General features: G+C 38.5%; 1 protein-coding gene across 1 annotated transcript; it reads right to left on the bottom strand.

Annotated features, from left to right (window-relative positions):
* Positions 1-21,284: 21,284 nt before the first annotated feature.
* Positions 21,285-59,081, bottom strand: SLC28A3 (solute carrier family 28 member 3). Its single transcript, XM_014869108.2, has 18 exons — positions 58,939-59,081; positions 51,399-51,503; positions 47,434-47,516; positions 44,848-44,939; positions 43,417-43,606; positions 41,339-41,483; positions 39,925-40,038; positions 38,513-38,590; positions 33,931-34,011; positions 32,883-32,963; positions 31,767-31,892; positions 31,326-31,456; positions 30,393-30,561; positions 28,551-28,748; positions 25,859-25,940; positions 24,945-25,043; positions 23,166-23,289; positions 21,285-21,556 (listed from the first exon to the last, which is right to left on the bottom strand). The coding sequence occupies exons 1-18, from the start codon at positions 58,993-58,995 to the stop codon at positions 21,457-21,459; spliced, it is 2,055 nt and encodes a 684-aa protein (XP_014724594.2). The 5' UTR covers positions 58,996-59,081; the 3' UTR covers positions 21,285-21,456.
* Positions 59,082-72,089: the final 13,008 nt, after the last annotated feature.

Here is a 72,089-nt window from a genome sequence, read left to right as displayed (position 1 = left end):
TGCAGAGACAGTCTTGCTCAGCTTACTAAATGGATTTTACTGGACAAAAAGTCATCAAAAGCTGGAATTTTCCTGGGAAGTGGCATATTTTAAAGGGGTAATTTCCTCCTTTTTTTTTTTTTTTTTTTTTAAATTTTTGCAAGGTGCTATTTATTTAGTAATATACTTCTCAGTCCCTCCTCAGTATGCAAGTTCACTAAATAGAGCTTCATCTGCACCATGATTGTTACAAAATACTTGTATTTCAGAGAGAATGATGCCCCTGTTTGACAAATAAACAAATACACAAAGGATAAGCTTTCAGTCTTACAGTTCTCATAACAGAGAATGAACAATGTCTGTATTAATACTGGATGCAGCTTGGAGTAGTATTTGAAAGAGAAGAAAATCAATGAGCGTATAAACACTGGACCCTCAGGAAAGAGTTGGAGATTTGTTCTTTGTTCTGTGTGATTTACATCCTGCAGCAAAGTTGCAGGAACAAAAGTACCAAAAGCAAGTAAATTCACTAGGGAAAACTCAGTTCAACATAAGGGCTGCCAGAAATTATTGCCCTAGAAATCTCTGCAACAGATATTAAAGGATTGTTTGTATTAGGGTGAAAAAAATATATTTGAGTGCAAAAGTGTGAATTTCCTGAATGTAATCACGACATTCAATTTAGCAAACATCTCACTTCTTTCATTTGCCATATATAGGGCTGACATTGGTCATCAACTGCTTTCTATTCCAGATATGCTAAATCATTCAAAGTAGAGAAATATGACCATGAGCTAAATTATTTAAGCTGGATCTTTCAAGTCTCTCAGACTTAAAGAAAGGACTTTCGTTTTTGGAGTCTCTGGACCCAATCACTCATCTTTTCAGCAGCTGTTTACAAATCAAGGATTTAAACTAAAAAAAAAGAAAACTTTTTTCCCTCCCTCCACCTTTCATTTTTATTTTTGTTTTAAGGGTTTTTTTCAGCCAACTTTTTTTTTTTTTTTTTTTTTTTTTTTTTTTTTTTTTTTTTTTTTTTTTTTTTGGTCAGTGGATCAGCTTTCATTTGAAAGCTTTCAATGAAACTTTTGGAGCCTGAATAAGTAAGTAGAAATGCCAAGTAACTTGAAACTGCATCCAAAAGTTAGTGAAAGGAGGTGAGCATCAGAAAACAGCATACATATTGCATTGGTGTGCTATAGACATAATGAGGAAGGTTTAATTAAAGGATTTCTGCTGAAATAATATTGTTCAAACAAATAACAAACTTTTTTCCCCTACAACTGCTTTTCCTTACTCGGCTACTGTTGTATAATAACCCTGATCGAAAAACCTCAGCTCCTCATCTGACCTAGGTAAATCCCTTCTCCCCATAAATCCCACAAATTAACCTCTTCAGTCTTCTTCTTAGGCACTCTGCATGGACTGTGGACAACCACATCTGTATTTTCTGTTCCAGTCCTAGTACTGCAGCCCAAGTACCATGAGTTTCTTGTGCTGCTTTCACTTTGAAAGTATGTTCATGTAGCCCAGCACGTGAGAAAATAACACACCACAGTATTACTAACATTTTCAGGGCATTCTCAAGCCTCCGGTCTGAGACATCCTCTGGTCACAGGGATTTTTAAAGTACTTTAAGTTCCTGAAGTGCAAGTTATTATAGAAATGCTGACAATTATTGATCCATCTCAAACTGTGATTTCTGAAATGTAAAACCCAAAGACACATTATTGTGGTGGAGGGAGAAATCTTCCATTTTCCAGCTTTTAGCAAAAAAATTATCTCCAGTCCCAATGTAGAATATGCTATACATTAGCATTTAAGAGAGCAGCACTGGAAAATAGAAAACAGGTAATGAAAAATATCTGGAATGTACGCTTAGAAAATAAAGCAACAATATTAAAGCTACGTCCATTTAAATTCAAGATAAAAGGAAATAACTTGAAGTAAGCAAAAAGATAAAGCCTTTAGGCAGGTCTCTGATGATATATACTTGAAAAATTACTACTCTGATGCCATAAAAATAAAATTAATGCACTCCTTTACAGCCTCCAAGTGCCCCATATGCCAGCATACACAAAGGGCTGACGTAGAAAAAACCTTAGTTGAGGAGACCATTATTTCACTGAATTATGGGAAAACAGCTGGATTGGATGTTTTCCCATATAAATTCTATAAAATCTTTAAGGAAACTCTGAGTTCCATTTACTGTGCAACATTCACCGTGGTCTTAAACATAGTGACAAGCCAAGACATTTAGCATGATCTTGGTTGAGACTGTACATACCCAACATCTGTCTGCAAAGGCATTTCCAGAGGACTTAAGCCTGTATTTCCCTATTCCTGAAGGCCACAAGTAGATAACAGATATTTTAACAGAGATTATTTGTTTAATAATAAGCATATTTATGGCTTTCCTGTATTAATTAGAGTGAGCAACACGGATCATTAATCATGAAGTCTATAAAGTATTTGGTTGCAAAGTCTTAACTTTGAAACAGTGGTAAAAGGCTTCTACATCCGTATTAGCAAGTTGCATTAGATTTTTTCAAACAAAATGTTCTTCCTTAGGTATATAGAGCCTGGAAATATGCAAAGGACCCTTTTCCTCCCATAAAATGCTAATTTCTCAAACCAAAAACTGTTTCTGAGGAAACAATAATTTCAACAAATTCATGAGCTTGAAAAATGTTTGGAGAAGTTACAGAACTACGAAAAAAATCTGTTTAAGATGCAAAATTGAGTCTCTTTCTCGAGTGTGCAAAATACTAGTTATAGTGGCAATTTTAATAGATTGTTGGAAATATGCCAAAGAAATGCTTAAATGAACCTTTTAATAATCAATATGTCCCCGAGCTGAAAGGCAGGGCTTCCAGACAGAATTCTTTCACTGTATTTCCCAATTAACAGTTTAGAAAGATACCTCTGTTACTCTGAGACAAGCATCTCCTTCTGGCCTTCTTATTTAGCAGGTCTATGGATTGCTCATAGCAAGGGGCTGGAGGTTTTCATGCACTTGGTGTAGGCCAGAACTGGCCCAAGATTTTCTTAACCTGGATCATCTGCTATCCTTTTGTCATTTTTTTTCCTCACAAGGAAACATACCATAGAAAGAGGTTTAATGCACAGGGGAAAAGCCGGTATGTGTAATCACGACTTGCATTTGTTTTCCTGGTGTTTTGAATTATTTAGTGTCCTAATAGTAACACCTCTGATTTTTATTTCCACTTCACCATCCTGATCCTATAAATTTAATACTTCTACTCACTTCTGCAACTTTTCTTTCACTTGGTTTCTTCCATTCAGCCCTTTCTAATCCCTGCTCAAATGACAGCAGATTGTTCAGTTTCTTTTGCAAGCAGAATTAAAAATTAAAGCAAAAACAACACAAATGAATTGACTGTTGGAAAGTAATCTACAGCTCACATTCTCATATTAGAGGGAAAAGGGGCAATGTGGTTTTAAGACCAGCGGAAAATTAAGCTCCACACAGACACTTGCTCAACCTTTACTCTCTCTTCCTCACCTAGCCCCCATAAAACGGAGAGGAGAATCAAGGTAAGATTTGTAGGTTGAGATAAGAACAGTTTAATAATTGAAAAGAAATTTAATAGATTTAAAATAAAATACAGTAATAATGCTAATAATAATAATAGTAGCAAAAAAGAAAAAAACAAGTGATACACAATGCTCACTGCCCACTGAAGGATGTCAGACCCTGTTCCCACACTTAGACCAGCTGCCTTTCCAGGTAACTCTCCCCAGTTTATACACTAGACATGATGTTCTATGATGTGGAATATCCCTTTGGCCAGCTTAAGTCACCTGTGCCAGCTGTGCTCCCTCACAGTTTATTTTCATTCCTACTCACTGTCAGAGCATGAGACACTGAACAAGTCCTTGACTCAGGATGAATACAACTTAGCAGAAAACCAAAACATCAGTGTGTTATCTGCAGCATTCTCACTCTGAATCCAAAACACAGGACTGTAACAGCTGCTGAGAAGAAATTAACTCTATCCCAGCTGAAACCTAAAGAGGAAAGTATTTATTTTTAAAGGATGACAAAGTTCACTGCTGCTGAGGGTAGTAACAAGCAGTCAGCCCCTCAGGGTTCCAGTGTGGCAGGCTGCTTGAGAGTCACTTGTGATTGCCATGTCATCAACTCTTCAATATAAAAATTTTACATTACTACAGCTCCCAGTAATGATTTTTCTCTTTCAATAATGTAACTAACCCTCTGAAAAAATTCCATTTGAAAATCCTTAAAGATCTCTACTTAAGCTTTAAAAGCTTCATTATTCAGATATTGATGTCATTCTTGGAGTTTCTTCAGGGAAAAAGAGGCAAACCCCGAAGATTTTATTCAGATTTAAATCAAATAAGAGAATATGTTAGTTGCTTTGTCCTGTATAAGCACATATTTACAGTGGATATTTTCAATCTCACTTCAGAGTGACCTTGGAAAGACTGAGTCAAACGTCTAAGCCTACACAGTATCTGTTACATACAATCTCCTTCCCATCAGTTTTCCCTGACAGTGGCATCTCAAGAACCCGTATACATTATGTTTTTTCCATTCATGTGCTTGCAATTATAAAATGACAGGTAACTTAATCAGTTTTACATATACAGATCTATTACTTCATCATTTCACAACAACACATCACACCTCAGCTACTATCAAACTCTAAAGTTCTCTGAAATTTTTGTGACTTCCTCTGACTCTGCTTGCCTTTGAAACAGACCCCACATGGCTGTGACTCTCTCACAGAGCAGTGGACTTAGGAAAACTTCCTAATGCTCAGCATGGCCTTCTCCCCAATATGTGGTCAGATATTAGTTACATGGACATTTAATTACATATATTTACAGCTGGTCCCTATTCAAAAATAGACTAGGAAAACAAGAGAAGGATGAAATTCAGCAGTGAATGAGGGAAGCCAAGAGCCCAGGCATGACTGTGACGGGGTAGTCCTAATGTGCTTAATTGTCAGAAAGGCTGAACTGTTTAACAGGTTTGTGAGAAGGGACTAGAAAATAGAATGCAATGTAGCTGATGGGCTCAGAAAAACATTTGTAAAAGCGGGGAACTACAGAAACAGCACACAGCTGAGTCAGTAGGACATGAGTGGAACAAAGTCGGCTTAAAACCAGGGAAGAGGAGCAAGGAAGCAATAGTTTAAAAAAAGAGGAAATTGTAGAAGGCTGCAGAAGTTTTAGATGAATTTCCCATTATTCTCAGAGAATGAAGAGATTATTTCAATCAACCAGAGATGACGAGGTGCAAAAGAGCAAACGTGCCTCTGTGAAAGTCTATACAAAATTTGGAGAGTTGGAATATTCCATCTTTTCATTGAAGCTTAGAGTTTTCCAGAGATGGGTGTTTTAAGTAATAGGCCTCTTTGGGCTCGAGAATGATTACTGCAGAAAACTCACTTGATGAAAAGTGAAGGCACCTAGTATTCTATCATCTTCTCTCAAATGTTGTGCTTGTCACTTCTCTGATGCTTTGCAAACCTGAGCTCAGAAAACTTACAATTAAAGAACAGGAAGTTAAAAGTGAGAACAGTCATTCCCACAAAGTGGTTGGCCCCTGGATACGAACTAGTTTCAAGCCTTTCTTTCTAGAGTGTTTCTCATCACAGTAAGTATACTCTTGCTGTGTGAAGAGATGTTGTGATAGACAAAACAAACAAACAGACAAACACCCATCCAGGAAATAAAGAAGTTGACAAAGTAAAAATTAATTCCAACTCTGAAAACATTTCCAGTCATCCCGCTGTTTTTAGTACTTTAAAATTTAAAATTTTTTTTGGAAGCCAAGTGACACAAGAACTGGGAAAATATCAGACAACAAAATTAAATATATACATCTATGAGAGATTCACAATGAGAGATGGGGGGGAGTCAAATTTTCAACACTGATGAGAGTTATTACACATTTTTCTGGACATTTGTTAAAATGTTGTCTGAAAGCTAATTTTGAATTTAAGCCTTTGCCACCTTCTGAGTCAGGAATAACTATAGCTTTAAACAAGTTGGTTGATTAGCAGCAATGAACCTGTCATTTGTCAGTTGTGTAACACATTATGATTTTGGCAGGTTGAGAAATCCAAACACAGAATGCTAGAAAAAATGAGTGATGGTGTCAGCTATTAAATGGAAAACCAAAGTGTGTTCTGAAAAATCTGTCTCAGAAAATAATAGTTGTATGGAAAGTGTACAGAGGTTTTAATTTCCCACTGTTTTGAATTTTGTATTTCAAGTCCACTTTCCAGGCTTTCTTAACTGTTGTCATCTTTTACCTTTGGGCTGGTGAGAAATTTCAGATATTTCTGCGTATTCCCAGAGGACACAGTACTGAAAATCCTGTTGGGGTATGACAGTCCTCAGCTCATGAACAGTCTTTAGGTTCTTGTTTTGCAAAGACAGCTTTGAAATTGGGTGCTCTACATGTTGTCAAAGCCTTCACTCCATCCCACCCCACAGTGTGTCCCACGGCTCCTTTCCCTACACCCTTTCCTCCCTGTGGCACTCCTTTGCTCTCCTTCTTTTCCCCCAGAGGGAAAGCGGACAACTGGGAGGCAGCAACACACTCTGAAAAGAGAGACAAGGAAACACAGGGAAGCATGAAGAGAGAGCAGAAAAGAGACAGAAAAGTATCAGAAGGAGAATGGAGAGAGGAACAAGGAAGTTTTCATTGCGTGGATGCTGGGGGGAGGAGGGAGCCCACTGACCATTGGCAAGCTCTTTCACAAAAGGGCCAGAGCAGAAATGAAGGACAGAAAATAGGTTTGAAAATCTTAAAAAGATGCCACAGGCTTTAAGGAATGTGCCAAAACCACAAACACTAAAGTAGGAGAAGGCATTCAATATGTGCATCTCCAAGCATTCTTCCTTGCCTCTCCACCTTCTTACTCCTCAGGGGAAGACTGAGGCTCAGAAGCTTTCACAACATATGCTGCAACATATGTCAGTATGTCACCAATGCCATATGGATCATTACAATCTCACAGTGCAAACAGCATGGAGGGAATTTTTCAGATCTTTGTAGTAAATGATGACAAGAAACAGCTTAAAACCATATATATGATGGTAAACGATTAGGATCCTTCAGTCTGGAGATTTCAAACTTCTTTTCAATTGTAGCATTCATCACTTGAGAGCATATCATTACAATAAATTCCACAGCATAAAGCTTTACATTCCCTCCAGAAATACTGTGAATTGCTGCTTTGTCTTTAACTAGAGCTGAACTCCAGAGTAGTAGGCAGTCTCTCTGCCTGGAGTAGTAGGCATACTTCATGATACTTTAGGATACTTTATTAATGATGAATGAGAGCTACAAAACTGTCAACACCGACCTCTCAATCCCGGGGAATGTTTCTCATTCAATCCTGCATGCCCCATGCCATAATTGTTGGTTGTTTGCTGTTCTCTAAAATTATTTTCTTTCCTGACATATGTTTGTGGAAGAATCATAGGATTCCAGTGACCTGGTAGACTGAAGCAACCTTAAAGCCATTTTAAAGTAGAAAAATGCTGATGAGGAAGGTACATTTGAAAAAAAAAAACCCTTGGCTGATGGCAGAGATCACCACAGCTCACAAGCCTAAACTCTATGGAAGATCTTCTGACAAGCTTACCCAGGGAACACTGTTGGTACATCGCCAGTTTGGAAGGGGTGCAGATCCCATTTCAGCATCAGATGAACAAGACTCTGGATTCTGACCTCTCTAGCCATTCTGGCCATGTGTGCCAGGATGCAAAGTGCTTGATGATGAGCATGTAAAAGTGGCCTGTAAATGAGACATGCTTGAGAAGCTGTCCCCAAACCCAGTTCTGACACATTCACAGCTCTGAGCTTGGTCCCTTCTATTTTTGTTGCATCCAAACTTCTTGGGAGCAGAACCCCAGGGTGCCAGCATGGTTGAAATGCCTAAGCAGGAGTGCTGGAGTGGGTGATCTTCAGAGATCCCTTGCAATCCTAACAATTCTGTGATTCTCTGAGCTCTGTAGAAATCTGTACAAGGATAGAAACAAAGCCTGCCTCTATAGATGTCCTTTTCCTTCTTTAGACTTTACCAGGCAGGTTTTAGCTATTCAAGAACACATTGCAACTTAAGTAGCTTAAAAATAAAACAAACAAAACTTTATCTTTAAAGACTCTTAGAGTTTATATGAGAAAAAAATAGTACAGATTATGATCACAACTAACTAGAAGGGTCAGACTGGTTCATGTAGCCCCTTTTTTGTTAAATAATATTGTTAAACTAGCTTGTTCCGTACTTCTAATGGGACAGAGGGCTAGTATAAATAGTAATATTTACTTTAGTATTTTTATGTTATTTTTAACTCTTTATAAATAGACAACACTTGGAATTTTTTTACTGTTTTCTTTTTCATGTCCAGCCTGCTGGGGCATTCAGACCAATTTCATAACCTGCATGTTTTCCATTGCTGCACATAGACAGTCTGTGGAGGTATTTTCATATACAAAATGTGTGGACTTCAGTGGTGGGTCCATTTTCGAGCTTGCTGTGTCTGACATGGGGACAGCCCTTGTCTCTTCCCACAGAGGTCAAAGATGCAGCTCCCCACTACCCTAGCCTTGCCACATAAAAACAGTATACCACTTCCTGGGTTCTTGTGTGCTTAAGTGCTCCAGCAAGAGCGATTCCGTAACTTCTGACATTGTTTTCAGAAGAGGTCTAACGGCAGCACCTATATTGGTTTGCAGTGGAGATCTAACACAGAGACATTTACACCTCATGGGCCAGTCCTAGCCCCAATATAGCGCAGAGCTGAACAAGATAGTGCAAAATCAATACATTCTTTCACTTTTGGTCATTATCAAGCTGACTAGTTATAAACAGACAAAGCTAATTATAAGCAAACAAAACCTCTACATGAAATTGCCTCCCATCCTCTCCCTTTACAAACATTTATGAAAAATTTGTTTACAGTTTTTCAGCCCTGCAGGTGCTGCCAGCAGCACCACAAGAGACATGTATGTTCAGTTCTGGTCTATCTAGACTTGGGGTGAAGAGACCAGGGCTAACACGGGTAAAAACAAAACACTCACCTGAATAATCTCACTGATTCTAGAGCAATATATGAGTCTATTCAGAAGACATGTATATAAAACCCAAATATCAACCCACCGAGAGGCAGTGTTTTTCTGTGGTGCAAACAAAGCCCTGTGGGCCCATCTCTGATAATAAAAGAGACCTTTGTCTCTTATCCATTGCCAGCAATGGAACTGACCAGTATGGACCTAGCAGTGGGCCACTAAACGCTGTAGAAAGCAGCCGATTATCTGATTGCAGCATATGGTTTTACCAGCGGTTGAGGACTACACTGCACAAATAATATACAAATGCAACACAGTCATACTCTTGCTTAGGAAAAGGGGCTTGGTCATATTTGTATTGTGCTTTATATTGTATCATTAGTGGCTGCTTAATTTGTACTGCCTCTGTGATAGCACTACTATGATTACCATTGCATGTACCAGTGTCTGTTTTTGCCTTGATCTCTACATATGTTCTCCTGCTTCCTCCATAAAAATTGGATCAAAAGCTCTCTGTAGTTTGGTCTATTTATTTCCATAATGTAGACTAAGAAGGTTAGTGCCTGTTCATTGTCCCTGATAAAGTAATATACTCAGAATTATACCTACTGTTTTAGAACATGTTTTTGTCAGAAACAGTGCCGTCAGACAGAACAGGTACCACCAACATAGTCTTATTTTGTAACAATCAGGGAAAAAACACACAGTAGCAGGTATTTTGGTGTTTTGATATTTTTCCCCCCTTTTTCCTATGGTATTGTTGTAGTTTAAGCCCAGATGGAAATTAAGCACCACAGAGCTGATTGCTTGCTCAACCTCTAATCTCTCCTTCTGCTCTCCTGGTGGAATGGGGGGACAATCAAAGTACAGCAGTAGGCTGAGATAAGAACAGCTTAATAATTGCAAATAAAGTAAAATGCAATCACAATGATAAATAATAATCATAATAAAAAAGAAAGAAAGCAAGTGATGCACAATACAACCACTCACCATCTGTTGATGGATGCCCGACCCTGTTTCCACACCCAGATCAGCTGCCCTTCCTGGTAACTTCTCAAGTTTATATATTGGCCATGATGTCCTGTGGTGTGAAATATCCCTTTGGTGAATTCAGGCCACTTGTCTCAGCTGTGTTCCCTCCCAGTTTCTTTTGTGTATATCCTAACTGTCAGAGCATGAGACAAGAAAAAATGTCTTTGACTCAGGATAAGCATGACTTAGCAGAAACCCAAAAAATCACTCTTATCATTCTGAATTCAAAACACAGCATTGTAACAGCTGCTGAGAAGAAATAAGCTCTACCCTAGCTGAAACCACATCAGTCATGTAAGCATAAGAAGGTCTTCCAAGAATTCTAAATGAGCTCACTTTTACAAAGAAAACAGTAAGGGCTGCCAATGTCACCATAATAGTTCCTCAGTCATTTGTATCAGCACTTTAGGGTCCAATCTTCTCTCTCTGAAATTTGCAAAGATAATCCACAAGTGGAAGATTTCTTGCATTTTGAAAACTGGTTTCCTCCATCTCTCCTACCAAAACAAACCAGGAGGACAATTACCATTCTGCTCTGCTTTGGACAGCATTAGCAAGTGTAGTTCAACTGAAGCTTTCTTTGATAGATTCATGCTTGTTGATAATGTGTTTGTTGTTTGTTTTTTTTTTTTTGACTACTAGTGCAACTAAGTCAAATAGTTCTCAAGTACCAGGCTAGCTCTCTCTTTGATACCTAATGAGAAAACTACCTGACTGTATTTGTGTAGAATATAACAAGCATATCTGAGAAAGCATAAAGCACGAAGAGAATGTGACCACCTCATGCAGTCTTAGTTGGGAGTCAAAGACATTAAAAAATGCTTTTTTGCCTAATCACATGCAAGTGAGCTTAGCGCAGGAGCCATTTTTGCCTGATGTCTGTGTTGTAGGATTTTGGGAGATGTTTGCACAAGCCAAAGACCTTGTCTCAGAGAAGAAATAAATCTAGATGCATCTGAAAGCACCTATTTCTATTTTAGGGATTATTTAAAGAACAAGGAGGGGGTGAAGGTAACTTCTAATGCAGAAACAAATTTGGTATATTTTTAGCATCCTATTGAGTCCTTAAAGATCTGCAGAGGACAAGGCTTTTATAGATTAGAATAGCAGTGGTTAGATAAAAAACTATATCTGTATAGTTACTACAATATACTCAGACGGGAAAAGAAAGTTCTTCCCCTTGGCATGAATATTTTGAAGGAACTTTAGGGAGAAAGCTTTATGGAAAGTAAAGCCACTTCTATTTAAAGTCTAACATTTCACTGTTTAATAAAAATAAAGAAAATACTATGGTGGATAAGACCAACATTTTAGTTTTTTCCTTTTGACCATTATTTGGCAAAGTCTTCTTTGGAAGCAACCAAGTTGAGGTGTCCAGGGCAGAAACACATTTTTTGAAACTAGCTGAAATTATCTTTGGAGAATATGCTCTCTTTCATGTCCAAGTGAAAATGCTTTTATGAACAATTTTCCAGAAGAGGGAGCCTTTTCAAAGCTGGATATTGCTAGTTAGAGCAAACACACCACCCATCCTGTACAGCTTCCGAGGGTTTCAGTTCATTCTGTTGACAAACATACACACCAGGCTCTAGAGAATGACATAAGGAAATATAAAGAAAAGTTAATGCAAGAAAGCCAAATCTATCTAAGCTCTCAACAGTATATTGTTGTTGAAGGGCTTTGAACCCTTCAAGTGTTTTGTGGATGGTTCCTGAAGGATAGGAGCTCATATCTTTTTTATGCCTTTCCTGAAGTTCCCATTAACTCAGTAATAGATCTGATAGATAAAGTACAGCCCAAAGTCAGTAGCTGTTGTCTCTCGTTGTTAGATGAAGCTTTTCTCGGAGTGAAAGTACCTTGGTGAGACCTTCTTATTTAGGCATTGAGAATACTATACCCATCCAACCTCTTTTAAGCAGCCTTTTAACTTCTGTTGGAGCTCTTGCAACTCACTGTGAGCAGGTTACTGCTCTGCAAAGTGGATTACTTTGCTGTATTTAGAAGTAAGCATTTAAGCTCTTGAATAGTGGCTCTAGTACTTCTGGAAGGCAAGGAAGGCTCATTGTTCTTCCCTCTTCCTTGTAAATAAAGTGTTTGCCAGACTGCAACAATCAATACTCCAGAAAAAAACCATTTACTTGAGTAAATGAGTACAGCTCATAAGGATGTCTTGTCATTGTTTTCTCCACAATGAGTTTCCCTCTCCTTTCCAAGGGCACTGTTTTCTAGGACTTCCACTCAAGGTTATGTCATTATTAGCATGTTTGTCTTAACCCTCTCTCCCACAGTGAGATGATTCCTTCTGTTCCCCCTTACCTCTACAAGGCAACTAAGGAAAGCTATATTGTTGCCTGGAATAAAACACATATCTTTCCCAAACAGCATTAAAATTATGATACGTAAGAAATCCTTAATTGAAAGGCTTTCAAGGTGCACAATATGGTGATAGAGTTCTTCTGCAATATTTATAAGGTTAGTTGTTTAGTATACCTATCAAATTTTGCCCAATTAGAAGAACAGTTGGCTAAGTAATTTCCCCCTGTGTTCTGCCCCACTGGAGTAATTCTGGGGGCTGTATTGTTATGTTTTTAAGTTCTAGTGGAAAACAAAGTGTCCTTGTTAGCCTAAAAAGCAAGACTAAGCAGAATTCCAAGAAGCTATTATAATATCTAGGAAAGTGCAGCTACTATGCTAAAGTGACAAAGAGTTAGAAATTACACAGCTACATATTAAAATCTGTAAAACTACAGATACACATAAAATACAGAAATCTTTGGTCATCAATATCAGCTTGTGAAAAGGTTTAAAAATATTCAGGATTGTGTCTGGCAATCCTGAAGGCAGAGGACAAGCTGAGAGCTAGACTGGTGGTGGAGATTGCAATAAAATAGACTTTGGTATTATTATTGCAGTTGCTATTCTAGCCCATGCATAGTTTTTAGAAACCTTTTTCCCAATATAACCTGCAGGTAAATAGAATGAGATTTTTGCAGCAAGATACACAGGCTACCCCCTTCACACCTCCATCTATTGAGTTTTTCAACATCTAAATTTTAAGTATTGCATCATCATTCTACTACTCTCTCTAAGATTACTACAGACAGGCACTAACACCCTTCACCACAACCTACAATGGTGATAAGAAATGTAGGGGAACCAGCAGACATCATTTTAGGAAAAGATGATCTTCAAGAATGCCTATGTGACACTCTGGGAAGTAGAGCTGTAAGTTGCCTAGAGTGGCTCCTTAAAAGCAAACCACCTTAGCCAAAGCACATCACATTTTTTATAAGAAAAAAGATCCTGAAAACAGGGTAAAAAAAAGTATTTAACATGAAATTTTGATTAACAAAAACCGTAAGTGGACCACACGAGTAAAAAGTCTAGATACTTACAGCCCTATTTTTTGCGGCAGAGCTTTTGCTGAGTCTCTTCTGCCATCTAGTGATTCAACAAAGGAAAAATTCCAGCACCCCGTGCTGGTGAGTGAAATCCCAATAAAGGTGATCACAATTAGCAGGTACAGAAAGCAAGATGGGAAGAGTGCTTCTGTAAAGTCATGGAATGATCAGAGCAAAAAAGGATTAAGAGAGGGAAGCAAGATTTTTGGGAATTCAATATTTATCAGGGAAATGAAGCCTGACATGAAATCTCAGTCTGGGCTCTGCTGTGGTTTTATTATGGCAGTTAAGAAGCATAAGGGGCAAAGTGATAGTTATAGGGAGATCTATTATTTTTCATAAATCTGGTTTCAGATGTAGGTGAAGCCAGGTCCCATAATCATTTATGAATGGAAAATATACATAGTACACAGGGTGCCTTAACTGACTTCAGCTGAGCTGTCTGCAAGAATAGCATATAGCTGCAAGGATCAGCTCCTTTTTTGAAACACCTGAGCATGATTATTCAAAAAACTGTGGAGGATGGATGCCTTCTATGTGGTATCCCTGAACTGAAAATAGAAAAAGGCTTTTTATTCAGTGGCTCCTTGGGGAAGTACATGTGACAAAGAAAGTATTCCAAATAAAGGGTCAAGATACTTCAGAGAGTTTCTCTATGTAATAATTATTGTAATATGGCCACATATCCAGCTAGAGTCAAATGAGAGTTTTGTAAGACTGTTTCAGTCAGCAGTTAAGGAAACTTGGATTATTTCGGGCTATAAACAACTGTGGAAGATAGGTGGGATTGTGCCATGAAACAGTAATTGTTTGGTATGGACACTAAATTTGTGTCCCTGATGTTGCTTTAGCTAAGATGCTGCAGCAGCGTGAGAATTTTTGTTCAGGGAGAGGAAATAACACTGGTATGAACCTATCCACAGTCTTGTTTCTGAACCAGAAACCGGAGGTGTTAGCTCAGGCAAAGTACCACGCTGGTGAAGTTATATCTGTTTCAATCCATGTATAAGAGACAGAAACTAGGCATGTAATGTATAGTTTCTCCTTGCTTTCCAGCACAAAATCAGGCAGATGGATTTCATGGGTGTATAATCCCACACCTGCAAAAGTCCCACTCTCTCATTTCTGATAACAACTTTTGTTGTAACACAACTTCCGACAGAACATGCAGGTTACTGCTTCATTTTACAGATCAGGAACAGAGATGAGAAACTTTCCCATGTGAACGTGGGGTACAAAACTCACAACTGGACATCACTCCAGATTTATTATATTAAGTATGAGGCTATTCTCCCTAACATGGGGACTCCAAACATTGTAATGCAATTGGTGCTGAGGTAGGAACACTTCTCTAGCAGGTGAAAAACAAGTAAACAAGAAAAATCAAATTTGATACTTCTTACCTATGTTTAATTCTGGTAATAAGCAAGATTTTGAATGTAAAACTTGAAAATTTTCTCATTTCATCTAGATAAATGCGATCTTTAGCTGTCATCTATGTTTGTTGTCAGAGAACAAGAAGAATGTCATGTAGGGTGCTCCCATCTCCCTCTTTTTTCTAGCCACCCGACATCAAAGGCATCAATCAATATAGCAAAAATAAAATATTCACTGTGCCAACCATGGCAACATATGCATTCTGATCAATGCCTTATGATGTAATGCACTGGTTGTTAAAGTAGATCCCTATGATGCAGAATACCATAGCAACGAGAACATAGCTTTGATTTTTCCCCCCCTCCATAAAACCATCAAGAGCTAGAGTGAACTGGCTTTCGCCAGTTTTCTAGTTTTGTATTCTCATGTTTCAGATTCATCACTTCACAAAGCAAAACAGAGGCATGTGTACAGTTGCACACATACAATACACAATATTTTAAAATTAAGCACTTTCATTGGCTCCTGTGCACTGATAGACTTCAAAATATTCTTGAAGTCAAAATCAAACCTGAGGATACAGCTCCTGTCTGATTTACATTGTTCTAAGTGTATAACTCCAGCTACAGTGAAGATCCACCATGTTTAGACTGATGTAAATGCGAATTTGATTCAGCTTCTTAAATATGAAAGTTTTGTGACCTGATGCTTGATTTTTTGTTGTTACGAGAAAATAGCCTAGGATTGCAGCAGACTTATTTATGTGTAGGTCAGCTCACAGAATTGAGATGGTCCCACATGGATGAACTGTGGTCAAAATTGTCAGACTTAAGGCTTCACACCAGCTGCTCCCAGGGCAAATCCAGCTGTGCTGGTGACTGCTGTCTGTGCCATGCACCTCACAAGGACAGAACTTCCCTTGCCCTGCACCAATGCACTCGACACACATTTATCTTCTACAACAACTTGTGGGGCTGAGGTTCAGAGGCACCTTCACACCTATATGGCACTGCTAAGCATTTAATGCAAGCACTTAATGTAATGTTTCTAGTTGAAATTTGGTAGTCTGTCAGTGATCCACAGACTCACAACTTTTGGGAACAATGAATTTATGGCACTGCATATTGAAAAGTAGGCTGACCACTGCATAGCAAAAACAGTTTCAATCTGTAAAAGAATTAGTATTAATATTCTGCATCCTTGGCATCTTGCCTCTCTCTATTCATGCCTTTTGTAAGAAACAGGCAGTACAACATTGATTTGGCTCCATAGCTTGCTGTGTATGACATACCTCTTTGACCGTTTTGGCTCGGGTAGGGTTATTTCTCTTCCTAGTAGGTGGTAAAGTGCCTGTGTTTTTGATTTAGGATGAAAATGATGTTGATAACACACTGATGTTTTAGTTGTTGTTAAGTAGTGCTTACCCTAACTCAAGGACTTTAGCTTCTCATGCCACCCCAACAGTGAATAGACTGGGGGTAGCACAAGAATTTGGGAGAAAACAGTCCTGGTTCCAGACAGGAGAGGGTTCATTTTTGTTGTAGCCAGGAAAGGGTGTGGCCAGGACTTGGAGGTTAGTCTATACCAACTTATTGTTCTATGCTACCTCATTTTTCTATACCACTTCACATCACTGCTGAGGGACAGAGGAAGGGAGTCTCTGCTGAGGTGAAGGGGCTCCTTTGGGTTGAGTAAGTGAGGAATGGTAGGGTAATGCAGATTTCCACACAGAGGGAAAAGTTGGGTGATTCTGGTTCTGATACTGTCAGAGCAATTGGGGTGGTTGGCTGCAGTCAAGTTCACAGCATTTTTGCATGTGACTCAAGTCTCCCTCTCTTTTGTACATTTTTGCTCTTGCTATTGCTGCTGTTACTGTTTGTTTTCTTATCTCATTGCTGGTTCCATTAAGTTGCTCTTATCTCAACCTGTGATCTTCACCTTTTGAGCTTCCAATTCTCCTCCAGCCACTCCCAGAGGGAATGGGGAGCAGAAGGGGAAATAAGCCATTTATGGTGTGGTTTGGAGGGTCCCAGTGGGAGAACTACATTGGGGAGTACCATTTCTAAACCATGACACACACACAGAGCCAGAACAGCTGACTCAAACTGTTCAAAAGGATATTCCATGCCATATGGCATCATGTTCAGTTTATAAACTGGAGGGAAGGCTGGCTGAGAGCAGCAGCCTAGGGACTGAATGGGCAATAGTCGGTGGATAGAAAACAATTGCCTTATGTATCACTTCTGTATATGTATTGCTATTACTACTACTACTACTACTACTACTACTACTACTACTACTACTACTACTACTACTACTACTACTACTACTACTACTACTACTACTACTATTGCCTCAAACTATCTTTTTTTTTGCTTTGAATATTCTTCCCTGTCCCAGGTAGCAGCAGGATTGAGCAAGTGACTGGGTGGTACTTAGCTGCCTGTCAGTTAAATCACAGTATATTGTCAACTACACACTTGTTCACAAAGGTATATAGGTTGTAATGGCTGCTGTGATATGTAGAATTAGAAAAAGTTTGTTTCTAAAATGTCCATTTTTTTCCAGCTGCCTCTCATCTCAGCCAATTAAAATAAAAATATTCCTACTACCTGCCAGACATCCCTATTTAACATATTTCAGTACTTTTCTAAATTGGGTCGAGAGAGAACTTTGCCTTATTTTAAGGGTAATTTTGATTGATTGTACATGTTCTGAGCATGATAAAATCTATACAGTGGATTTCCTGGAACTGCTGCACACAAAACTGTGTGAAAGTTTTCCTGGAATTATTACCAGTGACTTTTAGTGACTAACACCCTGAGAAAGGTACAGCACAAAGCTATTAGATATGTGCTGACATCCAGTGGGTAGCTTGTGAGGGTGAGAAATTGAGTCATGCCACTAATGCTTCATTCACTTGTCACCTTCATTAGTTCTAACCTATTGTGCACTGTCATTCTGATAACTTTAAAGAAAGTTAAACTCTTTTTTGCAAGACCTTTGAGACAGAGCTACCTCCACACAGACTTCAACTGTTATTTGTGAATTGACAAAATGTTCATTTGCATCTTTGAGTCTATAGGTGTAGAATGTGTACTGCGTTTACGTGGCCAGGTTTTGGTAGTGGAGGGGGTGAGGGAAGTATGATTCAGGATGGTTTCTTTGAGAAGTTACTGGAAGCTTCCTCCATGTCCAATGGACACAATGCCAGCTGGTTCAAAGATGGACTTGCCACTGACCAGAGCTGAGCCTATCAATGACAGTGGTAGTGCCTTGATAACTATTTAAGAAATGGGAAAAAAAAACCTGCTGCAGAAGAAGCAGCCTAAAGAGAAAAAGTGAGAAAATGTGAGAGAAAGTCACCCAGGTCAGTGGAGAAGGAGGGGCAGGAGCTGGTCCAGGTACAAAGCTGAGATTCCCCTGCAACCTATGGTGCAGCCAATGGTGAAACAAGTGCGCTCCTGCAGTCCATGGAGGTCCACGAGTATGCAGAGATCCACCTGCAGCATGTGGAAAAGACCCACCCAAAACCAGGTGAATGCTCAAAGAAAGCTGTGACTCTGTGAGAAACCCACATTGGAACAGGCTCCTGGCAAGACCCATGGCCCCATGGAAAGAGGAGTTCATGCTGTAGCAGGGTTTTGGTAGGCCTGTGGAGAGAGGAGTCCACACTGGAGCAGGTTTGCTGGCAGGACCTGTGACCCTGTTGGGGACTAACACTGAAACAGCCCGTTCCTGAAGGACTGTGCCCCATGGAAGGGACAAATGCTGGAGCAGTTCACGACAAACTGCAGCCCATGGAAAGACTCGAAAGACCCACATTGGATAAGGTTGTGAGGACTGTCTGCTACAGCAGGGATCCCACAATGGAACAGGGGAGGACTGTGAGGGCTCCTCTTCCTGAGCTGGAAAGAGGGGTAGAGAAAACCCGAGATGAACTGACCACAGCACCAATTCCTCATCACTCTAGGCTGCTGGGTGATCGGGATGGAGGTAGAGAAAATCACAGGTAAAACTAATCACAAGGCACAGAGGGAGTCTTTTTAAGGTTTGGTTTTGTTTCTCTGTATCCTACTCTGAATTGATTAGCAATAAATTAAATAAATCTTCCCCATATTTACTCAGTTTTGTCTATGATGGCACTTGGTGAGTGACCTCTCCCTGTCCTTATCTCAAGCCATAAACCTTTCACTGGATTTTGTCTTGCCTGTACAGCAGAAGAGAAGGGTAGAGCAACTTTGATGGTGCCTGGCATCCATCCCACTAGAAGGTCTACCCATCACACATGCTAGCAAGCATTTGATTAAATCAAGTGTTTCTTTTGAGGTCTGTGATGCAGATTTGTTGCCACACGTATTATCAGAAATGTGTTCCTGGGCACTGATAGTTCAGGGACCAAGCTGCCAGGGTAACTCCAAGCTGGTGAAATGCACTATTCCATTTTCGTGTTGAGAGAAACACAAAGAGCTCTACACTGGACTCCTAGCACCATCACAAGGACACAGGGAAAATTGATGGTACGGGATGGTACTTGGTAGCAATCTGCTCCAGCTTTCATTGCTCTTTTTGCTTCACTGAAGATGTAATGTCCCACATATATTATGTTTTGATTAAGCCAACATCAAATCAGGTGGGCAATCTCTTTGAGCAGGCGTAGAGAAATATCATATATACTCTGCAAAGATTGCCTTTCAGCTAATCAGCTGTAGAGGAGTCTTAAAAAGGAAAAGAAACACACTGCATCTCTTCTGCAGGAGGAAGGTGACTACCTTTAGCTATATGAGAGGCTTTTTGAGCAGTTTATGCATGATTGTATTTACTAGCCCAAATAGCCCTTTTACCCAGCATACAATTGTGAAATAGAAAGAGCAGCCATTTCAAAAGACTGATATTAAATAGAGCATGGTAAAAAGTAGCAAAGAGAGAGAGTGCCAGTGATGATTTGTAAACAGAGCACATTGGTTGTGCTTTTCTTGACGGCAAGAACTAATATTTCTGATTAATTTTCCTTGGAATAATATATTACAAACTCTACACTTACTTGAAATCTAAACTCTGCTATAACCAGAATGCTGGATAAAAATCATGGATAAAAGCCATGCATTTTCTTTAGGATAGGTTCACATTAAATATATGATCATATATCTGTCCTAATCAGGATTATCAATATCCTTTAAAAACACTGAAAATTGAGGATAGCATACAGTCTCCTAAACCTAGGCCAACAAATAACATCTAATAATATAAGAACAGAGATAATAATCACAAGTAGTAGCAATACTGACATTTATAACTTTTCTGGGGATTAAGTTAATAAACTGAGCTTCAGAGGAAGCTAGCACTTTCACAGTAAGTTCAAATAAACACTCCCTGGAAATAGCTGTACTAGCAGCTGTCTAAGTTAATGAACTTGGATTTCCTGGAAAAGATTCTGAAGCAATTAATGGAAGATTGAAAAGTTAGTAATTGCTTTACCTGAATAGACCATCTGCACAATTTTTATTTGCAGAATGTGTCAGAATTTTCCAATGTTCCTGTACTTTAGTTCTGACCTTTTTCCCCAAGCCTTTAGCATTAACGATGTCATAGGATAGTAATTACTCTCTCTCCCCCCCGTCTCTGCACAGAACTTATCAGTTTTCAAGTCCACGAAAGTTCTGAAGCTTAAAACCATAATACACTTTCTTCTTCAAGGGGATCCTGTAAAAGTCTCCTACATTAAGCTTGCTTGATAGGGAATAGTCATGGTATGGACCTGATTTTTCCTGCATTTGATAATGGTCAAGTATGTGTAAAAGTTCCTGACTGGTGATTCCAGGATCAGTTTTCACAGTGATTAAAAACATAGATATAGAAGAATTAATACAGGAAACTTTGCTTGGAGTCTGGACATTTTCACTCAGGTGAGTTAAATCTAAACAGGGACCAACTTCCTGCACTCTCCTGAGGGTAGAAGAAGGAGGACTGTGGCATAGAGTGGCTACCCTCCAGTCTGGATGCTTGAGTGGCCAAATTGATGAGGTAGAACAGGTTTGCAGCTCAGTTCATATGCAGCTGTAGCTACATAAGTATAGGTAGGAATATATACATATTTATAGATAGTTATCTGGGCAGAAAATGCAGATTTCTGATATGAGTAATTTCTCTTCATGCAGTAAAGGCATCAAAAAGGGCAGAAATACTATTAGAAATTGGGGGCAACTCTAAATATTATTTCTAGTTCATAGCTTTCTCTAAGCAGTAACCAAATCTTCTGAATCTGATTTTCGTCATGCCTATAGCAGTTTAGTCTGGCAAATTAGTCAGATTCAGGGTAGAAATAAAAACAGGAGAATCAGGCTTAGAAAAGTTCTTCTATTCTGATTTGTAGTGGGAGAAGAATTCTGCAGCAAGAGGTGTCTTTTATCCCAGTTCAATTTATAAATAATTCCAAACAAGCCAGAGGAATTGGGCTGGTAAAAGACGAAAAATAAAAACTGCATGGGGGAAATTCACACTCATTGTAGCAAAGGAAATTTTTATTCCCTTTCTTCCAAGGAACACAGTTCTTATTTATGATCTAACCTGTCAAAAAAATTAAAATTTGACCTAAGTGCAATGAAAAGCAGGTTGACCCAGCATTTGGCAACACACTTTCCAGGAATTCAGACTGTAGTTTCCTCCAGGGAAGATCTCCGAATGATTTGCACTGGGGAAGGAAATAAAGCAGAAATCAGATAAAAGTCCTTTTCACAGAATCACAGAATTTTGTCATGGGAATCTCTCTTTGCATGCATATATATACACACACACATGCACATAGGAACACACACTTTCTCAAAAGTAACTTTAGATGTGTTAAAATTTTATGAGAAACAAAACAGAAGACTTTCCAAAAACCAGCCAAGTGCCACATCCAGATGTTCTCCCTTTTTATCAGGATAATTTCTGATTTTCTGTATAAAGCCCTCATGCCTCTGGTATATCTCCCTAGATAACTGAAATGATTAAGGGTATCACTTCTCTATTCAATATTTTTTATATTTTTAAAACATCGCTGAAACATTTGTTCTGCTGAAAATAGAGCAGGTTCTTGTCTTTGTAGCAACCTGGTAGAGTTGAAATTAGTGTGATGAGCAAAAGTTGGAGTAATAAAGAAATAAGAATGCTTGAATGTATCCAGAGATTATTTTTACTGTATGAGTTCTATATTCAATAGCAAGGAAAACGGGGGAATTACGAGTATTTATTTCTAAAGTAATTAGTTGTGAAAATAGGAAAAAACCCACAAACAAAGAAACCCGAAAACAACAACAAAACCAAATCAAACTAAACAAACAAAAAAGAAAAAAAGCCAAACCAAAACAACACCCCCCCCCACGACCAAAAAAAACCCCAAAAAAGCCCAACTGAAAAGCAGCACATAAGGATAAATTTGAAAGGTTCCTGCCATAACCTAAATACATAGACCTTTGGTTCCTTGTGAGATAGTATTAAGTATAACTGAATATAGTCCATATTTAATATCAGTATTTATTTCTTCTCTTCCTTGGATATTGGATAGAGAGCTGTGAAATACAATTTATCTTCAAATATTTTTCTACTTTAAATGCATGTAAAGTTTTCAATGCAAACAGCCCTGATTACTATTATCTTCAGTCACATTACAGACAGAAGACGGAAGGGAGGGAAAGGCTTCTGACTTTTTTCTGTTATTGCTATCCTCAAATACTCTGTTAACATTATATTAGTTCAAATATTTAATTTGATTGTTTTGTTAGTGTTTGAGATAAACCAAGAATCATTGAATCTAACCCCTGGCGCTGCACAGCACCATCCCCAAGAGTCACACCATGTGCTGAAGGCACTGTCAAACACTTCTTGAACTCTGTCAGGCTGGTGCTGGGACCACTGCCCTGAGGAGCCTGTTCCAGTGCCCAAACACCCTCTAGGTGAAAAATCCTTTCCTAATATCCAACCTAAACCACCCCTAACGCAGCTTCAGGCCATTCCCTCAGGTCCTGTCACTGGTCACCACAGAGGAGAGATCAGTGCTTGACCCTCCTCTCAGGAGGAGGGTTCAAATTTTGAATTGTCTGTTGGTTCTGTAGGCATTTGTCATGCAACAGAAAAACGCCCCAAGAAGAGAAAAACAATTAAACAGCACTAAAATAGCCATTCCACTAAAAGATGCTAGTTCCCTGAAAGCAGATGCTTAAGAAAAAAAAGCCAAATGCAAAAAAATAAAAATAAAATTACATTTTCAGAGAAGATGTGAGCCCCCTAATTTTACTCAGAGGATAAAGGGTTCTCAATACCTGGTGAATAGATGCTGGCAGCATTCAACTAGTTCTGTGCTCTTGGGAGGGAAATCTATAAAGTTGGTATCATTTCCTAATAAAATGTGGCAAGGAACTTCCAGACCAGAGACAGTCAGCATTCCTGTGAAGTAAGTTACAATTTTCTCAATGAGTAATGAAGAGGAAGATAAGACTTGAGAATGTGAGTCATGGGGTCACGATCAAATGAACCATCCTGGCTGACGCAAAATCACCATTTCAGGTAATTGTGTAAAGGTACAAGGTCAAAACCCTTGAACTGTGAGACTTCTAATCTGAATCATTTTAAAAAACTGAATTAAGGAGCAACCACAACAATTTACTTTTTAGATGTAGAAATTGAACTACAGCAACCTGTTACGTTTGGATAATTTCAGTTTTCTTTCCCACTGCTGGGTCAGTGTATTTTCATTAACCAAAATGAAGCTGCATTTATAGAAGTGCAAGTAAACACAGAACTTCTTATTTTGCTTTAAACTGAGTTTACTTTGATATTCTCTTAAATTTCCTACAAATATTAATGTCATCATTCACTGGAGTAATGGAGGCACAAAAGCATGAAAGAGATAGCTCCTTCTATATGTAATGTTATGGAACTTGGACGCATTTTTAATATGTTCTTATCCTAACTGGGGTAATAGAAATTGCTTGACTTTTCTACTTTCTCCTGAGTGTAAGGAAAGCATTTGCTATGGCAGGAGTGGGTGGAATGCAATTTTCTTTCCAAAGCAGATTCTATTATCTTGGAGAGATTTTTCTCAGTGGCTGTTCACAATATTATTCTTAAGATCAGTATTGTGAAATGACACATTTGAGTAGGGTTTCCTGGCTCCTCAGTTATGCAGAGTAGTGTCATGTATTAAAATATTATGGATGGCTGTGAGACTAGTGTTATTTTAAGTGTGCTGTTCTGTAGCCTCCAGAAAATAGTGTGGGCTTATCTTTAAAATGTGCATGTTTCTGTTGCTACCATGAACACAAAGGAGTGGAGAAGTTGTGGTAGAAACAGACATAGTGGTTTCAGCTACATAAACTACCAAGATCTTTCTTCTCTGTTGAAATATGAGTGCTTTAACCTTCATCATACCATTTTGTATCTCATGCTCAGGAAAGAGAACTGGAAAAGGGAATGTGAAATATCAAGGATAAATTTTACCTTCTGAAACATATAAATTAATTAATCTTTTGAACAATTAATTTGTTCTTTTTAATTTACTTTAATTTAATTTTACCCTAAAATGACTGTTGGATTGTGATTCTTCACTCAGATTGAAGCTGAAATTTTGAAAATATGGATCAGCTGTGGAGGCGCATTTTAGGACTATTTCAGGAGCCTAAGTGCTCTGTGGAAATAATACCCACTCAAAATATTGGCTTAACATTATGACAAAGAGTTGTTCAGGTTCTCCCTTACTCTTTCTTTTTTACACACTTTCATTCCACTTTTCTGTTTCTTTTCCAAAATAGTTCTCTATTTCCATATCTAGTGGCGTGGAGGACAGATTGTAATTCATCTATAACTTGCTTTGTTTATGAGTCATGTGTTCTGCGCAGACAAACAAACACACTAAAAAAATCCCAACAAAAAACATCTCCATTGAAACACCATGCCACCCTCCCAAAAACACAAAATGGAAAAACTAAAATCTTTACATCAAACACAGGTGTTTGAGTGACAGAGCAGGATACAGTATGGTGCTGGTGCACTGTCACGAGGTGGTCACTGACTCTAGGGGACACCAAAGCTGAGCACTGTACCTGCAACACAGGCTGTCATGAAACAGGCCACAGTTCCTGCAATCATTGCTCTGAAAGCACCGTCGGCTATTTCCTTCTTTTTTGAAGGAGAAATGCTTGCTATGAAGAAAAACAAAGTGTATGTCAAACAGAAATACATATAAGGAAGGTGAACCTGCCAGATTTTGCCCCAGTAGGAGATATTGACCACCCTGTGGTTTAAACGAATGGAAACATGGAGGAAAAATGTCACATTTTTAGTATGTTATTTGAAGGCCAAGTGCCAGTGTTGACTCTCTCTGTTAAGAGAGTGGTCTATATATAAAATGCTAACTTCTGTTTGCTTTGGTAGTTTGCATGTCTGTGCTGGATGATTGTGCCCTTCAGAAGAGTCTGGCCCCATGGCTGGGACTTGCTCTTCTATGCTGCCTCGCTGCTGGCACTGCAGAGCCCACTGTGGCTTCAGGGTAAAGAGGACTGTCAGCAATTCTGGTTGCCTGGTAAAGAACTCAGATGGTTTATCAATTTTTCTTTTTCCACTGAGATCTGAAAACCTTTTTTTTTAATTCTTTCTCTAGAAGCCTACTGCATACTTGTGATATTTTTTACAGGAAATAGCCAAATTAATCTTTAAAACCAGCATGCTATGGAGTTGGTCTGCTCCTCCTGAAGCTCATGGGTAGTAGTAGCTCAGGCTCATGTTTGAGGGCTAAACAGGGAAGGCTATCAGAAGGGCTTGGTTCCTTCCCCTTGCCTTCAGCACCTCTCCCAGTACCTCCACACCAGAGCCTGTGCTCCTCTGGATGCCCTTCCATTCACAGTTGAGTGCTAGGCCTTGGCAGAGCAGCTGCTCTGCCCTAGTATTGCTAAGCTTCACCCCCCAGCCTGTTCCTTTGGGATTTGCTCAACAAACAAATTGTGAGAGTGGTTCTTACTCAGGCCTCCTATTACCATTCCCAGGGAGCCGAAGTTGGCAAACCCACAGAGAGCATAGGTAGCGATGACTTCAGAGCGAACCTGAAAAGCAAAGACATGTCCTCTGAGTGGTTTGAAACAGCTCATTGTGATTTAAAGGTCTGAAAACATGGCATTGTGGCTCTGAGCACAAAAATAATTGTTTTGCTTGGTTGCTGCCCAAGGTCTGGCTTTCAGAAAGGTAGACTTGTTCTCTTGTTGAAAAGTCACAGGCTTTTACACCCACTGCCCATGTGAGGACTCACAAACCATGTGATGATTTTATCTTTCATGTATATTGTTGTGCCTTTTTGAAGTGAGTACTAGTAATTAAAGAAAAAAAAAAATCTTATCTTACTAGTGGCAATTTAGCTGCTGTTTTCTGAAGGTATGAGTCAGAGAGCTATAACTCAACTTGTTTTTCACAGCTGGATGCCTCTATAAAACCCTTTTGAAACCTCAAGTTTTGGTATATATCCCTGACTTCTTTGTCCCTGAAGCAGAGGGCTCTATATACAAAGCTGCTTTGTGCATGCTCCATCCTGTGCAAAGAAGGCAAATTGGTCTCCTAGGAAGTGAGTACATTGATGAGCTGACAGGCAGGGAGGGACATTATGATTTTGGAATCCCCATTAACAGCTTATTTCCATACTGACTTCTGCCCCCTATCTCCCCTTGGGTAACACCACTAAGCCTGGACCTCAGAACAGAGACAAGGTTGGCCTTTGCCTCCACGGAGAGACCCCTCACAGGACACAAAATTACTTTACGTGAAATCAGGCTACAAACCTTGCAAGCCTTCAGACAAGTGTAGTTCAAACATTTTGAGAAAGGAGGCAACATATCTCAGCAAATGGATTTTTCTCCCCCTGGCAGCTCTGAATTCCTATTTACTGTGGTTTAGGTTCAAGCTAAAAATGAATGAGTGTTCTAGCAGGTTTCCTGTTTATTAGAAGTTCCTCTGGTTTAATTCCTCTTTTATGAACATCAATTTGGAGATACTTTCAATCAATCTGTACAAATACAGGAAAATGTTTTTCAAGTACCCACTCTACCAGCTTTTCCTAGAAAAAGCTCTGTGTACTCTGATTTCCCTGCTTTCATTTGCACTTTCCTAGCTCTGAAAACAGGAAGCCATGTAATTAATGACTCAGGTGAAGACACTTGTTTGCTCAGTCTGAGTGAATATCTGTGTGTGGATGAATTAGAGAGCTCTGAAGCTGAAGATAAATAAAAAATGGAAGCCAAGCACACCCTCACCTGAACCATTGTGCTGTAATTACAGTGGGTACCAGCCAATTTTTACCAGCATTATGAATCAAAATTGTTTATGTTTCTCCAAGCTTTTTGCCATGGAAGCTAATACAGCTCTTTATAGGTACTAGAAGTGAAAGTGAAAGTCATACACGACATCTTATGGGGAAAAAAAAAGTGAAATAAAATTCCTAGGATCTGTGTTTTAAGGCTGCATCCCATACTTAAAAACTCTTATTCACTCATGCAGGAATTCAGTGCCATATTCATGTGGTAGAAGGAAGTACAGCAATAGCAAGGCACATGAAAGATCCTTCTAGCTCAGAGTTCTATCGTCAGGAATTTCAGCAACACTGGTAATGGATGCTCAGGCAAGGGTGTGAATATTTCATCAGACCATCTGGCTTTCTACCTCCACATGTGAAATATGTTCTGTTAATCAGGAATGCAAGTGGTCAGGAATTCTGGTTTTTTAATATAAGAGGTATCCATAGCATCCCATCTGATTCCAAGAAGCAAATAAGGGCTGTACAAAATACTTTCTAATTCAGGGTTTCTCCACAGTGACAATCTGTCTTTATTTGAGAAAGAAGGATCCATGGAGATGTAAAGTTGAATACCATGGTTTTTCTTGCCTGTGGTTAGGATGAATTCAGCATGTGCTGTGTGTGTGAATGCCATAGTGGAACAGCCACATCTGCAAAGGTCAGCTTAGATCACTGAATGACCTTTGATGCCATGCACACATGCAAGATGGTCTTAGCATTGCCTTCTTCAGGGCACTGTAGTAGGATCTGTTACTTACCCAACAACTTATGTGTGCTGGGTAAACTGTGAATGAGAGGTGGGACAAGGCTGGAAAGCTCGATTGAGACTAACTGGTTGGACTCAGCGTGGCAAGGGAGGTGTATGCCATGTGTTACAGGTCTTTTATTACTGCCCTCTGCAAGTGGAACAATAGCCTACAGCAGAGGTGTGCCAGTAATGCCAGCTGCTAGAGCTTGCTGCATGCCTCTCTTCCAAGTTAAATGCTTGGACAAACCTCTGAGGGCAGGAGGTCAAGTTCCTCAGGGTTTTCTTGGGAGAGTAGCTCATAGAGAAGTGCTGACAATCAGGTAAGAAGAAACTTGCCTTGAAGGCAGCCTCTGTCTTAAATTTGGTGTCCTGCGGGACACTGCATGTTTCCCAAGCCCATCCCCCTTCTGTTTGTATGCTTGTTCAAGACAGATAGGACAATGACAGTCACAGCAACTGCACTTCACTGCAATTTCATGATTGCACATTCATAATTGAACACTGTTGCTCAAAAACACATCTCAGAGTAATATGCAACCATTTTATGGCCATATTAAAAAAAGTTGAGCTTCAACTTTAGAATACTTGATCAAATAAATCTGTAGAACAGAAAATAGTACTTACTGCCATATACTGTTTCACACCATTAATGTACATGCTTCCGCCCTTTTCTCGGTTTTGAATCAGCTTTGAAAGGCGCTCATAAGCCAAAAATTCATTGAAGAAAGTTTTGTAACCTAGTAGTCCACCAACAATAAAACTGTCTTCCCAGTCTACTCCCATCATGAAAGAGAATGGCATGAAGACATAAGCACAAATGTTCTGCAGAATGTATAAGAAAAAAAAAGGTGAAAAGACAGGTCAAAGAACAATAGGCAGGCAGTAAGTTTCCTAAACTTAAAATAAGGATGGTTTTATTTTGCAGCAGAAAATTGGCTTTGACTTTTTGCTGCCATGAACTCTCGGAGTTTTCAATTGTCAGGCATGCTTGAGTAACTGTAAAACATTAATCCAGACTCTAGATGTAACAAAATATCATTATATGCCACTAAATTATGTCTAAAATAAAACAAAGGTTTTTGTGCCATCTTTTCCCTCAATAATGGCTTCAAATTAGGCACAGTGTTTGACGAAAAGAAGTAAGATTGAACTAAAAAAGCTGATAAGAGAACTGAAGATTCTAGTTCTCCTGTTGATTAAATCAAATGTGTTAATAAACACGCTTAATTATCAGGTTATTGGACTCCAACTGCTGTAAACAAGAGTTGTCTCTGCATAAGATCTGTGCATCTGACACAATTAAACCTGTACCTATTCTTTCCTGGCATTATAAGACATGCAAATTGAAAAAGAAATCCCATATCACAGTATAGCTTATTTCTGTATAAAGAAAATAGTGAAAACTGTGAAAGGGTTTGGTCAGATAGTCCTTAGGGAATGTAACAGAGGTCTTTAGGCAGTTACTATTTCTGACTGGTTTCTCTGCCCACAAAAAGTTACATGCTAGTGTCTCTCCGAAGGGAAGATTGGCTTCATGCATCACGTCTGAATGTCTCAATTTCTTATGAACTATCCACCTGTCCAAATCTTACCCGACACAGCAGTTATGAAAATATGAGCCCCTGCATGAGTATGCCTGAGGTATGCATACTTGTGCCTTTCCTCAGCTGTGGGTGTCCGGGGTAGAGTGAGATATCTGTGAAAGCTCAGCAGGGTGATAACTTAGTATTGCTGAAGCAGTATCTGTTATGAGTGGCTATTCACCTCTGCAGCACCTTTAACACAAGTTATATTCATGTTTCTCACAGGGCTTTTATTAGAGACTTGCAAAACATAAAAGGCCCAACCACTGAAACCAGGTGATTGCATTGGGTCAAAAATGACATACTGACCTATGTTCAAACTATACAGACCTATGTTCAAACAGAAGTCCTGTTTGAAACCCATTTGCTCTGTTGAGTGTTTTGGGTACAGTTCCATATTGTAATTGTATTGAGAACTAAGTCTGGTTTCAGACAAGTCCAGCCTTTCCCCCTGTGTCCCCATCTAAGTGAACCTAGTGAGCATTAAGTGCTTGATGGGACCTTCTGAAGCTAAAGCCACTTTTATGTTTAGCTGAAGGAGATGCTAATGTCTTGGCAAGTGTCTAACTGACAGATGTGCTGCACTGCCAAGTCAGAGAAGGCAGGTCTACATAAACATACCCTGGCGGCTAACAAGAACACTGCAGAGGGAAACTATATGCTGACTAATAGATATAGAAGTACTTAAATGGCAAACATTTTTTACTTTAACTGTTAAGAAATTTTTCAGAACATGTAAAAAAAAAAGTGGGGGGTTTAGATCATATTAAAACACAAAATGAGAACAAAAAAAAAAACAACTACAAACAAACCGCACAAGCACTTAAATTTGAGAAAGACAAATTATGCATGAAATGTTAGCTGGAAAAACTTGAGACCATACCTCGAAGGTCAGCTGTGGATAGTCAAACAAGTTGCCCACCCAAGAAAGGGCTGAGTCAAGGAAGCTCAGCAGGGCAAGGAAGGAGATCACGTTCACAGCGATGTTTGCTACCAGCCCGATGGAGGTAGAGGCACCCTGACTGGCTGCTTGCAGCAGATTCTTTGATTCACTTTGCCAATGAAGAGAAAAACAGACTGTGAACATCTTTAAATTCAAGAACAAAGAACTAAAAGGTACATGCACTTCATTAGAATTCTAATACTGAAGCTGTCTGTACACTCATAGAGAAAATAATAAAGAGGAATGATGAGGTGAAATAGGCTTTTCCTGTCAGTCCTCATGGCAGACACTTGAAGCATATGCTTGTAGTGCCCTGAGGATGAGTTCTGGTACATTCAGGGTTGGGCAGGATATGGATCAGATCTCAAAACTGTAGCACTGCTAGGATTAGGATTAGAGAAGTGGTCACTGCTTTTCTTCCATGCAGCCCTTGCAGACAAGCCATTCAGAAACAGATCCTTCCAGGCCTTTTTGCTTTGCCTGTCATTCTCAAGAGAAATCTCCCTGCAGATGGACAACAAATTTGCTGCTGTTGTTGAAATGATTGCTTTTTATAAGTTTGCATTTGCAGATTCATTACAGAAAAAAGACAGCAACACGACAAATGGGAAAGCCTCCTGGCAGGTCACCTCGGGTAGGCATTTCCCTCTTTCTTTGGAGAATTTACAGTTTGGCCCAGGTCCTTGGCATATGTTAGATTGTAATGGGGCACACTCACCTGAATTCATAAATCAACCATTTGCAGTATTTAGTCTGTAATTAATTTATTGTTTGCACACCTACAGCATAATCCCCCTAAAATTTATGTGTGAGGAGTTATTTTTCCCGACCTCGTTTTTGCAGTAGTATTAACTAGTACCTAGATCAGTTTACCTTTTTGCCATTCGTATGCCACTCCTCAGGGTTACCAGAGGCTTTTCAGTTTCGGGCCAGAATAATTTGGAGGCAGCTAACGATGCTGGTGCTGACATGACAGAAGCAGTCAGTAGATGAGAGGAAGAAACCTAGAATTCCAGGTGACAGAAAATACTCCATTATAACCATATTATGCACAAACATGCAGGAATGCAATTAAATTTTTTAGTTGTTTGGATGATTTTTCTACAGGAGGTCGTTAAAAGTTCATATTGCTCATAAAGAAGAGAATGAGCTGTCAGAAGACCAGGGATTTTTGTGGCCAATTCCTTCAGAGACAAAAAAAAACCCAAACAGTGGGAATGATTGAGGGATACTTTCAAAGAATTATAGCTGGGCTAAATACTTAGAAGATTTCAGATAAACCTCATATTTTCTAGTTCTCTTCCCCTGTCTTACCCCAAAAGAAATATATGCTCCTAAGACGCTTCCAGCAATAGTTGAAAATCCTGCTGTCATGACTGCATGGAGTTCAGATTTGGTGATGTATGGTAAGTAGGGCCGTACCAGGAGAGGAGACTCTGTCTGGAAGTGAAAAACAAGCACCAAATTAAGAAATCCCTACTAAAATCCCAAAGATTTCTTTTATTAAGGGCAGAAAAATGAGTGTCTGCATAATATTCTATTAGGTATCTTTGACTAGTCAATCCTAGTGCTAACAAGTGCTCAAATTTCAATAGATTGGGGCTTTTTTATCCCAAGAAAGAGAATGTCTGAAGACAATTCTGTCTGGTTTGCTATCTCCCTGAAAGGCGCAATGAAACTGTCAAGAAATTCTATTCCAGTTCTGAGTGACTTAGGGACAGCCACAGGTCTGAGACACAGATAAGGCTGATAGTCCAGTGAAACACGTCCCTCTGGCATGTGTGTGGAGCACATCTTAGAGGCAGTGTCATGCAAAGGTACTACACTAAATCTTGAAGCAGTGTGATACGGTGATGCACCACTGCTAAATATCATGCTAATAGTGCATTTAGGCTTGAATGTTAATTGTTGATGTCTCTACATTGCTTTTAAGCTTGGGACAGACATTGTTGTAGGTTTAATGCATTTCCCATTAAAGTGGTCTGTTAGATGCTGTCCATTCTTTTTGTGAATAAGGCCTTATACTGCTAGCCCTGGATCTCAGGTTCCTTCACTGTCTCTCTCTCCTGCCTTTGCCTGCTTTGCTTGCCACATTTTCATACTACTTGCCTTTTCAACTGAAAAAGAATCTTAAAACTGTTATTTCTTCACAGCCTTGGAGTAATCCTATCAGGAAGATCTATTATCTACATTTTTTGCTTGATCTTCTGTTGGGAAAACATATTGCTTCCCAAATCCTTTCCACCGTGCATCACTGCCGACATATGAACATATGCAAGTTTGGAAATCAATCATCAGACTTGCTGTAGTGGAATCCTAGCTTTATAAGAGACTATTTTTTTATTACACAAATGCCCAATGAGCAACATTATTTCTCTAAATTCTGTAATATTGTTACACGTTAGCATGTTTTTCTGTCCTCCAACTCACCTGTCCCACAAATATGTTGCCTGCAGCTACCAGAGACTCAACAGGAGTTGTCCCCATGAACATATGCATTATCCAACCAACCTAAAATTATTTTAAAAAAGAAACAAAAATTTGTTTTGCCAGTTCCTTCTTGAGTTAATAATAACAATCTAAGAGTTCAGAGACACTTCTTGCATTAATGATTTCAGCTTAAAAGTATAACAGATCCATGTAATTGTCACATGCTAAAATAAGACAGTGGAGGAACAATTTAACAGAACTGAAAGTACTCCAGGCTCCTTCTGGGCATAAAAATGTTAAACTAAATTAAACAAAACAGATATTTTTATGTATTCTTATTACTTATCTTCTTGCCCAAAAAAACTTGGATCATAAGAAAGGAAAAAGTGTGAAATTTAGATTAAGGCAAAAAATGCCTCATTGCAATTTTAGCACACAATGTCAGCTAGGTGATGTTCATGCTGCCTATATAACAATCCTGTGAATGTAAAGGACAAAGTACTTTTAATTTAAGAATATCTTCAAATTAGGTTTAACTACCACCATAGAGGAAGATCTTTTCCCTCATATGATAGGTTTATTGGACAGAGAGGACCGAAAGGGGACTTGATCTTATCTTAGTAGACAGTAGCAGTACACAGAGATGCTGACAAAAATGAACACTCAGAGAGTGAGGTGAGAAACCTGCTTTGATCTTATCTGGGTATCTGTGATAGGAAGGTATATGCAATAGCTACTGAAATGCTTAACAGAAATCCACTGTCTGTGATTTAATCTCCATCCTGCACTTTGAGGGCTGGGAGAAGAGCAGGCAGAAAGGAAGAATTAAGCAAGTATGGCATCTGAGGAATGTTAAAGCTAGCTGGGCAAATCTAACAGTATGGCAATAAACAATGAAACCAGACTGAGTGAGGGAAAGCATGTTATGTGATGCCAATTAAGATTTGGTAACATTTGGACCTATTTTCCAGGCTATGGTTCCTCTACATTTGTTCAAAACATTTCTCACACTAGCCAAAATGAGCGCCTAATTGGCAAAACCACATACCTTTCCAATAAGCCACTGCATGAATCCAACGTGGTAAAGCATAGACATAACTGTACTGAAGAAAACCACAATTGGCAGTACCTGATTGGAAGATACAAGATCATTAAAACTTCTAGAGTGGTTTCCTGTCCTTTAGGCTATTTATTCTTTGAAAAAGAGAGTCATGTTTTTGGAGCTGTACTTACAGGTATTAAAAACTTATCATTAAGTTTACGCTTGTGCTATAAAATTATTTACCTTCCTGTTTGTGCTGTAATTAAATAATTTTCATTTGTCTATATAGTTTACTAACACAACTGCAATTGTTTGGAAACTGTTTAGCTTAGTAAAATATACATTAGTTTGTAGCCATGTTTAAGTGAATTCAAATATTTACATGCTTTTAAGAGAATTTATTTAAAGGTATATACTTACTAAATACAAAAAGTGAGTATAGATCTCTTACTGTGGAGACTGAAAAATACTTTCGTTCAACATAATTTAAAGAATTGCATGAGTGCTTAACCCACTCTCTGATGGGCTATTAAAACCACTCTGATTGGGTTTTCATCCCAAATAAAACTAATATAACTTGATTTTAAAGTATGTGAGATACGCAGGACAACCCCACTTCTATGTTAGTATACAACAGAAAGAACCCCTCCCATACAAGGTACAAAATTAGTCAGACAGATTGGCTACAGCTAAAAAGCCAGTACCACTCTCATGTGAAAAGGGGAGGCTTCCTCGACCCTTAATGTGGAGAGACTTATTTTGCCCTTAGCATTTAATTTGTCTGTCAGTGTCCCCGGAGAAGCCAAGACCCTTGTACCTGACCAGTCTGTCAGCATCCCTTTAGGGGGACAGTCCTTAAGAGAGCAGTCCTGCTGGATTAGAGGGCGGGTTGACTGTCTTAGGGAAACACACCACCAGCATAAGGGAGACCTCTCAGCAGGTCATGCCCTTTATATGGGAGTGTGTTACCCACTGCCAACTGCCAGAATCCATAAAGGATTCACATGAATAATTTAAGGAATAACACTCTTATTAATACAAAATTGTGACAGGTTAAGGTTCAGATTGTTGCTAATTGTATCTGACTGCAAAAATATACTTCAAGGAATACACAGACAAGGTATAGTACCCAATGAAAGTATTCAGAGCACATAGAGCCTGGTTCTTACCCAACAGGCATCCCTATGGGAAAGAAGACAGGTTGAGCCCATTGACTGATGCCAGCTGTTAAAATGGAGTCTTCCCTAACATTCCCACCATTCTCAACTTACTTATGTACTATTTCTTTTTGTTTACATGAGTTTAAGTGACTCTAGTCATACATACCTTTGTTAGTAATTAGTGTAAAACTCTCTCCCTTTGCTTTTAAAGATGCAGTAAAAAATAATGTAGAGTGCATTCCAGTGAGGTTTGGTTGCACATTGGGAGCAGTTAACTTTGACATGTAGGTGTACATTCATAGTATTATTGTTAGGCTTTAATAAAGCAAGCTTGTCTAAGGAGAGGGATTTCACCACAGTTGCTGGGTCACCAGTGGGATATCTTCCCCTTTCCTTGGGTTGACAATAGGTATGTGGTTTATCAGCTACAAAGTACCACCAAGTTCTCTTCCCTGCAAGGATTTCCATTGAGCCTGGCCATGGTGCCTCCACTTCACTATACCCTCCATTCCATTCCCCTTAACAGGTGATGGGGAATCATCGTGGAAGAAGTTTCAATCATGCACCAATCATATTCCATCCAGAAAGCAGCAACTATGATTTACCATGATTATAACTCCTGTTAAATGTGACTATACCCCTCAGTTTCCTCTAAGCGTATCCCCAGTTACCAGTCTACAGAGTCCACAGTCATTTTCTGACAACCACTAAGACTAGGAAGCTTTCATGTGTGTTTACTAATGACATAATGCATTAGAAATAAAATCAAGGAACAGAATGAAAAACAACAAACCACTTTGTTAGTTCAGATATTTTCAGTACATAGACTATGCCTTTCTAGAGCGGAGTGGGTACTATCGTCAATTTTGATAAACATTTAGAAACTCAATTTTGATGATCAGAACCTTTCATTGAAAGGACGGAGTGCAGTTAACCAATGTTGTTGTGATGCTCAACAAGTTAATATAATGCTGCTTTCTCCAGTTTGGTTCCTTGATCCTTTTTCCAATTCTGTAGGGATAATTTGCCATGCAGTAACGGCAGACAGTTTAGTTCAGTAAAATTAATATCTTTCTCCCCTGTCTTTTCTTTTGTTAATACCATAGAGAGCAGGAAGTTAAAACTCTTGGCTGCTCTCAATTCCCCTCCTATTTATGGTTTGATGTTTAACTTTTCCCCTGTTTTCCTTTAAAGAAGTTGCTATTGTGGTTTAAGAAACATCCTGCTTTTTCATACACTCCCTTAAAACTTGACCTTCAAAGTAAAGTCTTTCTCAGGGAACCATAATTCTCCTAGTGTAAAAAGAAGCTACAGATTTAACAGAAACCTAATTTCTTCCTTGCTTTGTCTTTCATAGTCAACAGGATAGAAGACTCAATAGTGAAAAGTCTTTTTCATCTGCATAAGTACTTGGAAGTGTTTATTTATATGGGCAAGTGGGTTTTTTCAGAACTCTGAAACTCTGCATCTGCCTGCATAAATACACATTTAAAATAACCTGATTTATACATGGAAATGTGTGCATTTTAGACTAATTAGTGCTTCCAGAACCATGTGGTCAAAGGGACTGGGGGACTGGTAGGGCAGGTCAGACCATATATAAGTGTGCATATGCACATATGGGATGTGTCTGCTCTGCTAACATGTCCACTTCACCTGAAAGAAAATTATGTGTCCCTGCATACTGCTAGGGATGCAGTATGGATCAAACTGGACTCTGACAGTTTTCTGCAAATATATCCTGTTCCCTATCTAATCTATCAGGAGCTAAGCATTGCCTTTGGGAGGATGCTTTAAAATATCTTGGGGCAAAGTTTGGAGAGCTCATCACAGCATGCAAACCCCATAAAATATCTGAAAGACACAAAAAAGCAGTTTGGACCAACTGAATGGTTAAATAAATGACAAGTGTTTCAAGAGAGAACACGCTGGCTGTCAGTCGTTGTTGGAAGAGGGAATTCCCTGTCTAGAGGAGCAGATGGAGCATGTTTTGATACTGCTGTACACTTGTCTGCCACTCTGTTTACCATACATATATATGTGTGTGTGTGTGCATTCCTATATATATGCAGCTAACTTGTTTTCTTGTTTTTCAATGTGAGAATTACCTACTTGTTCCTGTTATCATCTTCTAGAAATTCCATTGTTTTTCTCGCTTGAACCATAGGATAAGACTGATGGATGTTTGCCTACACAGAAGCAAACTTTTGGCTGTCTAGTCCCTAGATATGGCTTTAGTAAGAAAAGTGTTTTGCATCATCAGTGAGGACTCAAAACCACCTTGATTCGTAAAGCATTGCCAAAAACCATAGGAAAAATTATGCGGGGTGGGGAGAGGGGAGGGAGAGGAGAGGGTTAAATAATTTAATCCCTAAAACACGTAGTTGAGAATCAAAATTGTTGAGTGCTCAGTAGAGTAAGTAAGAGGAGCCTGGAAAGTGAAACTAAAGGTGCAAAAGTATTGCTCTTAAAATGTAATTAATATTTTTTTTTCCCTTCTAAGATGTTCTGATTGTTCTTAGTAGCAGCCTATTTTACAGATAGCGTCTTCTCTCTCAAGTAATGAAAGAGCTAAGTTTGCAGAGTTAAGTTTGCAGAATATCTAGTTTGGAATATCACTTCAAGAAAAAAGGAAGATAAAAGGCATGTAAGCCCATGGTCAGATATCTGAAATAACAAAAGAATGGCCTCTGAGTATGTCCTGATAAATTCCTTATATTTGTTTGGGGTTTATTTTTTTTGTTATTTGGGTTGGTTTGGGATTTCTTTTGCTTTGTATGTTCTTGATTCCAGCCTAAGCAGGCATTGTGGCATGATACATCTCAAAGCAAAACCAGGAAGGATGCTGGTGAAGACTAGAGAGCAGATAAACTGTATTCCCATAAAGAGAGAGATGGGAAATCTCTCTGTGATCTTACCAATGCAATGGCAATGCAATATCTTGTAATTCTTCCTGCTTATGCAGTTTCTAGCTCTTCTCCCAGGCATGAATAAAAACACATCTAGGCTCTCCACTTCTTCAGGGGGAAAGTCTGAAGCAATGGTATGTACAGCAATTAAGGGTATAACAGCATAGCATGACAGAGCACTTTTAGTCATGGAGAGGTGGGGAAGAAGGCAGGAAGTAATATTTCTGTCAGTGGCCAGGTACAAGCCTTTTAACCTATTCCTTGTAGAAAGATATTCCAAAGTTCTACATGCAATATATGTTTTTATAATTAGACTAAATAAGTGCAATCTAACTCAGTGTATGGCAGTGAATGAAAGTGTTATCAAATTTTCTATTCAGAATATCACATAATGAGTAGTTTACCTGTTGATTTCTCTGGTGATTACATAGGTATCACAAGGCACACAATTTATTTTCCAGCTATACTGTTCCTCTTACTGTGTTTATCTGCCACATATAGCATATACAAACATCTTACCTTAAAAGCAAAGAAATGATCTGTATATTTATCACCAAACACAAACTTGGCACCTGTATCAGAGTACTCCAGAAAAGTCTAGGGACAGAAAGCAAAGTATATTAGCTGTAAGCTCTGGGTAACTGCCAAAACTGAACAAAATATTGCTAGCCGTCTTGCAGAGATATTGTGAGGTCCAAGAAGCTTGGGTTCTGATTTGTATGGTTCCAAGCCTTGCTGACTATTTGGCTGAACTGAAGGTCTCTGTTGTGCTCTGCTGAGTATCTGACACAACACAGGAGTTCCAGCTACACTGAAAAACATGTTTACTTTTTAATCCCAATACTGTGATGCATTTCCATGCTCCATCTGATGCAAATAAGTACAATGAATTATACTGCTTAAAATGGAGATTTGATGGCTGAAGTAATGAGTTTTGAAAGGTGCAGCTAAGAGCTAGCCTGAGGCAATCTTCTACTTTTAAATTTTGATCCAGTGCATTTTTATACTTCTGATGCAAATACATGCATTACTGTTACAGTTTAAAATGAAGTTAAAATACAGTTTATAATAGCTACAGCAATTAGTTCTGACAGGAGAGACTGTAAGGCATGAAAATATGAAGCTAACAAAAGGGGGCACCAGACCTGCTTCAGTCAGAGACTGAGAACCTGGTGAGAAAACCCAGATGACTCCCAGTGCCTGCAGATTAGACAGACATGAGATCTGTGCCTTTGCTCCTGCACAGAGACAGTGCATTCTGCACTGTCTAGTTCTACCTGTGCTTAATTACATGTGAAGAACAGCTGTGAGAATAGTATCCCTGAGGTGAAAAGACTGAATATCCTTCAGGGGTTACTCTCTGATCTATATTTTGGATATTGCTTATTCATTACTTTACTGTAATGAAAAAAGTAACACTTTTTAAAAAAACTTTGTATCTGCAGGGATACCTGCCACGTGTATGCAGCTGAATTAATTTTCTTTTGTGTCATGAGGACTATGGAATGTCTCTGACGCCAAGAATATTGCTGCTCTGACAATAATTAGGCCTGTGCCCTAAATCCCAAAGCTTTTCAGCATATCGTGTTTATTGCAAGGATGATTTGGAGTTAAGACATTGCTAAGAGCTCCTATGAGTGCCCTAGCACAACAGTAATTTTGTTTTCAAGAATGCCAATTTATAACTTCAGCCCAATGATGGTAAAGCCATTAATAAATGGGATTACTCTGGCCATTGTATTAACTGAACAAAAGCTAGATGAGAAGGTTGAACTCAGGAAGTCAATTACCTTTCTGAGAATCCAGTTTTCCTCAAGAGAAGAAAAGACATCAAGAGGCAAATGGATCATTGAACAACCTGCTTATATAATGTAAGACTCTCAAGACAGAAAATTATATGAAACAAGTAAGGATTTTGCTCAATTACTTACCTGGATCTGAATGCCTAGCCAGTTAAATACATCAAAACCCACTTTGGTCCTCAGAATGAGAATCCCAAGAATAAACTGCATTCCTATTCCTGAAAATACTGGTCTCCAAGCAACCTAGACAGAAAAATAAAGAAATTGCTTGTTATTTAAATAAATAACAGTTTGCTTTGGATGTTTGTTTAAATAATGCAAGGGGATTGTCTGACTGTGCTGCAGAATGGGAGCAGCTGCCAAAACAGGTTGCAGGGGACTTGGATCTTCACTTGGACAGAGAATAAGGAAATTTTGCTACCGGGTTTGTCCTTGGGTAATTTCAACTGTTTCTGTCCCCTGGATTTAAAGACTTCTAATACTTGAGAACTACTCAGTTTTATAGTGATTCATCATGTAAAGGCAGTCATGGGAGAAACTGTGGCTGCCTATGATGAGCTCCTCTTCACTACACTGATGATTCCTGTTCTGTTGCCTCAGAAAACATCTATGTTTTTGAAAATTGAGTCAAATCCCTTAAAAAAGAAAGAGCTGAAATAGCATTCTCTAATTTTAACAGATCATATTTGAATAACACAAACCAATTAGGTGTAATGGGGTCTTATGAGAGAGCACAAAGCATTTGAAGTATGGGTTTTCACCTCACTTGGAGACAGCAGCAGTTGTAAAGGACAGGGCAAGTTCATTAGTTCTTGCTGAGAGGACTTCACCTGCTAAGAAAGTCTCAGCACTGAGAGAAGACACGAAAAATATTGGGAAAAGTTGGTGGCCTGGACAATGGATGTAATGACTAATGAAAGCATGCAGGGGTATACGAGGCATACAAATAGGAGTAATTGTGGTGGCTGAACTAAGCCCTTTGTAATACCACAGTAAAACAGAGCAGACATTTCCGATGGAAAATTAAAATAAATGACACTTGCGAGCCTATGGGAGTGAGTAAGCAAAGAGTGAGGACCTCAGCTCAGCCTCGGCTGCTGAATTTGCAGTGGGAAACAAACTTGGGTGGGGTTAAGACACAAGTCTATCATATCTCTGGTTCCAGGCAATTTGTATTGATGTGATGACCTTGTCCTCAAATAAGTGACTGTGATGTTCTGAGGACTGTGGTGAGGCTCCTGTGTGTGAAAGCATGAAGGACGTCTATCTCAGCTTGAACAGCATCAGGGCTGGAACAGAAGATGGATAGCAGCTTCCCAAATAGTGAGAAACAGGTGTTGGTAGAGCTCCATACATGGTCCCCAACAACAAAATTACTTTCCTCAGAAATTAAATATAATAGTGCTTGGTCTCAGGCAAACCTATACTCTTACTTTCCCACATTTTATTACTCTTACTACACCTGGTGCTAGGGTAGGGGAATAGCTTTTTGGACACCGAATAAAAAAATTCCCCAAAGATCCATGATGGAATAAATACTCACTCTGGCTGGATATTTGGAAAAGATAAGCATCAGGAGAACATACATCACAAGCCCACCAAAGGAGATTAGCTGACGGGATCCTCGTTTTGCTGTGTCAAAGATGAGCCAGCAAATGATCATTATAATAAGAGCTGCACACAACACCCTAGGAAATAAAAAGCATCATGATACCCTGAAAAAGACATTTGGGATATTCCTTTCCCTCCCCATACACGAAACATTTACATCTCTATTTGTGAATAAACTCCTTGTACAATGTATTGTGCTAAAACCCGTAGCTCTACACAAGCAGGAACCTGCCTGCCTTTGCTGATGCACCTCAGGCAACATCCCTTGGTGGCATCTGAAAGAAATGTCCTCCAAGGCAGAGTATGGGGGGAACTCAAAAAAGGCGTGAGTGGCTCTTTTCTCAGTGCTATTTCTATTAAATGATGCGTGATATCTTCCTTTCTCACTTCATTCTTCTTTTCCTTCCCTTCCTTCCTTTATTGAATCTTTCATTGTTTCTGAGCATGGGAGGCTGTGGTATGTATGACAATGCACTGTGCTGTTTAGTTGGTGGGCCGATGAAGTACACTCTACTGAGGAGCAGGCTATAAACAGCTCATTTCTTTGTAACCATTTGTAGTCTCTTAGCTATCTCAGGACATGAGGTATGCATAGCTGTGTTTCAGTGTTTCTACTGTCACCACTATCAGAACCACATTAAGCTTATTTATTGAAGGCAATTATTGCAATAACAGCCTGGAAGGCAGCAAAATACATCACCCCATATACAGAGAGGAAACAAACACAGTCCCAAGTCTCTAATGTTAGTTTTGTCTAAGAGTAAGCTTTCACTGATTTCAGTGGTACTTAGATACATAAATTCCATCTTTAGATGGGGATTAAAAATATTGCAGACAAACTCCACAAAATGGCTTGGCCGTTGCAATGTTTTGTATACCTGAAAGACTTTCTATCTCTTGGAAGAAAACAGTTGAGCACCTAATCTGTGATATGTACAATTTAAAGGTTGCAGCCCAGGTAATATAGCACTTACAGTCCCCAGGCTTGCTCCATCTGCTCATCAGGGCTCTCCTGCTCCTTTTGCTCCTTCTCCCAGAGAGGCTGCCTGCTCCCAGACACCATGTAATGGAACTGCCTATGTGTGATGGCTCTCTAATGTGGCTCCTGAGCAGAAGGACCACAGTCTTTATAGCACCTTTCTTAGCAATTTCTAAATCTTAAGAATAATCTAGGACATTTTCCTGAGCTAAGAAAGATTCCTCCTTAAAACTCTTTGTCAGAGTTTTAACTTTAAAATTTAAATTTAACAAAGAGTTTTTGAACTCTTTGTTCAGCTAGTAGGTGACCTAGCTGAAACAGAAGGTAGCTAGCCAATTTCATTTTCCTTTTTAAAGAGATTTGATTTGTTTTTTCTTTGGTCTACAAGACTCCTTTGTCTCCTTATTTTGCTGGGGATAACTTCAATATCCTCGATCACTGCTCAGGAGTACTTGAAATAAGTATCTGACAGGTCTAATTATCTACCATTTATCTACCAGGTGAATGTCTACCATCCCAAATTAAGGTCATACAACCCTATTATTACATTAATCTGGCTGGCACATTTTGATTCCTGAAGGTCAAGTAAAAATTGCTAGAGGGGGTATATGAAAAAGCAGTGTCTAGATAATACACTCCAGTCTTTAGCAGTTTGCAAATGTTAAAGTTTTTATGAACATAAGAGCTCTGTGAACAGTGAGGAACTTTCTGGTTTGCACAATGAATGCAAAAGGTTGCAATACACATGAACTTTTGCAAACACATTCTCTTTCAACCACACACTTCTCACATCTCCATTTGTGGTATTTTTCTATGCTTTCTGCCATGATTTTTGATCACTAACTATTGCATTGAAATTCTGAATGTGTTTCTAATATCTGATCAATACTGAATTATTCTGTGATTTTATTGAGATATGTATGATTGACCCATCTCCCTGTTCTTATGGGGAAGTAATGTGAAATAAAATCATAGGGTAACTTGACTAGTGCATTGTAGTTCTACATAAATAGAAAATAATTAATATTTACCATTTCAGCCAAAACCACTGTTTTTTCAGATATTGCTCTCCAGGGGAAAAGAATGCAGAAATTCTGTCTTCATATTTAGGTATTAAAAAATCCCAGCAGATGAAGAAAATGGCTAGGACAGTGAAGACAAAGAGTGGCAAAGCTCTCTGAAAATTCAAACTGCAGGCTGCAATAACTACTGCCAAGTATGCTGTCACAGAAACAAAAATACACATGTCAGTTAGGTTAGTCTTTTTAAAAACAGGATCAAATTTTAAATTTCTAAGATGTGATTAAAGTCAGGCCTGTGTTTATCTTTTTGGTGCTTTTCTGACTCTCAGCCTAAATACAGAGAAATTTTGGTTGTGTTGTTACTTATGATATTCTCATTGATATGAAAGTTGCTTTCATTCTGTTGAGGCAGATTAAATGCTTTTGCCAAGTTCATAAGAAACATGTTAATCACTCAGAAAAATTAAACACTTCTACAAGAAGTTCTTTTTCCTGTGTAAAAATTATGAATTAAGAGCATGAGTCTTATTCCTTTTTTCAAAAGAGGATGAGTTTATCCATAACTAGAAACTATCCAAAACTAGAAATAAACACTTATAAATATGTGTCGATTGACTAATTTGATGACCTCAAGTAATTGTGAAGCTTAAAAGTAATTTATTTCATAAAGTAGCTATGGAATTATTTATTTGACAGGTTCACTGTTGGTAAAAGTCAGCCAAAAAGTATTCAGTTCTTGTAAAGAGCTATTTGATTTTGTTTATGGAAAATAAATAGGAAGGACTACTGATTATTATATATTATGCCTGTCTCATAGACATATTTCAAGTCTCTGTGCTCCCAGCGTTCAAGTGGGAAGATCTCAAGAGCAAATTTGGTGAAGTAGAAAGAAAAAAAACAACCTACTGGCTAATTAGGAAAGGGAGAAAGAAGAATAACTGAATTACTTTGCATTGCATACTGTCATAAGTACATTTATTCTAGAAAAAAATTTGCAGTGAATATTGAGTGATATGGGTCAGAAGAGAAAGTTTTCATTTCCAGCCTGCCGACTTCAGTTCAGTCCTATTTGGTGCCTGACAGTTTTTAAAGTGATTTCATGGTCTTGGGCAAGTTACTGAAACTGTAATTTTGGAGTCAGCTGGTAATGAAGTAGACACAAAGTCTGAACTATGCTGTTATCATAAGTGTAATTGCTAGTCAGACTTTAAACATGCTGGAGAAGCAGTTTAGCAAGGTTTGTGCTTTAGTTATGTTTGGGAATGAGTGGAGGTTTTGCAATCTGGAATTTTCTCTGGAACTAACTTCTCAACTACTTTGAAATACATTTTTAAATACAGTCAAGAGTTTTTATGTCAGACATATACAGAGCACAGCCTATAATCTCATACAGGTAAATAAATAAGGCTTCAGCAATCCTGGGTGTAACATATACTGTACCTGTTATTAAAATTCCGTAGACCACATAATGAATTCTGGTTTTATGTTTCTTGCAAAATTCACAGACTTCATCATATTTTTTTTCTAAATGCCTGGGGAAAAAGATTAACAAATAATAGGCTCTTGCAGAAGAGAATAGTGTTAAATTGGTCAAAATTCCTCCACTAAAGCTCACTGAATTTGAAAAGGATTAAATTTGGATCTCAAAGTGCCAAATAAAATTGCCTTTTGAGAGGGACTTCTTTGGGTTGATGTTGGATGGCCTGAGAAGAAAATATGGCAGATGTCTAATGGGACAGTCTGTCATGTACTTAATGGGCCAAAGCCAGCAGGCCAGTTCTGCTATCCTCTGAAGTACAGCTCTTCTGTGAAGAGGGTTAGTGCAAACTGAGTAGGTAGTTAAAAGATTCAGTATCCATTACTAGACTCACAAAGTTTGTTAATACAGCCAGCCCAGCGTTGCTGTGTGGAACAGTACTCTTGCTGTAATTGTGAAGGCCTAAGGCTGCATTTGTGTATGTGTGTATAATAACCAACACCCACCTAAAACCTTATTACAGTGTGCATAGAGGTTTCTGGACTTTTTAAAATTTGGTTGTTATTACACTAACTTTTTATCTTATCTCATGGAAGTTGAAATTATTTGTTAAATTTGAATGTCATGCTCTAGTGTCAGTTCCTCCAATTATAACATATTTCACTTACTTTGTTTTCGTCACTAGAGGCAACAGCGTGACTTCATGAGGGAGGTTGAAATTTAGGGAAATAGCAGTTAAGGGAGTTAATTCAACACAGATTTCTGATGTTAAATATGCCAGTGACGTGGATGCAGTGGCTAAAAAAGCACCTTCGTATTGTGCAAGCTGGAAAAAAATTACGGCAATGTCTCTGTCATCTCAGAGGCGCTGCTTTAGAGAGGCACATCTCTGAAGCAGTTTCTCACATTCCCAGTCCATAAAAGCAATGTTATATTTAGAAATGCTAATTATCCAGACTGTACTTGTTTGGAAACTAAATGCAGCTGGAGTTAGATGCACACTGAAATCCAGCACAAATACCCTTCTTTTCTGCTGTCAAAAAAATTCAATTAATTTAAAATAAATTTCTGAGAAACAAGAAATATTAATTTAAATTATATCAGTACACGGAAGAACAGAGCAGGACCACACGCCTTCGCAAGTACAAAGAGTAATAGGTTCTCAGAGAAATCTTGATTGCTTTTGATACTTCAATTTCAGTTCTGGGAATTCCTGTTGCTTCACAAATCATCGCACATTTTTTTCTAACTTGTGAGAACATTAGGTTATCTACCCAATCTCAATAGAAAGATCAGTTACAACAGGAAAAGAAAAAAAGGAGAAATGAGAGACAAAGATGAAAAAGGAAGTTACTTTATCAAATTTATGGTTCATCCAGCACCCAAGAAAAGGAAAAAATACTATTTACTATCTGTTACTGCTACTTATGAGTTCTTTGGGACTTAAAATTGTTACTTTCAGATTACAATTTCTTTAATTTCTTCTTTTATCTAACATCTCTCTGTCCTTTTTATTTTATTAATTTAAGCTATTATGACATTGGTATACCAGAATATCTTAAACATTTAAGCACATATGTAATAAATATGCAGCTCTGCTCTGAAAGGTGGCAGAAAAAATATGTTCCTTATGAAATGTGGTTAATTTACAAGGAAATATTCTTTTCCAAAAGCTGATCCTATAGGCTTGAAATGTAACTTGTAATATTGAAAAAACAGATCTCACTTAAGCACATTAATGTGAAATATTTCTATATGTGAAAACTCAGAAATCAATTTTCTCTTGTGCATGCACTCCAGAAGGGAACGTTAAAACTTGTACTTGCAGTGAATGTGTTATCAACAGACTGATATTCCAAAAGGGCTGTGCCTTAGACCACAGACTATTCAGTCCTATCTGTTGAAAGAAATCAATGACATCTATGAACACTCAGTGTGATTAAATCAATGACATCTATGAACACTCAGTGTGATTTTAAGTATTGTGTCTTAACTTTTTCAATGGCTTAAACAGGGTTTGTAGTTTTCATAAAAAACCCTAATCCTCAACTAACATGTGGATATGTGTTTTCATTCTGTGATCACTTGGAAATAGAGTAAACACAATGTAAAACTTCTGCTTCATTAAAATGGCTTTTTATCACAGCTATTGTGTTCTTACTTTGTGTTGGAGTAAATGGCTATGCAAACTGAAAGACACTAGTGAACCTTCTTCCTGAAAAAGATCACCCTTTAGGACCTCTATTTTAAAAACACTGCTCTAGAAATATTAGAAAAGAAGATATTGTACAAGAAGAAATATTGCTCCTTTAATTTGCAAGGCTTTTAAAGGATAGTTCCACAATCACAGATGTCATTTGTAAGGTATAATAATTTTAAACACGTTATGTTTCTGTATTACAAAAATTGCTAAGCAATGCAAAGGTCTATGTAGCAAAGGGGTACGGCAGTGAAATTTAGAGGTGTAACTCCAGAAGCATAAACACTGGCAGCTTTTTGCTTAGGCCAGGATGAAGTGAGTGGAAGAATTACTCATGCAAAAACATTACCCTTTCAAGCGTGGTTGCTCATCATCTACAGAAGCACGTTTGTTTTCATGCAGATCACTCTCAATATTGATGTATTCATCCCCCTGGAAAGCAGATCAGTGCCGAGGTTGTCAGAGAGGTTTATGCTTCTTAAGTGCAAAAAGCATCCCCACTAGCAGATGGTTGAAGCAGTCTCTAGACTTTCCCGCCTGCACCGCATGCATGGTTCCAGCTTTCCCATCTGCCACCAACTCTGTGATCAGTGTTTAGACCAGCTGAGGAGTTTCCCAAGCCATTCACACCATTTTCAAAAGGGAAATAAAAATACCAGTGTTACTCAGAGCTGAAGTCGGCAGGTCCTCATAGATAGTACTACCGCACGCAGTTGAAAAGGGCAAGCTGAGAATTAGCCAGCTTGCCCAGCACTTCCTGTGGATACCTCCTGGTTTTGTTGCTTCTCTCTTTGCAGAACTTTAATATGTTGGATCTTTTGTATATGGAGACTGGTTAAACTGGGCAATGTTTTAAAAATTTAACTGAGCCAATACCTTTATTCTTAAGAAAAATTGTTACCTGGGTCCAAAAGCATGGTACTATTGAAGCTTTTGTACGACTAGAGGCTGCCCCACGCCCTGTCCGAGGGCTGCCTTGAGGGGGCCAGGAGGGGCACAGCCCCCCAGAGCTGCTCAGCACACCTATGGGGGCTGTCCTGCCCATGCTGCACCTCTTCCCTGTCACACTCTGCTGGGGCACAAGGAAGGAGCTTGTCCCATGGCTACTGACCTCCATGCTGATGGTGGGGCCTGCAGAGCGGCCAGGGCCTGGGGCAGGCGACCATTGTGTTCACAGACAGCCGTGCAGCTGCATGTGGCCCTCACAGCTCTCCCCTGGAGCACTGCACCAGGATATGAGGCCAGCTAGCTAGCCTGCAGTGCCTGGCCATGACCTGGCCTGGTGGACATGTCCTACCCTCTTCAGTAGAGCGGCCCACAGTGCTCAGCCACTTTTGGAGCAGTGACAATCTGCAGGTGAGTTTACCTTTCATTATTCTGTCACTTTTGTTTATGCTATGTCAGTTCACCAGTCTGCTGTGGGAAGCAAGGCCCACTGCTGACGTTTCCCTGGCCCCTGCATTCCGTCAGTCCTGATGGAGGTGCTGCCAGACGCCCTGGATAGCTCTCAGTTAGTTGCCAGGGAGAGACTTGGACCACAGAGTCATAGGACAGCCTGGGTTAGAAGGGTTAGAGATCATTAAAGACTACCAAATTCCAACCCCTTGCCATGCGCAGGGACACCTCCCACTACACCGGGTTTTTCAAAGCCTCATCCAGCTTGGCTTTGAACACCTGCAGGGATGGGACATCCACAACTTCTCTGGGCAAATTATTCCAAGGTCTCGTTACCCTCACAGCAGAAAATTTCTTTCTAATATCTGATCTAAGCCTACCCCTTTTCCATTTAAAGCCACTCTCCCTGATCCTATGACTACATGCCCCCATGAAAACTTTGCTCTTTCTTATTTTTTGTAAGCCCCCTTTAAGTGCTAAAAGACCACAGTGGGATCCCTGGAGCTTCTCTTCTCGCAGCTGAACATCTTTCTCAGCCTGTCAAGTGTCTTCAGACTTTAAGGATCTCAAAGGCAAAACTAACACATGGCAAGACCAGAGTATACACATGGAAGCTGCTGTTCAGTCTCCTAGGGAAAGCTCAGTGCAAGACCAGCAGGACTCAGTTGGTCCTCTTGGCTGTTTTTAGAGCAGGGTTCTGTGTGGAGCTGCACTGCAACATATGACTGCATCTTTGCTAAACTCAATTCCTTTGCCTTGTTGGTCTTGACTGTGAAATGAAGCAAACCTGAAAAACTCTTACTAAGTTACTATTACTTTTGGTAACTGGCAGTACTCTTCTCAGTGGCTGTACAAGGTAGGTTTCTTATCTGAGGGACACCGAGTGATGATAATATGTAAATATCATTTATTCCTGAGCATAAATTTGGAATATATTGCATACCAGTCCTTCTCACAGATTTTTTAACCTACATTATAAATCAGGAAAGAGCCGGCCCTCTGGGTGGAAGAACCATTCTTTCACATTTGCAGGCTGCTACACAACCTTTGGCACAGTGTCAACTCTCCTGGTCACAGGCTGAAGCTCATGTCCTACAGATATTGATTTCATCCTCACCATCATTCCCACTGCCACCACTTCATGCACTGCCTAGGCCACGCCATGCTCTCCTATCTCTTTTCCCATGCCACAACACATATCCCTGTGCCTAGATTGACCACAGCCTTAATTCTAGCTCTCTGAATTTGCGAAATACATGGTTTGTCTTGAGAATATAACCTACTTTTCCTTTTGAGTACTTCAATTACAAAAACATCAATCTACATCTTTTCACATTGCTTACAATGTATTTAAATTTGCTCAGAATATTACTATGTCACTCTTTCATTGTCACGAATGCTTTCCTACAATGACATAAAAAGGCAAGAAAATCTGAAATCAAAGAAAACTTTGTGTGAAAGTGTGTAGATACAAAAGGAAATTGGAGAATGGATGCATAATGTTTTATTTTTTTTCATAGCCAAACATGGCACCAGGTCTGGTTTGTTGGGAGTGTTGGCCCTTGCTGAGAGTTACCTATGGGCTGTGTGGAACTCGTGGACTTCTGCCAGCAAAGGGAGACACTGTTAATGTGTCTTCACACTGTAAAGACCCTCAGAATAAATTCTTATGCCTCAGTCACAACGTGCCTGAGAAATTGTTGGCACTAATATACACATCTCTGACACTCTTGCACCAAGTAGTAGCAGAATGTTCTCAGATGAACCTTTCCAGTGGGAAATTGGTTTCTCTGATAAAAATCAAGCTTTCATAGATGCCACTACTTTTCTCCAATTTTCTATAGTTTCAATCAGTTCTGAAAGTCCTTTTCGTTTTTTTTTTCCTTGTTTTAACAATTTCCTTCCTGCCAGCTTTTTTGAAGATTAAGTCATAGGGACCATCTACTACCTTTCTCTCCTAGGATCTCAGATTCCAATCTAGTTCCCAGGAGTGCTTATCAGAACAGCCTAAGTGATCCTTTCCATCACTGCAAATCTGGAATTAATTCAACTTTGAGGGCAGAGACATTACTTTGCAACATGCCTTTGCTGCTTCTGACCACATCCAAGAAAACAATAGAAGATAGAAATGAGTACCCACTGTATCAACTATTTCTTATATGCTGCTTTGAGTACCATTGTCAAACTTGGCAAATATATATCATTACAACAGAATAGAATTTTTAGAGCAGCAAGTTTATTTCTGGAGTGAAGATGTGAAATATTAATATTACCTGACAATGGTAAAATACCTATGGATTTTTTTAACCTGACTCTCATATTTTCATAGTGGGATACTCAATGTGTGGGCTTAAACACACAGTCAAAAGAAGTCAAAATGAATGTGTTTACTATTATAATAATCTGTATTGTGCTCTCTTCTCTGTTTTACATGGGACCTGTTGCCTCAAGCTTGTGTTTGTTTGAAATTTTCCCTATTTAGGATGTCTATTTAATAATTAAATATTAATTTATTATTAGATGTTTAGTAATATGAATTCTTTGTCTGACTGATTGTATTTCTAAAACCAATGATTACAGATTCCCTTTTTTCACCTAATTATGAGAAAATGCTTCTATGTCAACTCCTCATCCACAGCCTTCCCTCTGATTACCATTTCTGATGCCCCTTTTGTATCTTATCTTGTATAAAGCCATTTTGACATTAGCATTTTTTCTGAACCCTACACATGTAATTTTGTTTTTTCTTTAATGCATTTTTGAGAACAGAACTCACTTTCCTGTCCATTCATACATTTTAAATTATATTCAGATTTTGTTAGAGTATCTATCTTGGATATACTATTACATTGCTGACATTAAGGTTTACTAATTTTCATAAGGTTATTTGGAAGAAAAAAAAAAGAGAGAAAAACATACCTGATTAGTATGCACCATTTCCTTATTTTGTGAATTCTTGATTCTCTGTGAATTGTCTCCAAGGCCTTTCAGATTTGTATCAGCCACACCATCATCATTGTCATTCTAGGACCAGAAATTATATTGGTACAAATCAGAAGCTGAAAGCCTTTCTCGTGTACAGTAAGAGCTGATTTATAATCTGATGCCTGGGCTACCTGGAAGCAAGTGAATGGGTGGCAGGAAATGGCCTCAAATTGCACCATGAAAGGCTTAGATTAGATATTGGGAAAAAATGTCTTTGCTGAAAGGGTGGTCAGGCATTGAAACAGGCTGCCCAAGGAAGTGATAGAATCGCCATGCCTGAAATGTTCCAAAAACCTGCAGATGTGTCACTGTGGAGACATGGTTAATTGATGAACATGGTGGTGGTAGATTAACTGCTGGACTCAATGATTTTACAGGCCCTTTACTATCTAAATGATTCTACAATTCTCTGTGTTACTTTATTAGAACTGGGAGCCCAAAACTTGGTGTGCAAAGCTCGGCTGTTCAAGTCTCTGCACTGTTGCACAAAGGTGCCTTGGTCACAGATGGTGCTCAGCTAATGTGAATCTGCTATTTTCTTGACTAAACTCACATGTCTCCCATGGTGAATTGTCCTGCTCATTGTCTCAGGACTGGTTCAACAAGGTTATAGAAACCCAAGCCTTCTCCTCACCAAGGACAAAAGGAACTATTTGGGGCCTTCCTCAATTGTTAGTATTTTTGCTCCAGTATTTATGCTCCTTACACACATGTAAATGTAAACATTTGTAAATGTGAACATGTACCTGTATTGCTCTAGAATAAAACACTCACGGTATCTTTAAAGACAGGAGTTAGCTTTACCACATTGATACTCTGAGTATTATTAAATTTTGAATATCTGTTTTCTTGTTTCTTGATGTTTTGAAGGATAAGTTGTCTCTTTTTAATGGTCCTAGAACATCTGGTTCTTGTTTTTGTAAGAAAGCTACTTAAACAAAATTTCAGATAACTTACATCTGCAATTGCTGTGAATGCTTTGTATTTCAGTGGTTTCTTATGGCAGCAGTTACAATACGGTCATTTCACTGAGTTTTATTGCATGAAGTATCTCATTATTTACAGGGTAATAAACCCAGTAAATTAGTATTTACAATAAAAACAATCACTTCCACATGAACAATACAAAATAAGCTCAATCATAGTAAATTATGATAATGACAGGAATAAGCAGTACTGCTAGAAATAAATTGAATTTTGCCTTTTAGCAGAAACATGACATTAGAAGCTACTAGAACAATGGTCAGGAACATTTTTTCTGAAAAATACTTTGCCTCTAAACTTCACCAAAAATCAGTTTCAGTCAAGAGTTCCTGTAACTTTGTCAGGTAGAAGAGAGGAATGACAAGAAGCTGTTTATTCAAGTGCTGTGGCCTTGATAACATCAGTTTCCTGGATTCTAAGTGAAGAGTACCTTTTGCTTCCCCTAAGAGAGGTATTTCTCTTTCAGAAACACTTGTCACTTGTTTGCCTTCTAACCATGCCATCATTGGAGTTTGCTGTAGCTGCCCCTGCAGCCAGCAAAGAATGCAGCTACTGAACACTCCATACAATTAAAAAAACCCAAACAAACAACAACAAAAATACAAAAAGTAGATATTTACTGTAGCATTGAGATATAATATATTAAAGATACTACACAGGACAGCGTAGTGAAGCCAAAGAGGTATAGTTCTGTAATTTACATACACAGACACACTGACACACTCCTGAGAATGGTGTCTTTTTGAGTGGTGTCTGTTGTCTTTCTATACTTGTTGCTGAGGAAGAAAAAGAAGATTTCCTAGAACTTTTGTCAGTAAATGTGTGAAAAGTTCTAAACACGCAAGTTGCTGTCTATGAAACACACAAGTAAAGAAAAATCAGTGTTGGAACCTCTAGAAGTCACTTTGGCAAATCCACTACTCAAGTGCAATAATTACATAAGCGTTTCATTTATAGAGTAATTAAAATATATGAATGTATGAGCAACGTAACCAAACCAGTAAGAGCATCACACATGGAACTCAGTAGCCCACGCTGCAGACTGATAGATTTGTGTCCTTCTCTGTGAATATAAAAAGTCGTTATTTCAACTGATCATATCACATTTCTGGATTATTACTGATTCAGTAGAAACTGGTTAATTACTGTTGATAACAAGTTTATTTTAGAAAGGCTTCTGTTGACTAGAACAGTCTTTGAATGAGTACCATGAAGCTGAGTAATTTTCTTGTTTCATAGCTGATTTTTAAAGTACTGTCTCTTCATTTTCCCCTTTATAGAATTTTTTTTGTTTTATTTGGTGAAAACATTATTTAACCCTACTGCTTGAAGAAAGAAAGCTCTTTTAAATTTCTAATAAGAACAGAAATATTCAAGTGACAAATAAAACTGCATAATCCCTTTTCCTGCTTATTTAGTGTCTGAGGTGCTGAAGGAACTCCGCAAAAAAATGTCAGCCTGTGCTTATCATCTACTGTTGCTGATTGCTATATAAGCAACTCAGCACAGGCAGAAAACTTCTACCTCATTTACTCAGTGTCTTTTTCCAGCTCTCTGTAGATATCTGGAGAACAAAACAGTGCAAGAGAAAATGGGAGTTCCGGCCTTAGGAACTACAGTTAGCACAGTCCTGTTATGAGCACAGGCCAGTCCAGCAATATGTTAAATCACTTCTGAACCTACTCGACCTCCAGGTGACGTGAGAGAGCAGGAAGTTCGCACAGAAGCTTGGATGGCAAAATTCTCTTTGTTTTAGCGCACAGTTAAAGAATTGCAGAATCGGTCCATCTGTTTTGAATGTTTGTGATAAGAAAAGTGTTTTGAAGTTGTGCTCCTGCTTTCACAAACTGCTTTACTTTAACTGATTGGAATTCCTCTCTGTAAAATATTAGATTAATGATAAGGACATAGCTGCCTCAACTGTGTAAGTGAAATGGTCTTTCCAATATTTGTTTAGTTACATCTTGACAAGCTGTTGCACAGCTACATTCATTGACCTTCCCTACCATCTCCTCCTTGAATTTAAAGGAGGATGGATTTTGCAAAGAGCTGATAACTCCTATTGTGCTTTTAACAATAGCAGACACTCTGGAGTAGATGGTGTTACACTCATGCTAGTTAGGCAGGAAAACAGGCTGGTCAACACTGCATTCAGGCAGTGTTCATTCAGGCAGCTGCTTAACCTGTTTATGGTTTAAGGCTGGGTCCTTGCATTATGTAGGAGATTACAATGAGGATACTCGAGGAACTTAGTGAAAAACAGACGCTTCAAAAGCAAATAGTTCAAGTTACACTGTTGGTTTTTGTTGTGTCTCATTAGATTTTTAATTGTATTTGCCCAGCAGCAGTGAAGCTGTCTAGTTTACAGTTCAAAACTTGCTTTAATATTCAGCGCGCCTGAACACTATTCATCTAGGTTTTCCCTCATATACTGTCTTTTGCTAGCCACTGCCATGACTCTGAATGAGTTTAAATGCATTTTAAATATTGAAGAAGAATTTCTTTAAATTAATAATCACAGCACTCATAAATACCTGTCCAATTATAGAAGTCAGTCTATAAGGCAGGAAGGATGAATGTTCATTATCCCTGTACTAAACTACAGTAAATGAGCTGTAGAAACAACAGACTCCCCACCTCTGAGTATATTGCTGTTTTCTTAAAAAAAATAGGTTGTCAGAGTAGGATAGTTAGATAGCATCTTGAAATGTAGGGGGTTTTTATTAAAAAACGCCCCAAGTATGGCATTAGAAAACAAGCTTAGAAAGTGTGGAAAAGTATTGCATAATTTCCTGTCTGGATCTGGTTAAGTAATGCAGTGCAACACCATCTTCCTTTCCAAGTGTAAATATAACAGTGATGCTTATTAAATATAAATTCTTAATAGCATCTAAAGTCTTAATTAACCAACCAGATGAATATCTAGGAAGCTAGGAAAAATGGCAATAAACAGAAATGGCATTTTTTAGGATATGTTTTAAGCTTGTTTGAATGGAACGGAGTACAAATACTGCATGCATTATGGCAATACCAATGTCCTGTACACTGTGAGAAAAGGGCAGAATTTTAAAGGGGATTCTTCCTCAAGCCAGCTTGTTAAGAGTATGGTGTGCTCTGCTACAGAAACAGGTACAGGTTGTTTAATGCATCGTAACACTTAGGAATAGGAGACAAATGAACAATAAATATTTATTAGCTGTTATCTTCCCTTTGCATTGTATTTATTTTATTTTTTTATTGTTTGCCTCCATGTTGCTTGTAACTGTAGGGCAGTTTATTCATCCACTTACAGTTCCTTTTCAAGATACAGCTTTTATCATTCCTTATAGAGTAAGCGTGACTTGATGTTTAATGTTATCAGAGATCTGAATCATCAGAACTGATTAGATAAAAAAATTGCCTCTTTAATAAGGGCTAAGACAAGCTAGGTAAATCCAATCTCAGTTTTGGGATTATTGTTAGTGATACAGGGTTTCTGATCAGGAAACTGTGGGCAAGTGTAGTGGTCCTCCAGCCAGCCAGTGCCATGTATGAGAAGTTAACTGAACCGCCTTGAAGGCGAGAGACACAGTAGCATTTCCACACATTATGTATGACATTATCGTAGCTATAGATACACAATCTGTTACACTGGCACATAGATACTTAGCAAGAACAATTTTCTGAATTGAGGATAATGATTTAAATTCCTTAAATTACATGACATTTTTAAGACGAAAAAAATTAACAACCTGAATGTCTCATTATAAACAGTGCAGCAATCTGTTGATTCTAGCTATGAGGCAGCATCCAAAGCAGGTAACTTTAGCATGTAGGTCTTAACTGCACTGGGTTTTATTAAGGTGAATACTTTATTACTGAAGTGTAGGAGCATGGTAGGAAAGACTAGCAGTATGGGTAAAGAAGGCTATGCATCTTAAAACCAATAGAAAAAGCTCACTCATTGTAACACACCCAAATGGCTTTTGGTAATTGAGATGTTCCTAATATCAAAAAGAGATCGATAAAGAGAGAAACAACAAAGGAGTACATTTGGGGTTTATCATCTGTTTTCTTTTGAGACCATTTTGAGCTGTTAATAAGGGGGAAAGTTGCTTCTGGGTCTCCCAGGTCCTGGTATTTTTACAAGGTAATAATGCAGGACCTGCAATTTCAATGCTATGCTCAAGTAGAAACTGCATAGTGTACAAAAGAAGTAGAACCACGCATTTTTTAAAATGGAATTAATGGTATTTACATAACTTTGTGTTACATGCATGCATGTCCTATCTGAAAGTAACTGAGGGTGTTCTACAGTACCATTGAAAATGGTGATGCAGTGAAATTCTTCTGTGATGCAATGAAAACCCTATCACAGTACAGATGGATGTGTGTTTACATGTCAGTAGCAACTGAGAAACTGAGAAGAGCTCATAGTTATCTCCTTTTAACCATTTGTGTGACAAATAAAAAAAACAGGCTAATTACAATTCTTCATCTTGTTAGATCCCTTTGCAACAGAAAGTACAGTGCTTCTCATTCTTGTCTTAATAAAGATCTGATATGATCCTTCATCCATCACTTGCTAGCCTTGAGCTGCTTTGTATTATGTTGAGAGCTGTTTTACTAAGTTACGTACTTTATAAAACAAATTGCCTAACTCAGATTTACTTTATCTCTCTCTTACTTTATCCCTATGTCCATTAATCATTAAGTGGTTCATGTGCATCTGAAGGTACCTATGGATACTTAAAATGGTACCTACACGGATACAGAAAATTGTTTAAATTACACCTTTTTGAGAACACTTTTATATTTTGTGGTTTAGGTAAGATACTCATTGCTTAATATATTAAGACGCATTTATTTTGGAGGAACTAATGTTCATTCGTTGTGCAAGAAAAGCTTTAAACACAAGAAATAGTGGGGAATTATGAGATTGTTTACTTTTCAGTGGTTTTACTGTGAAGTGATTTGTTTATATACAGAATTTCACCAATTTCCTTCTGTGTCTCATTTTCTCTAGGGAGTGACTTACATATTGAAACAGAGAAAGACAGTGTAAGAGTAAATAAAATTGGCCCGGGTAAGCTAGCTGCGTAAGGCAGAGTGTTAACCCGGGTCACTGTACTGCGCTCCACAGATCTCTGAGGAAAAAGGTGATTTTCGGCTTATGCCATTCAAGAGAGTTCAACACCGGGCTGTTGTAGCTGGGAACTCCTCTCCTGTTTGAGTTTGTAAGCATAGACTTAGGAAGCTGATTGCACTAATTTGGGCACATGTTTTCTGTGAAAACAAGACAGGATGAAACCTCTTATCTCACTCACTTGAACTGAGGGAAACTCAAGTTCAAATTGCTTATCTGTTCCGAAACACAGATGCTTAGAGGGCGCTCTGATTATCCAAGAGAAAGCCCTAACCACTGGGCTATCATGTCTTAAGAGTTATCTCACTTATCTACATTCCGTAAATATTCCCTGAAGGGTTTGTCTGTATAGCGCAATGAATAAACATTCAGCGGTAGAACGTTGCTGATGTTTTGTAATAGTTCACATGCTTAGTATCTACAAAGACCCTTCTGTGTTATTTGCATAGTCTTGGCAGATACTCACGTTCGCAACCCACTTCCTGCTAGCTGACATCAGAGGCAGCGTAAGGATCGGAGACTGCAAAGGAGAGCTAGGGGCTGCTTTGCTAATACAGTCTTCGGAGTATTTCACAGCCTCTGTCTCTCCCCGACATACTCTACTTTCAGCAACAAGAGCAGTGAGCCAGCCCGGCTGCAGGTTCGCAAGTCTCTGTTTGTGTTTGCTTTAATTCCAATGAAAGCACAGGGATGCTGAGCACTGAGAAATAATAACTAAGTACCTTTTTTTTTTTTTTTTTGTGTTTGTTTGGGGGGTTTTGTGCTTCCGCTTATGAAATTCACGTTTTTTAAAAGGCTGTAAATATTACTTTATGCCTAGAAAACACAAAACCTTCTGGGCTGGCTCTTTATCTTCTCTTTGTGCTTTTCTCAAGAGCAGCAGTCGATTGCCCTTACTTTATGCATGGAAGGATGATATGCCCCACTATGATTACATTATTACATAATTATTTTTCTCATATTACTGAAATACATTGCTTTGATGAGTTATATGTCTGCTGCATAATGCAGACCTATACATTTCTAACAGAACTGTAAACGACCTATCCTCAGGAAAAAACAGCAACTGATGAGATGAGAGCCAGTTGTGAGATTCATCAGCCCATGAAATATTACCAAGTCAGGACACTTTTCAAAGCTAGCTATATACCACTGAGTAGAGCATACTACTGAATAAGTCAATTGTGCTCAGTTTTTTTTACAAGAGCCGTGTACTTTGGCAGGGTACCAGCACGTAGAATGTTGTAAAATACCTGCAGGCAGAGCGCAGAAAATGCTTTTTCTTTGTTCGGGGTCTGAATTCAACATTGTTCAGTGCTTTAAAGTCCTTCCTCTTCCCCAGAAAGCAAAGGAAACCACACTCACCTGGAAGGCCAAATTGTGCACTCCTGAGTGATCACGGTTGGTCTCCATCAGCTCCATGTGCCTGGTATGGAGCTTTGGATGAATGTGGGAAACTACTTGCAGCCCAGAGCAGAATCAGCCAGGACCTGGTTAATCCATCCATAGGACCGCTATCACTTAAGTAAGGTCAGCTGGAGGCTTTCTCAGGTTACTCTTACTCCAACTTAGCTCCACCTTCTCGCTCCTCTAGCACAGCCCCCCTTTGGGCTAGCATGGAAAACGGCCTTCAGAGACAAGAGTGGAGGATACCTGCCTGTCCAAGAAACATATTTTACCCAGCATATCCCTGTGTGGTCCAGAAGGCAAATGTGTGTACTTATATGACTTCTGTCCTTCCTCACTTGCATGAGGGAAAATATTCCACGTACAGATTTTGAGAGGCCGACACATTTTTCATCTTTTTTTGTGGGTATTGTCAAGTCATTATTTTTGTGATATTATTGTAGCTTAATTTTCATAGTAATTGGGGACTTCACCTAGCAGGAGAAAAAACAAGAATGTGAACAACACTCAAAACTCTCATAAGTGCTGGTTAAGCCACTTTCAGTTGGCACATTGTATTTCATGGCACAGAGCCTTTTGTTATCTGTCTGCCGATTACTCACCTTTAACTGAAGAGTTTTTATGGTACTTTTCAGGCTTGCTATTTGCAGTTTTGCAAATAGATGTTCTTAAAACTATCCGTTGGGTCTCTTGCCCAAGTTTTTGGTTGACTATGGACTTTGTGCATACAGCTTCTTCTGTATAAGTCCTGAAAATACTAGCATTCTTACAGACACCAATGTCAGACAGGATTTGTGTGAATGTAAATTTTGCCATTAAGAGCAGCGAAAATGACAGTGCTCTGTTTCTTGGAAATACAGCAAAATATATTTACGAATTCATTAGCTGCCTACATTCATAACTTTTTACACGCAGATGGAAAATGTCATGAGTTATGCCTCACCCTGTGAAAAGCAAAAACCTATGCCCTGTTTTACGTATAAGACCAGAATGGATTGGCATGACTGAATATATTATTCAAAATAATGAACAATTACATGAAAAATAAGATGATGCATCTTTCTGAGTAATCTTCCAACTGTTTTACTGGTATTATAAATGATAGTGTTGCAATGTGTGCTTTCTGAATATTTTAACTATTACTCAAAAAGGAGGAGTAGCTGGGGTTTTTTTGCCAAGGAGTGCAGGGTTTTAACGATTCTTAAGTTTACCGTGTTCAGAATATTTTTGGTGACCCAGGTTTTGAAATCAACCTGTTTATTGGTAATTGTATTTACCCTGTGAGTAGAGGAAATCTTCTGACTAATTACTTCTCTCTGCACAATAATCTTCAGCAAGAAATAGCTGCGAAGATCTTTAACAAGTTTTTATAAAATTGCCTGCTGATTTCTGCATACCTTAGATGCTTTCCCTTCCTTTCTTGCTTCTCTCCGTCTTCCTATTTTGAACATGCTTTTACTACAAGAAGGTACAGGAAACAAAGCAATGCATCGTTTTCAAATCCAGTGCATGCAATCTTAAAATCTGTAATCTGCATTTACATGGTTGGAAGAAATTTCTACCCTCCTAACAATTACAAGACACAGGTATTTTCTGCTGTTGTTCCTTGTCTTTGGGCAACCATTAGATAATTTTTAAAACGGTTTTTCTCATTAAAAAAAAAATCTCATAATAGCACTGACAATAATTTCAGTGTCGTTTTCTCCTTTGAATTATGGTTTATGTTAGAAAGCTCATAGAATATTTAAAACAAAAACACCCACACATCCAAGAAAAATCCTGAACTCACTATATAAAACCATGAATTATTACCATTTCTCAGTGGACAAACGACCATATAAGAAAGTTAGGTAACTCACTAGTATTTTTTTACATGATCAGTCGGAATTATATTTAATGTTTGATTTACAGCAAACTCTTCCTCTTTCTGGTTAGATTAATACTTACTTGAAGATATGTTATTTTATACCAAGACATATTATGTGTCTGAGGAATATTGCATCACACCATTTCAACTGATAACAAGCCTGCATGTCTGTTTTCCTCTTATGTGATTCCTTTGGCTGTGAGAAAGCATTAAAAGATTCACATTCTTAAATTTTAGGGTGTTTTTACAACAATAGATTGAAGGCTAGGATGAAACAAATATGTTGCCAAAATTCTACTAATAGCAGAGAAAAAATTTACAAATCTTAGAGTTGTTTCCAAAGAATAGTGATAAGAAACTTTATGTTCCATCACACTATGTCTGCATAAACCCTGGAATCTCTTTGCCTTATTTTGAGGAAGACCAATCAAAAGGCTTGTCTCATTGAATTTTACTTATAATGAGATTTTTACTTTTCCCAGTGTGACTAATACATACAGGAAGTTTGAAGGAATCATTTTCCTGGGTGCTTGTCACTTCCATTTTTAATGGTAGAAGTTTATGAATTTATTGAAAGAATGTGGCTTTTTCAGTCGGCAGGTCTGAGAAACTAGGGAAGAAAAGCATTTTATTATATTAAAACAACACTCTGGAAAAGCAGAAACTACTTTTCATATACAGACCAAGGAAAATTTAATGTTAATGCATTGGGTATTTTTGCAATATTAGGTAGAGTTGACGTAGTGAACTACTGTCATCATACCTATGACCAAAATGTAGAAAATGAATAAACTTTTGTAATTAATGTTTTTAAAAATGTTTTGAATATAAGCATCTATTTTCTTGAATCCTTTTCTCAAAACGTGTGAAAGGTGGTTTCAGTCATGCTCCAGAAATTTTTTAAGGAAGAAGAGTATTATCACACTCTCAGAGTTTCCCCCCGTATTCTAATGCAGATGAAGGAAACAAGGAGTCTTATTAGGAGAGGCTTTCAGCTGAGCTTTTTGCTTAGAGGTCTGAGTGGCAAGGAAATAGAATGCTGTGTCAAGTAAATAAAATATTCTGTTAGCAAATGAAATCTTTGCACTGCTATATAAATCTGCCATGAAATCCTAGTCACATGGTAAAGCATTCAGGACCTCTTTGTTCTTCAAGTAACAGCACAGCAATGCTCAGTTTGCTCTGAAATTGGCATACAGACTGATGACAACTAGAAATGTTTTTTTGGGTAGTATGAAAATATTAACCAATAACACAGCTTACTGTACACACAGCAGGCAAATATATAGCAATATGATTCTTAATAATTGGCTAGGTACATAGAGAAGATGAGCAGGAGTATGAAGAAATGAGGTATCTAAAAAAGAGTAAAGTCATTCTGAGTTTTTTTCATTGTTGAACTGTGAGAAGCAACTTCACAGTTAGAACCTACAAAGTTCAAAAATCCAAAATTTTTGCATTTACATTTATGTACAGATTTGTTGATATTACTCAGCTGTGATTTTAAGACCACATCAGTTAGAATTTTCAAAAGCGTTGAGATAATCAAATCCCAATTTTTCGTAGATACCTTGAGTATACTGCACCTCAGAGGAAAAGTGAATGAAAAAAACACATGGTTACCATTGACAAGTGGTTGGCAAGCAGATTGCTTTATATTTTGCTATATATCCTAACATTTATGTACCCAGTCCTGCTTATCCCTCTTCTGACTTCTCTGAGTGAAAAAGGTGTCCTACCATGTTTGAAAAGATATGGGGTGAAAAGATATTTTTATTAATGTCTATAAAGTATGAGCTTCAGTTTGTAGTATGACTTATTAGGTATTTAGAAATATTTTCATACCAGTGTCAAAGATAAACTATAACCCTCCACATCATCTTGAGAATAAAAGGCGAAGGAAAGAAGGTACTATCTTGGGGAAAAGAAACACTATTTTTTATGTATGTAAAATTGTCCCTCAACACACACTTTTCTTGGAAAGTGTGACCCTGGGACTCGTTTTTATCAAAAGTGAATTTCCCCACCAAATTCTCAGGTATGGCTCTTACATTTTTAAGGGAAAAACAGACAGTGGAAAGCTCTTAGTAAGATAAAAACAGTTGAAAAAATCAGAATGGTGTCAAGTTTGATGAGATATGGGCACAAACTCCCGGATCTCCATATTTAAAAATCATTTATATTCGTACAAAGTGACTGTAAATGAGGTGGCTGAGTGGCCAGGTGCTGCCTCAATTTCTCCTAGGTTCTGCTCTGAGTTTAGTTTTCAGTTCTTGCTAATCATAGACTCTTGCCCAGTAAATCTCCAGCTCTTACTCTGGCTTGCAGCACTCCCTCTGAGATCTTTTGCAATCAATACGACTTTGTTCTTCCTTGTTTATCTTGTTTTGTTCACTTCCTCGTTTTTCTGTGACAGCAGAAATGAAACATTTTCATACGTCCCGGTTGAACTAAAGTTGCCCCTTCACAGGACTGAAACACTACAAAAGAAGTGCATGTTTAACAAAAACAATTAGGGGAGAAAGACTTCTCAGAGAAAAGTCAAAGGCTTTAAAGGCTATTGTGTTTTACCTCGTGGCAAATACCTGTGTAAAATTAAAGAAAAAGGAATCCTGGACAGGTGTTTATTCTTACTTTGCAATAATTTTGCCTTTCTACAAAATTTCTATTCAGTGGGATGAAATGCTACAGTGAGTCAACAAGACAGCCAATGACTCCTGTTGTGATAACTAGACTTCTGATCTGGAAAGTGAATTATAGGTACCATCACTTGTTGCACTTCCTGCAAAGGCAGATGTTACTAGCCCCGTTGGGAAATTAATTTATAAAGTGATATAAGGAAGAAATTAAAATTCTTTATCTACTTCTAGCTGTGGTGTAGCTGGCAGGCATTTGCAAGGACTGTGCATACAAAGGTGTGCCTCTGGCTGTACCTGTAGTACTTCATGGGAACTTCCCAGCTTGTTTCTGTACAGATGAGAGAATGGACTCATTTGTGACAAATTACGTTACTGAATTACTAGCTTGCTTTGTCTCAAAGCAACTGCCTAGTTGACACTGGTTCTCCCCAAGTGCTGGATTCCCAGAAGTGCCAGGCGTTATGCTGGCAGCCCCCATACGAGGCTAAGACAAGTTGATAGGTGTTATGTGCACATTGACATGTGTAAATGGATATCCTAGGTGGAGAAACTGAGTAATGCTGAGAGCTCCTCCGGGCCAAAATGTGCATAGATAAGAGAACTTGAATAACGACTAGAAACTGTCCCAGCATGTGTAGGAATAGTAAGGTCGGATAGTCTTCTGTCCACTGCAAAGATAATTAGAATATGCTTTATAGGTACTTAAAATTAGCCCATAGCAATTTCTTATACCTTTATTAGGGTGGTTATCCTTCTTATAGGACTAGAACCTAGCAGGATCGCGAGGGTTGTAAAAATGTATCCCAATTACACAATTCAGGAGTTTCATCTGGTCCAGTGAAGATGCCATTGCAGCACTTGCAATGGGGAGTCCTGCACCGTCTGCATAGTGGCAGACAATCTTGTTTGAGAAATTTGGTTCTCCATGAAAGCATTACCTTACCAGTGCAAAAGATCACAGGAAATAATTTTTGTAACTAGCACTCTGTCTGTGAATGTGTATATGGGTCAGAGAGAATTCTTCCTAAAACGAAACAATCTGGTATAAACCGACATAAATTATTACTATTTGTTTAAAAGTGAGGTGAGAATCTGACAAGTTGGTGGTTTGTTTTGGTTTTTTTTTCGGTGCTTGTTGTGTATTTGTTTGTTGCTGTTACAATCCAAACAATACTACTTACCTACTTCTTGAACTGTTTTTTACTTAGGTAAATAGAGATATCCTACCAGTGCAGTATAAACTCAGGCAGAGTGCCGATTTTCAAGCTCTAGCAGCACAAATTACATTTTCCTTATGACAAAGAATTTCAAAAGGTCTAAAAAGAGGACAGATCAGAAATCTAAAAAAAACTGAGCAAAAGTTCTGAAAGTGTTTAGACGTCTGTCTACAAGAACAGCTATACTCATAACACAAAACTTATTCTTCTGTATGATTATTGCTTTCTTTGCCCACTTAATAGGGTTTCTGGAGCAAGAAGATGATGATAAGCAGGAGCTTAAACCAGTCAGTGGGAATCCTCACTGGCTGGGAAATGAACAGAAAATGACAAAAAATTCGGTACTTACATTCCTTACATGTAATGATAAATCACTCATTGTTATTGGGATCCAAGGTAATTTACTGTGAATATAAAGTGCTCAGTGTGACTCCCTGTGGAGCTACTCATTATACAGTCAACAAAGATTCACTGCTGTATAAACGGCAACCAGCACAGTTTATAGAGCTGGAGCCATCGCAGTGAGGTTGAGCATTTTAAAGCAGAACTGTATATTTACCTGCGGTCCAGGTTACTTAGATTTGAAAAGCAGCAGCACTGATGAGAGATTTAACCTTGAAGTCTTACAGAGACTGTAAGACTGTCTTAACTGCCAGCAAATGGCCCTGTTTTTCCTTTTTTTAAAACCATCACCTGGTCACACTGGCAGTTCAGCAACCTTCTATTTTTGGAATAATAGAGCTAATGCTCTAATTTACTGCTCTTCTAGTGTCAGGGGCCCCTTAAGAACACAAAAAAGCCATCGAGATAAAGGATGCATGTTACTCTGAGTACCTTTAATTTAGTGTACTAGTACTAGAAGTACTTTTCATCTAGGACAGACAAGGCCTATCCAAGGATATTGAATGCTATAAAACATTAGCTCTTCTTGGATAAATTCCTTACTCATTAACTTTTAGGTTTTGTTTGTCTGTTTTTATTGAGTTTTATTTTGATTTTTTTGCTTGTTATGCTGATACTTCCTCAGAGAATGGCGAATATACTACGCATATACTTCCACTAAACAATACTACTTTAATTACATACATAAATTTTGGTGGAATGGATGACTTGGAAGCAGGGTAAGCACACACCGAGGTTTTGAATTAATAAGCCATAGGTCTGCAGCAAGAACAAATCTTCCAAAATGAGACCAGTATGAAGGATAAAGTCTTGAAGACAAATGAGGTTGAAGTCTAAGTTATAGTGCTAAATCTCTGCCTCATAATGGTTCCCTAGGTGCACTAGAGATGATACAGCATCTCTCTGCTTGATGCAATGGGAACACCCAGCATGATTCTATTAAAGGTCATCTCTCGAGTGCTGAATGCAATCTGAAAGAAATTGAAGCCTAAAAACCTTTTACAAGAAAGATTCTTACCCTTTGAATATCAAGAAGTTAGTTCTTTGAAATACTTAAATATGATTAAGCACCGTTTTTATATTTTTTTGCATGTGTGTATTTTGCATTTATTGACCAGATGCAGAAGTGGAAGTAAAATATGCTTCAGAATAGAAAATAGATTCCTGTTTTTTAAATACTACACCAGCCAAGGACATGTGCTCGGTTTGAACTCCAGGGCATTTTTCAAAATTGCTGCCTCCAGGGGAGGGAGAAGCACGATTTAAAATGATCTTTTGAATTTTTAATGGGTATTTAGAAGTTTAAGCCTCTGCAGCAGCTGAGAAGTGTTCAGGGACGAGGTCAATAGTAACTAAATAGCACTCTTAACATACCGCTGTTAACACAGCTATAGCTGTTATCATCCTGATAGCTTTCAGGGAGGATCCGGCTTAGCGAACAATAGGGGGACCTCTGGGTTGCCCTGGTATCACAGCAGAGTTGCCCAGACCAGTTCTTCCAGCTGAAATCTACTGAGTGTCGGAGTCTGGAAATATCTTTGCCCTGTGTCATCGCAACAGGACCATTTCACCTGTTTGGTTTGTCTGGGAAACAGCCAAACTCATCTTGCAAAAGAGCCAGCCTGGAATTATGCCTAAGAATATGGGTTCTAAGCACAGTTTAGTTTAAGGAGTAGCATTCTCCCACTCCTCAGTAAGAAATTTGGGATATTGATTTAAAGTCCAAGAGACGCGAAACTGCATCTTGTTTGTCCAGGCAAAGGGCTTGACAGAGCATAAGTGGACTTGGATGACCAGTGCCATAAATTATTCCTCCTTTCGCCTGTGGATCCTGTGTTTGCACCAACGATTCAACTTGTCAGAAATTTATATTTGCAGTCTCTTTTTTTGCAGCTCTCGTTTGACTGTGCATAGAAAAAAAATAAATTCAAAGCTGATTATGATGTTTCTGTACTCTAGACTGTATGTAATGCTGTTTCATTAGTACACTTAAATATTTCCTGACCTAATGTCCTTTTGAATTTTTAAAAATATACTGCTACTTCGTAGAGCAACCTGTTCATAAAACTGACACAACATAACTTAAAGATATTTTTTCATTATGTTTCGGGAAGAAGGTGATCTATCTCACTTCACCCTATCACTAGTGTAATTTTTCTTCCAGCGTTTTCAACAACAGAGTTCTCTCTAGCAGATTTATGTGACCTAGATCCAAAGATTGATGACACACAACAACGTTGATGCAGAAGAATTGGCTACTCTTTGTTTATCTAGCTTGAACTAAAAACATTTTTGAAATGTGGTGATACATACGCACAAAGCTTCTGCATAGAGGATCCAGTTCACTTCAATCTTCTTATTCTCCATATAGTCCCTTTGAATTTTTCCAGACCTCATACAGGTTGCAATTTCTCTGCATGTCTTTAAATTCCACGTGTTTCGTCCTGTATAGGTCTATGGGATTCTTGAATGCTACTGATGAATAAATGACATCCTTTTACGAAGTAAATGAGAGGTACCATGAAGAAAGTAAAACTATAATCCTTCCAGGATCCATTTCCAAACATTTGTTGTGTATTCAAACACAACACAGTAGAGTCAGGCATATTCAGTATGTATAAGGAGTCAATCGTGGCTTAAGAGTAGTGAAGGGGCAAAGAATTTGTTTACCATTGGACTAAAAAGTACATAATTAGTTTAAAAGCAGGAAGGAATTGCAACCTGAGGGCAAGATGTTCTAGTTAATTATGGAACCGGGTGTAGAGCATAATGAGAGGAAAGATATTGTGTTGCAGAAAAACTAGCAATTGCTAGTTGAATAGTAAATGTCACATGGGGGAAAAAAAAGTAAACAGCTTCTAAACATCTTCCTTTAACCGCTGAAAAAGTACTTGCTACTTCTTTTTCGATTGTTGCCTTCCTTTGTGAACTTCTTTCACGTTAAACAGGCTATCCATTGACACCCTCTGGAGCTGCTAACTACCATCCAAGTCAGACTCTCTATCAGAAAAGCTTACTCTTCAGGCCGTGCCTAACCAGTAAAATAAACACAACACATCTGTTTCTGACTGGCTAGCCAAGTCCTCTAAGGACAGCTCTAACTATATGTGATGGATTATTCATTTTACAAAGCTTTACACTTAAGTGCTTTAAAGCATATTCGAAAATTCCACTGAAAGCAAATTGCCGCGCAGAGCTGTCTTGCACCAGCTGTATATAAGATTAATTGTTAGGCAGCACCAAACCACACTGTGTGGGAATCATATTACAGTCCTCACAGTGATTGATGTGTAAAACTATGAAAGGTTAGGTGCACTTCCTGACCCCTTTCTTTCTTGGAAAGGGGAAACAAGATCTAATAAATTATGTAATTTTAAGCAGAGGAGTAACATTTGTTGGTAGCAGAAATAAAATGTATGTGTAGTGCTGTCCAGATAGGCCACACATCAGAGACTGTCAGAGCAGGAAGTCTCTGTTTATCCTGAAGTGACATTGTTAGCAAGCACTGGTCTTTTGAGCTGTCTTTCAGGTCTGAATAGTGAATGTAAGCATTATTCTTTCTATTTCTTGTACGTGACTATTCATACATATATCCTGATTCCCTGACGAAATAATGGAAAAGAAGTATCTGGTCCAAGCATACTGACAGATGCATTCTTTTAGTGTATATTCACATGGGTTTTCTTGCCAAGAGTCAAAGTTTGACTTGAAAGACAGTGCTAGATTCCCCTGTTGCTTGTGAGAACTCCCAAGTGGAGAGGTCATATTTGGTTCCAAGTCCTCCATGGAGACACAGGAACAGCCAACTCCCTGCCCACATCCTCTGGTGACACTGAAATCTTCTGTTTTGTTGTGGTATCTATAGTACTTGGATTAACTGTAATCTTCCTCTTTTCAACACTTACTTTTGATCACTCCTATCTTTTTTGTATCTAGCCTTCCTAAGTAAGGATTTCTTCTCTTTGTCAATGCAAGGATCCCAAAGCTCAGCTATGGCTAGTACTACTAATTACTATCACACTGATAATGAATACACACAGAATAATTAACCCACTGCTGCCTATAAAATTATATTCTGGTTAAGAGTCTTGGATTCCATTTAGAGATATTGATTATTTTATTAGCTTCCTATTTCATATTCAGGCTTTTAGTCTTCATCTTTATACTGTATGTAAGATTGAAGCTATGTATTGTTAATATCTTCTATGTTTTTACCTTTGTTGTTTCATATTTCATGTCATGTTTCTGCCTAATCTACAGCTTTATTTATTGTAAATTCCTCATAAATTCAGTTGGCTTTCCTAATGCTTTAATTTCACCATTTATTTAATCTCTTTCTTTGCCTTTTAACTTCATACACCCTGCCCTGGTGCTTCTTAAGCTTCGAGAAGCTGCACAATTTCTGTTCACAGTCAGCCTCCTTCAAGCCACTCTGAAGACAGTTCAACCAGAAAACATTCCTGCTCCTGCTTTTTGTACTGATTATTGTTGTTTGAATTCAATTCTCTCAAAACTTTTATTTACATTGTTAATATAGTAAGTTAGATTGAAAATTAACATGATCAGAGGAGACACATTTTTTTATGACTGCAAAGGACTCTTTGCACATTACCTGCTTAAAAAAGAAACAGTGAAAAATTGAACTATAAATATTTTCAATGAGAAGGTATCGGTTCCCTGCCATTTTTATGAACCAGCCATCTCGCAAGATTAATAAGAATAAAACTCAGCTACGGTTTCCCTTTTTCACTGGAAATCAAAATTTTCAATTTCAATTTTTAAAAACTACATATATTCAGTTAGATTTTGTTGAAATTGAGCAGTAGGATCAAAAGATAAACAGGGGAAAAGGGTCTGTTGCCAGTGAGTCAGAGGACCAGGCAGGCAGTGTGGTGTCACCTCTCATGTAAATATGAGGGAAGGAGGGATAAGGCCCAGGAGCTGGTTCCTGCCTTTGGGTGGACAGTGTCCTGGGGGTGCCCAGTGGGCTGGGAGATCCTTCTGGATGTCACAGGGTGCTGTTGCAGTTGGTCAGTGCATTGACTGAGACACCCACATTAATGGCAGCAATCCCACATGTTTAAGTGTGCTTTCTCCTAAAGCTCTTGTCAGCACACCTAAGTCCTGAAAACATTTAAATTCAATTTTGAGGCATTCCAGGAAATTGAATAAGCCATACAGCTACAGAAGCCCAGACATGGGGAGAATAATTTCCCATCCTGGCTGCACTTTTTAGACTCTAATGCATCTCTGTTGTCCCCGGGAGGATGGGTTTGTATTGACCTGTACATTCAGATTTGTTAACCGTTTGATGTTGTACCAGAGAGAATTCTATATGAGCATCCACCACCAATGGATGCCGTGTGTTAACACCTTCATCTCCATGTGCAGACGCAGATGGAAGGGTCTGCACTGCAAACAGGTCTATTGGACACTTGATGGCAGTATTTGCTCTGGGTTCTTCCACCAGTAATTCCCATTAGTTTTGTTTAATGCAGTCTCTGGAGAGCTGAACGCATTTTGGGAAGGGAGCTCAGGGCAGATGGGAATCATAGAAGAGGAGTGGAAGGACAATAAATATGATTTAATCTCTTCAGTTCTAATGCCGCAGCTGTCAAAAACTATTTCACTTTAACTATTTAATTTTCCTAGTTATTGTTGACTTTCTGCCTTGGGAGCTCTCACTGACCCTGTCTATTCGATCTCAGGACAAAAGTTATGTAAACAGATTTGAAATCTATTACAGTGCAGCTAATAACATTGATCTGGTTTCTATTGATTAAAAGTGAAGGTAGTATTGTTATGACAGCATTAGCTTCCAATAATTATTGTCTTCAGGGCACAACAATTTTTCTGCAGTGGCTGAAGTACTTGTCAACTTGCAGGTGCTGTAGAATAGATCTAAACAGGTGAGTAGGTGAGAGTAGTCCCCAGGTGTCATGAGCAGCCTCCTACACAGCTTCCTGATGATTCACCGCTGGTGATACTCTTGGAAGTGATTATCTGAGAGTGGCTACCCTGTACAGATGACCAAACCAATCCCCTGCTTAATGCTGCATAGAAATGGCAGAAGTAGAGGTGTGTCAAGAAACTATTTGGAGGGAGTTGGCAAGTGCACCCGTGCTCAATACAAGGACTGTGGTGAACAGGAATGTACCAAGCACTTTAGCACACATATACCAATATCTTATTTCAACCCCTTCTGTGTTCTGAAATTGGTATCAAAGCTTATTATCAAATAAAATTTGGGTAAATGCATGTGTTTCAGTTTTGGTTTGGTTTTGTCTGTTTTTTTGTTTTTTGTACATATGAACAGCAGATTAAAGTGATGCTACATTCTGATTCTCCAGTAAAACTGAGCAATAAAGCATTCTGGGTAGATTTTTTTTTTCCTTAATGCAATCAGCTTTTTACAGTTAATTAGAGCAAAAATATATTTTAAGGTCCCCCTCCTCCCAGTTTCAGTTTCCTGCTTGTTTCAGAGGAGAGAATCTGTTGGTCTCATGAGATAGCTTTTACAGTATGCAATAAATTCATATTATGTGAAACATATTATACAAGTTATCTTATGGCTTTCTTCACGATGCTCAAAACTCTGGATTTTTGTCCTAAAAATGACATCAGAATTCAAAACTGAATCACACTAGAAAACAACTCAGTCTCACTCAAATTATAAGTGAGGTCTTTAGTTGATATAAAGACGTATATGTTTAGTACTGCTTGCTTTTACAAACCTGATCCACTTAGTAATAATTTTAGTGATGAGGCTGGGGGATTTTCATGTCCAGTTGAGTCATCCTTCCATATGTTTTCATTTGAAAAGCAATGAACAGAAATTTTCCTTTCTTACTATATGTGAAGTTCAATCTCCTTCTGGTAGTTGTTGTTTTTATCAAGCTGAATTATTCCTCATCCCCTTGAAATTCTTGGTAATAAATTAATAATTTATGCAAAGTGAAGCAGTACTGCTGTGAGATGGGAGTT

The sequence above is a fragment of the Sturnus vulgaris genome, chromosome Z (genome assembly GCF_052056855.1).
Source record: "Sturnus vulgaris isolate bStuVul1 chromosome Z, bStuVul1.hap1, whole genome shotgun sequence".
NCBI lineage: Eukaryota > Metazoa > Chordata > Aves > Passeriformes > Sturnidae > Sturnus > Sturnus vulgaris.
This window is presented reverse-complemented; position numbering and strand designations above follow the sequence as displayed.

Bases quoted from the DNA above. Each gene is read 5' to 3' on its own strand.
- SLC28A3 (XM_014869108.2), bottom strand. From the start codon at position 58,995: ATGGAGCTGATGGAGACCAACCGTGATCACTCAGGAGTGCACAATTTG. The intron at 41,484-43,416 runs GTAAATATTAAT...TTTATTTCCTAG, and splicing joins CAGTGGTTTTGGCTGAAATG to GGTGTTGTGTGCAGCTCTTA. The intron at 30,562-31,325 runs GTAAACTGATCT...TCATTGGCAAAG, and splicing joins GGCATACGAATGGCAAAAAG to TGAATCAAAGAATCTGCTGC.